Here is a 72089-nt window from a genome sequence, read left to right as displayed (position 1 = left end):
CTAAGGATTTCATGAAGAAACGACTCTTCGTCTTTGAACTGTAAAGGGAGGCATTGTATTGAATCTACCTCGGAAACAACGTTATGTTTTCCAAAAACCATTAACTAGTTAACTAATAGGAACTTGTTTATTTCCCCAAGACTGTTGTCGATTTAGGAAATAATCTGCTTGAAGGATTCGTTATTAACGGAGCTCTGATTGTTTGCTCACTTCGGCTGTTTGAATGTGGGATAAAATGGAGACCCCAGCGATTGTCTATGATCTTGACACCTCTGGTGGTCTTATGCAGGTAAAGCCTTTACTGTTACTATCACGATTACAAATGGTTATAACATGTTTGTGTTGTTTATCTAGTAGTAGCTAGCTAACTCACTAGCTGGTATATAGGGCGAAGTGGCAGTGCAATGTTTGTAGCTAACTAACGTTACTACTAGCTAGCTAAGCTCTCTAACGTCGTTAGCTAACTGCTGGACGCCATTGCTCTTTCAAGCAAACCTCTGCCAGAAGTCATGTTACCAAACCGTATCAATTCAAACCATTGACTGAAATTGGTACATTGTAGCTCATTTAAATGTGGTTTGTTGTTCTATGGCAGACTTGCCACTACAGTAAATACGGTGCAACAATGTAGGTAGCTAACCAGATCTATCACTGCACTATTTTCCTGATATTTTAGCAAATACAAGCATTGCTTGCGCCTCCCAAGTCTGAAGATGGAGAAAAAAGAAGTCGGAAACCAGATAAAAATGCCCGGAGAGCAGGGAGAGCCACGAATCACGACACTTGTGACAGTTGCAGAGAGGGAGGCGACCTCCTCTGTTGTGATCATTGTCCCGCCGCCTTTCATTTACAGTGCTGGTATGCTTATATCTTTCAATTTACAGTAATGACTTCCCGGTGTTGAACTTGCAAGGAAGGCAGCATGTGTGGTTGCCAAGTACCCAAACGACTTCATGGAGTTGAGCACAGACAATCGTGTTTTTAAATGAGCCTTCAATACTTAAAAAAATAAAATTCTTAAACCCTTACCATGTACCTATGTTAGTCCTCTGTTGCGAAACTTTGTTGAAATCCATAGTTTTGAATAAAACGTTAATCAAATACAAAGTATGGATTTCAGCAAACAAAAAAGCATGCAACAACAGAGGACCAACAGGTACAAGAATTTACACTTTTTGAAGTAATGAGTCAGTTCAATAAAAAAAAGTAGTTGAGGAACTTGGCTACATTTGTGGTTGTCTAACAACTCTGTGGGTAGCTGACTACTGACAGACAAGCTCCTAGTAGCTCTTGTTGGCTAATCTAATGCACATTCTTTGCCAAATTGTGCCGCTGTAGACTGTTTTCAAAAATATTCTGCCACATTATTTAGACCTACATGTTAAAACTCTGTAGCTTTGTACATGTTAAAACTCTGTAGCTTTGTACATGTTAAAACTCTGTAGCTTTGTACATGATAAAACTCTGTAGCTTTGTACATTTTAAAACTCTGGAGCTTTGTACATAACTACTGTAACTTGTGTTGTTGGCCATTTTTCTGTTGACATGTCTGCACTCAATTCTGCACTTAGCTACTTAGCCTTGCTTCTCTTCAGTCAAGGATGACAGATTTTTTGCATGCATTGTCTACCCCACTTAGTCATCTCCTAACAGCCATTTCCACTATATAATGAGTTTGCGGATGTTGGTGCGGTTTAGTCAAGTATTTCTGCTGAAGCAGTGAGGAGCTCTGGGAACCTGGCAGTGCAGCCTCACTGACGATATGAATAATCATTAACCATGGCATGTGCTGCTGGGAGCTAAGCACACCAGAGCTGGTGGCATGAGGCACCTACCAGAGCAGAGGCCTTTATCCTCATAGCCTGCACTACAGTATATAATTTTTGCCTATGAGTTCTGCAGGGTTATTTTTATGTATTTTTTTTTTGCTCATTGTTAAGACTTCTTCTAGGAAAGTGTTATCAGTGCAGGTTTTTGCTGAGGAAAGTGGATTGTTATTTAATCTTGTGGTCCTCCTTTTTCTTTTGGTGCTCATCACTGCAGTCTTTGTCTTTCTTGGAAAGCTTGAATGAATCCATGTTAGTTTTGGACCAGCAGCCTTTTTTTTAATTATTATTTTTTTTACCTTTTATTTAACCAGGCAAGTCAGTTAAGAACACATTCTTATTTTCAATGACGGCCTGGGAACAGTGGGTTAACTGCCTGTTCAGGGGCAGAACGACAGATTTGTACCTTGTCAGCTCAGGGGTTTGAACTCGCAACCTTCCGGTTACTAGTTTTCAATAGATCCAGCACATACTTTTGCCACTGAATCACGAGACTGTGTCTCCAGGGGCCTTGGAACTCTGCCTAAAAAGAGCCGTTTGAACTCATTCCTTCTCACCTGGCTTTCATCGGCTACAGGTCTCTAGCATTTTCAGTCATTTCAATTGAGAAAAATGGCCTGGGAAAACACCATACCTCTGGAAATTGTAAACTAGGCTACATTGTGAGGGCATTGAATGTTATGAATTGCTGATTTGCATTGAACTTCCTTGCCAGCTGTTTTGCTAATGCTTAACTTGTGTTGAACCTGCAGCAACCCACCCCTGAGTAAGGAGATGCTGCCCCCTGGAGACTGGATGTGTCATCGCTGCATGGTGCGCAGGAAGGTGGGTCAAGTCTGATGAAACATGGGGAGAAATAACCTTTTTGTTTGTTAAGTGTTATGTTGAGTGCTTCATTCATCTGGATAGGTTGGTGAGACTAGTGTAACCAGTGCTTTTCAGACTGTTTACATGTTTTTCTTGTGTCATAGAAGCGGGAGCTGAAGAAGGAGCAGATTAATGGTCTGCTGGAGCGCCAGCTGTCTAAGCAGTCTTCCTCCCCTGCAGCAGAGTTAGAGCTTGCCCCAGGCACCCTGAGGCTGGACCCCACGGCAGCAGTAGGAGGCACCACAGGGCTGAGGGCTACAGCTGTTGCCCAGGTCCGTCTCCTGGAGAGGAGGCCCAGCAGCAGACCCAACACCCCCACCTCCACCGCCTCCACAGACACCCCCACGCCATCGGAGCAGAATTACATGGATGACGACATGCTAGACGTGGAGGACGACGCCCAGGGCTCGGAGCCCGAGAGCTCCACCTCACACCTCAAGAGGCCCTTTGACCTTCTGATAGCTGCTGCCATGGAGAGGAACCCCACGCAGTTCCAGCTCCCCAACGAGCTCACCTGCACAACTGCACTTCCAGGAACTAGTAAAAAGAGGAGGAGAGATGAGATGACAGGAAAGAATGTGAAGCGACCGCAGCACGAGCTGGACCACAATGGGCTGGTCCCACTGCCAGTGAAGGTCTGCTATCCCTGTGGAAGGTATGGACAACAGGAAGGCCAATGTTTTAATAACAAAATATCAGTGCCTTCTATTGAACTTTATTTTTGTGTAGGCTAACTGGGATTATTTTGGCACCAGATGTTACATTCTTTCTAAGCTTGGAGAACGAATCTGGAAAGAAGATATCTTGTCCAATTATATGCAGATCACACACGATTTCAGCTGTTTACTATGAAAATATTCAATATGCCATTTATTATATTGAATGCAGCGCCATCTTCTCTGGCTGGGCTAAGTAAAGCATTCAAAAGAGCAAACAGTGCACCATTATAGGACTCTGCCTGTGGAAAGAGGAGCCGTAATTACTAGGAAAATGGTACAGTCTCCCAGTGGAGAGGGAAAGGAAACGACAGAAGGAGACATAACAGTATGCAGACTATCTTTCAGAACGCATGGCTTGGTCTTAAATGAGAGGCAGGCACCCCATTGGAACAGCGTTTTGGATTCAATAGCAGTACACATCTGTTCAGCAGACATTTTTGTTTGAAGGCATTCCTGAATGCCAAACAGAGTTTGTGTTTTGTCATATTTATTTATTTGTTTTGTTTTTACAGCAGTCTATTAGAATCATGATATAAAGTAATATTTGCCTAGTTTCTTTTTTTTCTAATATTTTCTTTGTATTGGGTTGTGCGGCTGAGAATCTTAAAGCTAGTTCGTTATTTGATCATGGTGGCCGGGGGAGATGTATTCAACTGACTGGCTACCCCATTTAAACTTTTTTTATTTTTTTTATTTTTATTAAAAAGTCAGAAGAGTTGTAGAGTTTGTCTTGACATGTTTTCGGCGGCACCACAATGTTGCTATGTGTTATTTCTGACCCTCTAGAGCGCCTCTATGGGCTGGCATCAGAGCCATGGCTATGTCAGGAATACCACAGAATTCAGAATCACATGGCTGGCCAGAGAGAAGGGGGAATTCAAACTATCTCACTGAGCATTTTATATATTCTGGAATGATGAGCCTTGGGGCTTGGCTTGGGGTCTCTACCACAGATACACTGCCAGGATTCCAAACAGTGTTCAAAATCATTCATCTCTTGTCCTCAAGTGATCCCCTTGTTCACTAAACTGTTAGGACAAACTAACCCTAGCTCTATTTTGAGGATATTTTACAGTCTACTTGTTTGATATCAGTCGTATATCTAACCCATCATGTTTTTGTCAATCTCCTCTGTTTGTGTTGTAGGAGCTGCAGGCTGGCACCATTAATCCAGTGTGACTATTGCCCCCTTTTGTTCCACATGGACTGTCTGGACCCCCCTCTTACTGCCATGCCCGTGGGCAAGTGGATGTGCCCCAATCACATAGAGCACATGGTGGTAAGTCATTTTTGTATTTTATTTCACCTTTATTAAGTGTGGTTGTGCAAGTAAGCTCATAGTCACACACATCCATGTGTTGAAACATGAAGTTTTAATGGTATTGACCTGATTTTGTGCCCCTCTCTCCCAGCTGAAGCAGAGGAGCCTGACGTTGAGCGGCCGCTGCCAGCTGTTTGACCAGTTTCAGGACAGGATGTCCCAACACGCCGTCAAGGTGGATTTCCTGCAGCGGGTGCATCGTCTCAATCCCCCCGTTCGCCGAGGAGCCCACACACACCTGAAGAAAACCCTCAAGGTCAGCCTATTAGTCACTGTGAAATATAACACACCACCTCTGTGTTCACCGTTGTCACATCCTGTAACTCAATCTATTGTGTGTCTCTTGACAGGTCCCTGATGCTATAAAGTCCCAATACAAATGTCCCCCGGCCATGATGGCCCCTGCTGGGATCCGCAATGGGGAGCTGATCTGTAACGGCAGTCCAGAATCCTCCCACCAGCACCTTACACCCTCTCAGCACTTAACGAGCGAGGACGAGCAACAGGAGGTAGGACACACTGGAGTGTTACGCAGCAGTGATATACAATGTTTCATGATAGTAAACAAATCCAATGTCTTTAATACTGATTTCATGTGTTTTGTTTTCCTGTATTGTCTCCCAGTGGCTACGTGACGTCATCACACTCCAGTGCAGCATAGTGAGACATCTATCGGCCAAGCAGAAGGAGAAGCCATCGTCTGAGTGGGACTCTGAGCAAATGAACAAGGCCGACATCAAACCTTGTGGAACAGCAGAGGAGGGCAGTGCAGTGTGCACTTCTAACAGGACAGAATCGCCAGCCTCCAAGCCTAAGGCTGACAGTGCAGCATTTTGCCCCCAGGGTGCGCCTGCACTCGCAGAAGGCAAGTGTAGCATGTGTACAGAGAAGCCTTGTCATTACTGTGGGCCCAGTAATGTTAACAGTCCTCTGGAGCAGCTGGCTCGGACCAATGGGAGTTCAGAGGCCTGCAGACAGGATGACCTCTACAAACTGAGAGAGCCCTCGGGTCCTGATAGGCCTGTTCCTCAGACACCAGCAGGCCCTGGCCCGGAGTTACCCAACCACACTGGAAGAGCTGTGGTCAAGACTGAGAAAACCCTGTTAAAACCCTGTGCAGTGACATCATCCCCATGCACCAGTCCCTTCAAACCAGAACCCAGAGGTCCCTCTCCACCTCACAGACCCTCCCACGGCACAGAGGGCCCTGCTCGGACCACTAGCAGCAGCACCGCAGTGACCCGTGCCCTCACCCCACCTGGAACACCATACCAGATCAAGGGCACGACCAAGCTGGGCTCCACTGCCCCACCAGCAGGTGGAAAACTCAATATTGATGCTGTGACCCCCAGGAGTGGTTCTCTGCTCCCCAGCTCTTTCTCTATGGGAGACCTGTCCAGCTGTCTGAAGGCTGTGGCAGACTGCCATGGTGGTAAGTCTCACCTGACGTAATAAGATCGACATTTTGATTGGTTGCACATGTGAATAATTGGTGAGGAGAAGTTAGATCCACACTAACTGAATTCACTATATCTCTTTAACTTTGATTATTTTCCAGAGATTCAGATGAGTAGTCTAGATGAGAAGTTTATTGAACTCCTGGCCTGGCAGAGGATCCAGCAGTTGTTTGGCCCTAAAGCTCCTTCCCCTCCACAGAGCAGCTGTATCAGCCTACCTCCTGTGCCACAACCCCAGCCTACGGAAGGTAAGAAACCCTTGTTCATTTTCAGGACCACCACCCAGTGTTCCCTATATCCCTCTCTCACTCTGACTCCCTGGCCATTCCCTCACTAACCCTACCTCACCGTCTTCACACCGATCATTCTTTCCATTTCTATTAACGTCCGTTGCTTCTATCCCCCTTTCATCGTCATGTTTGTAATTTCATCCCTCATTTGAATTAGTTTGTCCTATATTGTTAACTTTGATTGTTCTGTATAAAGCATCATTTTGAGGAGTTAATGTGTTATTTATTTTCTCAGCACAAAACAAGGATATCCAGGCCAGGGCTGTGTTTTATCCTTTGACTGGGAAAGGAGGAGCTTGTAGTATGTGCTACAGAAGCCTGTACATAGGAACTGGTAAGATTCCCTCTGTCCCAGATAACCCAACATGACCCAATGGCAGGAACTCCTTTTCATGTAATGGTGTCTTCCATCCCTGGCAGATTTAGCTGACTTGGCTGTGTCTTGTTGTTTGCAGGTGCTGACATGGACGTGTGCCTTACAAACTATGGTCATTGTAATTATGTGTCAGGCAAACATGCCTGCATCTTTTATGATGAGGTGGGTGGCTCATTTATTTCACAGTCAAACATGTTCTTGGTATTGGAAACAATTTTATGATTATTTCTGTACGAGTCAGAAGTTAAGTATAAATATGTTTCAGATTTATATTTCCCTGCTTGAGGGATTATTTTAGTAGCTGCTCTGTAAATTGAGTATTTTATTTTGTCATTTTTCTTGCCTCGATCAGAACACCAAGCAGTATGAGCTTCTCAACTACAGTGAACACGGGACCATGGTGGATAATGTGCTGTACTCCTGTGACTTCTCTGAGAAGACTGGCCCCAGCCCCTCCAGCAGCCTGGTCTCCAAAGTGCAGAACATTATCAGTGAGTGGAGCTCCTCTGTCACCACTTCCTATAGAAACAGGAAGAAAGTAGTTTACCTTCACCTTTTAGTAATGACCATGATGGCATATTTCCTAATGTTGTTAAAGCAGACACAGATCTGCTTTAATAGAGATGGACCTTGCTTTAACTTGCTTTAACAAGATCTGATTGTTTGTAATGTCTTTTACCCACAGAGCGCTGCAAGAGGAGGAAACAGGAAGTGGAAGGTGTGGGGGAGCCCATGGTGCTAGAGGAGGGGGTGATGAGCCAGTGTCAAGGGACTTTGTCCAGATCCTGCTGCGACTGCAAGGCCAGCAGCTCCAGTCTGATTGGGGGCAGTGGGGCAGGCTGGGAGGGCACTGCCCTGCTCCACCACGGCAGCTTCGTCAAGCTGGGCTGCATGCAGTTTGTCTTCAGTATTACAGAGTTTGCCTGCAAGCAGCCCAAAGAGGAAACCCTGACTACCCCAAACACCACCTCCACTGCCACCTCCCAGAGCCAGGAAGGAACAGAACCCTCTGACAAGCACACCTCCCAGCTCCACCAAGTGCCAGTGATACAACCTAACCCTGTCCCCTAGCTCTGTTCCCACGTCAACAGAACCAGGCTCAGCAGCTGTACTTGTATACTGTATAAAATAAAAAGGGAAAGCGTTCTTATTTTATGTTCATACATTTGCATGAAATTAAGTATTTTTAAGGCTCATATTTTGTGGGCAAGTTGCACATAGAATTTATATTTTTTGTAATTGGACAACTTTGGCATTGAAAAAAGGGATGGTTTATCGTAGACATGCGAAAAAACAAGCAACGTCACTTGTAAAGTACCCAACTTGTTGTATTTTGTGCCAGTAATGATGCTTCTTTCTCTGAAAATGCTACTTTTATTTGCTCTTTATCATTTTAGTTTGTGTACTGTATTTGAAAATGTAGTTCAGATGTTTGTTTTGCTACTATTGCACTACAGGTAGCAGCTATATATTCAAACTTATGTGTACACATCCATGCTTATACATACATGGGTGTGTGTGTTTTAAATATCCACACACAAATGTACATAATTAAGAATTATTTTTCAGCAGAACAAGGGAAGCATAGGATTCTGTATGCAAACTCAAATTATGGCCATTTTGGCTTAAATCTGTACAGTGCTTCATGTGAATTTTGTGCAGTAGTTTTCAAAAGTGTTAGTCCAGTTTTTTTCAATACTATGTCAACATAGTAAATGGTCTGTTTTTAGAAATAATTCATCAGAAGTTTATGTACTCTGTAAATACAAATCCACTTTGACTTTGTTTCTTGTCTGTCATAATGTAAATACCTAAAGATTTTTAAGAACAAGCATCAGTGAGCACTTTGGCTTCTGTCATTTCATTCGTTGCTAACTACCAATTGTAGATGTAGGCTACATAGTACATACTGTAGCAATCCTTTCCTAGGTAAGCTAGTGCCGATCTCCCCTAAATGGGTTAACCTTATTGGAGCAGTGGTTAGCAAGCTTGCCTGGGAGACCCACAAAGAGACATTGCATGTCATCGTTTGCTACAATGGTGTCAGGAGTGGGATGTTGCATGTTAGGCCATTGGTGAGTTGTGTACATGTGAGGGACTTCATAAAATGAAGAGTGGGGGGGACACTCCCAAACTGAGGAGATAGTGTAACGACCTTTGTTTAGGTAAACTAGTTTGCCAAGACTGGGGTTCAAGAACCGAAAGGCGTTTTGCACTGTCTCTGTTTGCTACAATACATGCAGTAAATGCACTCATTTTTTGCCGCATTGGTTAACGTTTTACCATGGGCTGTGAGTAGCTTGAGTAGCTTGTAACTCCATGTTTGTTACAGTGTATTAACATTGCGCTTAGCTATGTTTGTTCCGGTGTAGCTTTGAACTGTGTAGTGTAGGTTTGAGGTCAACTAGGATGTTTGTTATTGTACGAGGAAGTCCGTGTTTATAACCACTAGGTGGCACAAAAATGAACTTTTGCCAAATTCTTGAACCATAATCAACTTGTTGCATAATTTGTTAATTTTATAAAGAGGGAGTGCCAGGACAAAGGGCGCGTTTATTGCCTAGCGCAACAGCTACATCAATTCCTATGACGCTGTAGTTCATACTTATGTACAGTCAGAAAAAGTACTGTACGAAGATGTTCACACTGCTTCTTGTCAGCGCTGGTCTCATCGCACTTTATGTACTTCGTAATTGGTATCTCAAACGACCAAGATGTAAAAGCAATGCCAACTTACATGGGAAAACTGTAATCGTCACTGGTGAGTTTGTACATTATAAAACAATGTGACACTAATGGTGGGCAATTATTCATCATCTTGTACAGTCAGTAAGTGACCGTTATCTAATGTTATGTACCGTTATTATTGGTGGTCATATGGGACTGATTCCGCATTTCTTTGCTAAATTGTAGAATTGTATTTAAAACATTTGGCGTTGGATATGAACTAGCCGTCTATGTGGGTGCGTCCCAATGGTGTCTCTCCAGGATCTAACACAGGCATTGGGAAAACAACAGCAATAGATCTGTCCAGAAGAGGTGCGAGGGTTATAATGGCCTGCCGAGATAAGCAGAGGGCAGAAGCTGCCATCAGTGACATCAAGAAGGTAAGAGAGGTGTCAGATGTCCATGTCTCACTCCAGATGTCTGGTAAACAGTTGAACCTTGCTGTAGTTACATGTCTTTGACTGAGGGGGTGCCAGTGGATCATACATGGACGATATTACTGTAGTTGCCTCAGTCAGGTTCACCCCTCACCCTGTCCCTCTCATTCACATTTTACAGATAGTTGTGCTCTGGTCACTAGCTGATTAATTTGTTGACGGGTTGGTTTATTAGTCTCTATAAAGTGAGGGACACAGAGCATCTGACTGGTCATTCTTACTTTCTCAGGAGACTGGGAACAATGAGGTTGTGTTCATGGAGCTGGACCTTGGAAGCCTACAGTCTGTGCGATCTTTTGCTGAGACCTTCCTGAAGTCTGAATTTAGACTCGATATTCTTGTCAACAACGCTGGTGAGTCATGCATTGCTGGCATGAGTCCGGTATTTAGTGTGATATTTCACATTGTGTTATAGTCATATTTGTTACATGTTGCATCCTCTCTCAAACACACCAAATCTCAATGGATTATATGGCTGGTTGGTTTCTTAATATCAAATCAAATGTATTTATATAGCCCTTCTTACATCAGCTGATATATCAAAGTGCTGTACAGAAACCCAGCCTAAAACCCCAAACAGCAAGCAATGCAGGTGTAGGACATAAGAATATACAGCAAACCTGCATTAACAAAGCAGTGAGGGTGTATTTCTTTTGAAAACATTTGTCCTCTTTATGCAGGGCTTATGAAAGGTGGCAAGACAAAGAATGGCGTGGGAATGATCTTTGGCGTTAATCACCTCGGCCACTTCCTGTTAACTGTGCTGCTGCTGGACCGTCTGAAGGAATGCGGTCCGAGTCGAGTGGTGACTGTCGCCTCCAAAGCTCATGAGTATGGCAAAATCGATTTTAACTGCCTGAGTACCCACAAAGACCTGGCTGTTGGAGAATCTGAATGGGCTTTGTTTAAGAAGTATAGTCATAGCAAGCTGTGTAATATGCTCTTCACACACGAGCTTGCCAAAAGACTGGAGGGAACAAATGTCACCTGCTACAGCTTGTGTCCAGGTCAGTGCTTCAACACTTTATAGCATGTAAGCAAGACCGGATGGTATGTACTGTAACTGTGCAGAAATATACAATATGCTTACTAGTTCTGTTTATTTTCTATCACAGGAGCAGTCAAGACTGAAATAGGCCGGTATTCAAGCTTCTTGTGGTGTATGATGTCGGCACCTATCCTTTCGCTCTTCTATATGGACGCAGAATCTGGGGCCCAGACTACACTCTACTGTGCCCTCCAGGAGGGTATAGAGCCTCTGAGTGGATGCTACTTCTCTTGCTGTGCAGTACAGAAGGTGAATGCCGGCGCCAAAGATGACGCTGTGGCTAAAAAATTGTGGGAAGTCAGTGAGACACTTTGTGGCATGTCTTAATGCAAACACAGAGACCCTGCTTTTCACTGTATTTATTAGGGCCAAAACCCTGGTGGGACAATCCTGAAAATGTGTTGCTTTTCCTGATAATTCTTAACAGAGATGTATTCAAGTCCAATTAAATGCTGGAAATCTGTTCCATTCCGTTACTCTTAAGTGTGGCAGTGGGTGAAAAGTCAAAGTTATACTGAAAAGATTAAATCGATTGATTGAATATTGAATAATAAAAAAAAGCTAGGCATATCCTCTCCCCTTGTGTCAAGACTGCTACTTAACTATTCCAGAACAACCCTAGGCCTAGGTGATATGTCTCTGGGGAAGTGTCTCTGTCCCACCACATCATTTTTTGCTAATGCATGTAGACTCCAGACTGAGGAGAAATAAGGAGAAATCCACACAATGCGTCTCTGACCACCTCCTGGGTCAGAATGGCTACATTTACACAGGGAGCCCAATTATAATTTTTTTCCTATTAATTTGCCTTTTGATCAATCACATCAGCTCTGAAAAGATCTGATGCGAAAATATCTGATGTGATTGGTCAAAAGACTAATTTTAGTGGTGGAAAAAGTACTCAATTGTCATACTTGATTAAAACTAAAGATACCTTTATAAAAAATGACTCAAGTGAAAGTCAACCAGTAAAATACTACTTTAGTAAAGGTCTTTAAGTATTTGGTTTTAAATATACTTAAGTATCAAGAGTAAAAGTATAAATAATAAATAAAAAAATCCTTATATTAAGCAAACCAGCCGGCACCATTTTTTTCATTGTCGGATAGCCAGAGGCACTCTCCAACACTCAGACATAATTTACAAATGAAGCAGATGCTTTGTGAATCTGCCAGATCAGAGGGTGTAGAGATGACCTGAGATGTTGTTACAGGAATTATATTCCTCTATGTTTTAATACCCAATTAAAATTAAACACTCTGTCAATTCCTAAGAATTTGTAAGACTCTTATTTGCATAAAATGGACAGAGACCAGTCTCAAAAATCAACCAGCTGCGTTTATTCTCGAGAGTACTGAACATGATACAGTTTACCACAGATTATAAACTGAAAATGAAATCATTAGTTTTCGTACTACCCCGTCTCATCAACCAGCAGTATAATGGCTGCATAGTTCTCAAGCCTTCCCACATCGTCTCTCCCTAGTAAGATCATTTACGACCCAAGCCCAGGTCTACCTGTGTAGATAAACATTCTAGCCAGTCTGGCTATAAGTTCATTCATTTCTACCAAGGAACAGACAGTCATTGTTCTAATTCTTGATTATATTTACACACATTATATTCAGTACTAAGGTTAAAAAGAAAATTCATACATCTATACAGTAACATTATAGTTTTCTGATTAGTCAGTCCTGATTGAAATGTATACATAATTAGTCATTATTGATTAAAAAAATCCCTTAACAGATGTTCTCTTGATAAGTGTCTGAATTTCACAGTCCTGCTAAGCATAAAAAATGTAACGAGTACTTTTGGGTGTTAAGGAAAATGTATAGAGTAAAAAGTACATTCTTTAGGAATGTAGTGAAGTAAAAGTTGTCAAAAATGTAAATAGTAAAGATACCTCAAAAACGACTTAAGTAGTACTTTAAAGTTATTCTGCCTAACCCTTGTGTGGTGTCCGGGTCTGTGGGACCCATTTTCAATGTTCACTAAAAAGAAAAATAATACAGTGAATTCTTTTTTCAACCTGAGACTCATTTGCCTTGGCTCGTTTTCTGTTAAGAACATGTAAAATAACACATTTGTAACGGCATTCTTCTATCTCCTCCTCTGATGAAGAGGTAGAACAAGGATCGGACCAAAATGCAGCGTGATGATGATTCATAATATAATTTTAATGAAAGAAAAAACAATACAAGCGGAAACTACAAAATAATGAAAAGTGAAAACCGAAACAGCCCTATCTGGTGCAAACACATAGACAGGAACAATCACCCACAAAATACACAGTAAAACCCAGGCTACCTAAATATGGTTCCCAATCAGAGACAACGAGAATCACCTGACTCTGATTGAGAACCGCCTCAGGCAGCCAAGCCTATGCTAGACACACCCCTAATCAGCCACAATCCCAATGCCTACAAAAAAAACCAATACGACAAAACAAACCCATGTCACACCCTGGCCTGAACAAATAATTAAAGAAAACACAAAATACTAAGACCAAGGCGTGACAGAACCCCCCCCCCCCAAGGTGTGGACTCCCGGACGCACCTCAAAACCATAGGGAGGGTCCGGGTGGGCGTCTGTCCATGGTGGCGGCTCCGGCTCGGAACGTGGACCCCACTCCATAAATGTCTTAGTTCCTCCCCCTTGCGTCCTGGGATAGTCCACCCTCGCCGCCGACCATGACCTCGTAGTCCTCACCCAGAACCCCACTGGACTGAGGGGCAGCTCGTGACTGAGGGGCAGCTCGGGACTGAGGGGCAGCTCGGGACTGAGGGGAAGCCCGGGACTGAGGGGAAGCCCGGGACTGAGGGGAAGCCCGGGACTGAGGGGAAGCCCGGGACTGAGGGGAAGCCCGGGACTGAGGGGAAGCCCAGTACTGAGAGGAAGCCCAGTACTGAGAGGAAGCCCAGTACTGAGAGGAAGCCCAGTACTGAGAGGAAGCCCAGTACTGAGATGAAGCTCAGGCAGGTAGTTGGCTCCGGCAGATCCTGGCTGGCTGGTGGATCTGGAAGAGTCTGGTTGACTGGCAGATCTGGAAGAGTCTGGTTGACTGGCAGATCTGGAAGAGTCTGGTTGACTGGCAGATCTGGAAGATCATGGCTGACTGGCAGATCTGGAAGATCATGGCTGACTGGCAGATCTGGAAGATCATGGCTGACTGGCAGATCTGGAAGATCATGGCTGACTGGCAGATCTGGAAGATCATGGCTGACTGGCAGATCTGGAAGATCATGGCTGACTGGCAGATCATGGCTGACTGGCAGATCTGGAAGATCATGGCTGACTGGCGGATCTAGCTGCTCTGGCTGCTCCATGCAGACTGACAGCTCTGGCTGCTCCATGTAGATTGGCAACTCTGGCTGCTCCATGCAGATTGACAGCTCTGGCTTCTCCATGCAGACTGGCAGCTCTGGCTGCTCCATGCAGACTGGTAGCTTTGTGCAGACTGACAGCTCTGGCTGCTCCATGCAAACTGACAGCTCAGGCTGCTCCATGCAGGCTGACAGCTCTGGCTGCTCCATGTAGACTGGCAGCTCTGGCTGCTCCATGCAGACTGGCAGCTCTAGCTGCTCTATGCAGACTGGCAGCTCTAGCTGCTCTATGCAGACTGGCAGCTATGGCTGCTCTATGCAGACTGGCAGCTCTATGCAGACTGGCAGCTCTGGCTGCTCCATGCAGACTGACAGCTCTGGCCGCTCCATGCAGACTGGCAGCTCTGGCTGCTCCATGCAGACTGGCAGCTCTGGCTGCGTTGAACAGGCAGGAGGCTCCGGCAGCGCTGTAGAGGAGGAAGGCTCTGGAAGCGCTGAACAGGCGGGAGACTCCGACAGCGCAGGAGAGGAGGAAAACGCTGGCTGCGCTGAACAGGCGGGAGGCTCCGGCAGCGCTAGAGGTAAGGAAGGCTCTGGCTGTGCTGAACAGGCGAGGCGCACTGAAGGCCTGGTGCATGGTGCTGGAACTGGTGGTACTGGATCGAGGACACGCACAGGAAGCCTGGTGCGGGGAGCTGCTACCGGAGGACTGGTGTGTGGAGGTGGCTCTGGATAGACCGGACCGTGCAGGCGCACTGGAGCTCTTGAGCACCGAGCCTGCCCAACCTTACTTGGCTCGATGCCCACTCTAGCCCGGCTAATACGAAGAGCTGGTATGTACCGTACCGGGCTATGCACCCGCACTGGAGACACCGTGCGCTCACTAGCATAACACGGTGCCTGCCCGGTCTCTTTATTCCCCCGGTAAGCACAGGGAGTTGGCAGAGGTCTCCTACCTGGCATCGCCATACTCCCTGTGAGCCCCCCCCCAATACATTTTTGGGGGTGACTCTCAGGCTTCCATCCGCGTCGCCGTGATGCCTCTTCATACCAGCGACTCTCCGCTCTCGCCGCCTCCAGTTCTTCTTTGGGGCGTCGATATTCACCAGGCTGTGCCCAGGGTCCTTTTCCGTCCAATATCTCTTCCCAAGTCCAGAAGTCCTTTGATCGCTGCTCCTCACGATTAACAGGAAGAGTTGGCTCAGGTCTGACTCCTGACTCTGCCACTCTCTCCCCGAGCCCCCCCCCAATACATTTTTGGGGCTGCTTTTCGGGTTTCTTTCTGCACCGCCGTGTCTTTCTCTTCGACTCCATTCTCCTATAGCCCTCTTCGCACTGCTCCAGCGAATCCCAGGCGGGCTCCGGCACTCTCTCTGGGTCGACCGCCCACCTGTCTATTTCCTCCCAAGTCATATACTCCATACTCCTGCTGTCCATAACGTCCTCCCATGTCCATTCCTCCTTTCGCTGCTTCTGCTGTCGCTGCCTGTTACCACGCCGCTCAGTCCGGGTGTGGTGGGTGATTCTGTAACGGCGTTCTTCTATTTCCTCCTCTGATGAAGAGGTAGAACAAGGATCGGACCAAAATGCAGCGTGATGATGATTCATAACATAATTTTAATGAAGGAAAAAACAATACAAGCGGAAACTACAAAATAATGAAAAGTGAAAACCGAAACAGCCCTATCTTTTGGGTGTTAAGGAAAATGTATAGAGTAAAAAGTACATTCTTTAGGAATGTAGTGAAGTAAAAGTTGTCAAAAATGTAAATAGTAAAGATACCTCAAAAACTACTTAAGTAGTACTTTAAAGTTATTCTGCCTAACCCTTGTGTGGTGTCCGGGTCTGTGGGACCCATTTTCAATGTTCACTAAAAAGAAAAATAATACAGTGAATTCTTTTTTCAACCTGAGACTCATTTGCCTTGGCTCGTTTTCTGTTAAGAACATGTAAAATAACACATTTGTAACGGCGTTCTTCTATCTCCTCCTCTGATGAAGAGGTAGAACAAGGATCGGACCAAAATGCAGCGTGATGATGATTCATAATATAATTTTAATGAAAGAAAAAACAATACAAGCGGAAACTACAAAATAATGAAAAGTGAAAACCGAAACAGCCCTATCTGGTGCAAACACATAGACAGGAACAATCACCCACAAAATACACAGTAAAACCCAGGCTACCTAAATATGGTTCCCAATCAGAGACAATGAGAATCACCTGACTCTGATTGAGAACCACCTCAGGCAGCCAAGCCTATGCTAGACACACCCCTAATCAGCCACAATCCCAATGCCTACAAAAACAACCAATACGACAACACAAACCCATGTCACACCCTGGCCTGAACAAATAATTAAAGAAAACACAAAATACTAAGACCAAGGCGTGACAACATTTTCATTGAGTACACACTGTGCACCCCCCCTACACATTTATATTACATATGTGGGAGTAGGGTCCACTGGACCCAAGGGCAATAAAAGTGTGGGGAAGTGTGTGTGTAGGTGAAAACAAGTACAAATGAAACAAAAAGGTTTGCTGTGTGCCTTCACTCTGTCTTCCTCCTCCCTGGGCCTGCTGTTTCAACATAGCACCAATAACCTGTCTGTCTCCCGCTTTTCTCTCACTCTTTACCCTTTGTAGTGTGTAAGACTACAACATGTCTTGCGGGAACCTGCACAATGGTATTACAATACATTATTTCGATACATTGTAAAAAATATTCTGTATATTCCCACACTCTACCCTTGCCAGCTGCAAATTGGGGGAGGGACACAACAAATAAACAGCTATGCATGTGTGGCTCCTTACCACAATCAGCATGGCAAAAATAATCTCTGCTCAGGGCCTTAGAAATCATTTTTGCAGAGGTAGAAGCTAGTGAAAAAAATGAGATCACCAAATGAAACACACTCGTGACTGTACCTTAAGTGTCCATGGACCACTCCCTCATTCTCAAAAATAGAAATATTGTTTAATTATTCAAACTTTTGATGCCCAAGGGTCTCTCTGTGTTCCACAGTTTACATTCCATTGTCGAACACTACAGAGCATAGGGGCAGCATATTTTATGACCGACCATAAAACAGCTGACTTCCCGCTCTCCCTCTCTATGAGAGAGAGCACGCTGTAGAGTGGATCCACTCTTACCTGATCCTTCAGATCGTCACAGGAGAGTTATGACAGAAGTAAGGATTCCGCCCGACCCACAGAACCAACAACTCCAATACAAGAAGTTAGTGTGAGTGATGTTGTTGCATGTGTGTGTGTCTGATTCTCCTACCCTGGCCTGCTGTAGCTATATATGTGAGTGAGATGTTAGTAAAATTCCTGAACTAAATTATTCCATCATTCTAGATTGCAGCCGGTAGCAACAAGAAAAAGCTCTGCGATGTGTGTGGACCCAAGAAGGACAGAAAGACACAGTACACATGCCTCAAGTGCAATAAATACATTTGCAACACACACAGAGTAAAATTCTTTCCCTCATGTGGTGTGTAGACCAGCCTTAATTTGTGTTCAATGGGGCTCATTTATCATTTTCATAAACTAATGTATGTAAAATTAGTCCTTCCAATTTGTTCAGTTCAAAGCAGTAAATATCAATAGTGGAGAGAAAACCTGGTTTCATTTATATTTGCTCAAGATAAACATGATTTATTCCACCCATGTCTTGATTATAGCACTTTTATTGATAAATGTGATCCAGCAGAGGTAAATGGCAAATATCAACCATGTATGCTGTCTATATTGCTTGTAATTGATATGTCAACATCTAACTATTAAGTGTTTTAACATAAATTGTTATATATGTATTGTTTTAATTTAAAAAACAATAATTCTGTGGGTCCATCATCAGACCTGTGATCATTGGGTGAATAACAAAAACATGAACACCACACAAGGGTACTTTACACCACTGCCAATTAGTGGAAATAATATCAGAATTGTGCTGCCTGTCTAAACGCTGACATTAATGTGACTTGTGCATCTAGATCTGAAGCCAGGTCTACGCTTGACAGTTTATGCAGCTTTGTGTTCTGATCATTGAGTTCTGATCACTGAATTCCGAACATGTAATGTGTCTACACCTACCTTGAAATGTGTCTACCGTGTCCATGTTGTGTCTGGATTCCCTTTTCCCGCGCTATATTGAAATGTCTGTATGCATTCTGCAAATGGTGGAACAGGCTAAATCTGATAATAACACAACAACTTGATGGCAGTTGCCAACTACTGTAGCTAACTAGCCAACTAACCTCTGACAAGCCAGGTAGCTAGCAAAGCTGAAGGGATTGCAAACAGGATAGCATAACTCTTGCCAAACAATAAATTGTTTTCCTAGTAATGCTGGCTAGCATTTATGAAGCCAGAAAACACTTTAATGAAAAAAGATGCCTCTCGCTCCCGAAACACGTTTTCTGGAGACAGTGCTGATGTGCTGATGACATCGCCCACTGTATACACTTTTGGTTGCCTGATTGCATCCAGACTGAGGAGAAATTCGTACACAATGGATCCTTGACCACCTCCTGAAGTGGTCAGCCAGATCAGAATACAATCTGATCACAATGCTACTTTTGTGCATCTAGACCATAGCCGTGGGAAGTAGTGGTGCTGAAGGTGCTGCAGCACCCCCTGAAAAATCTTAATAAAAAAATATTCTGAATAAAAAAACATACAAAAATTATAATAACAAAAGTAGTGCACTGGGCCATTACTAGTCATGATTTCCTCGATCAAAGTTTGTACTGACAGATGTAGCCTATTGAATAGCCTATCATTACAGGGCTCTACAGGATGGTAGATCTCCAGGAACAGGGTTGGAGAGCCCTGTTATAAAAGATGCATAAAATGCAACCTCCAATTGCAAAGTCTGCCTATGCCCACACATATTATGTCAAGGAAATTGTATATTTTGAATTCCCTCAAACACCAAGTTAGGCATGCCTAATTTCAAAATAGGCCATCATTACTGTCAATCTGAATGATAATTATTCACGCCAATCATTTGATTGATCTCAATCAGTTTCATAGGAATAGCCTATACATTTTGATCTTCTTGAACTACTGTTTCATGAGCGAATTAGTGCAGAGGATGTTAACAAAGTAGTAGCCTCTCTTGTATTTTGTTTAAATCAAAGCATACATCCTGCCTGGTGGCTCTGTTGAGTTTTGATGCATAAGATTTATTTTTGACTCTTTAGCTTCAACTAACCATCATAAAATCTCAATAGAAATTAGGTGTTTTTGGTGAAACAGTAACATTAGCCTATATGCTACTATGCTATACTAATTTGGTTTGTTATGTAAAATGCAAATTCTTTAACGGCATTCAAGAGAAGGTGAGGACCAAGGTGCAGCGTGGTACGTGTTCATAATTATTTTAATAGAACACTGAAAAATACAAAAAACAACGTGAACGAACAAAACCGAAACAGTTCTGTTTAGTACAGATAGGAAACAGTAAACAACTACCCACAAAACCCATGTGGGAAAGAGCTACCTAACGATAGACAGCTGTCCCTGAATGAGAACCATACCCGGCCAGAAACAAAGAAATACAAAAACATAGAAAAAAGAACATAGAATTCTCACCCTAGTCACACCCTGGCCTAACCAAAATAGAGAATAAAAGGCCTCTCTATGGACAAGGCGTGACAAATTCATCGTTATGTGATCTTGCGAGACATTGACTCAGCTTTGATCTTACTTTACTAAAAGAGCACCGTTGTGAGAAGTGATAATCTTCTATTTGTAATACTAATAAAGGATGAGTAGTGTTATTGTAAATGATTGAAGTGCCCTTCATGGTTCTGAAAGAACAGTGCTAAATAAACTTTGATTTGATCAGCTTGAACACATGGTTATTACAGAATAAAAGAAAACAGAGGAGTGAACTATCAATTCATATCATTTATTTTCATAGATTTAATCAATAAATCAATTGACCAAGTAGTGAACATGAATCATTCATACGTAGAATTGCAGGATGTTAGTTTTAAAACAGCCATCAAATAAAGCTTTTGGTCTAGTGTATTCATGCATCTAAATAAACTATATTCTAAATGCATTATTACCTTCATATTTTGATAGCAGAAGTCACATGTAAGTGTCAAGTGTTAACACAGCGTCAGTGGTCTAGACCTGTCTTTTTAATGCGACCATGGTATTCTGAGCAGAAGTCGAACAAATGTAGATGCGGCCTCCTTTGAGTCAAGCCCACTACGAAGCAATTGAATAGTAAATCCGGACAGGTTTGTTCAGAATATTGTACCTACAGGGAACCAGTGGGACAGGTAGCCTAGGTCTCACAGGTAACAAAAAGCATGCTATACAACTAACCACGTTATATTCACGGGTTGCACTTCTACGAGGTGAGATAGAGATGTGTCACACAACCGTGCAAAACCATCATGCTACCTTTATTAGTTGCAGCTGGTGTAGTTGCATTGTACATTCTCTTTGTTGAAACTATTTTCAAAGCTCAAAATGTAAAGCAAATGCAGTGATGGCAGGGAAGACTGTAATAATAACAGGTAAGTTAGAAAATATTTTGTCCTTTAAAAATGTTTGACTGCTTTGAAGGCCTTTATTCCCAGAGACTGATTTGAATGTCAGTCTTGCCATGACATTGTCATTGTGGGATCTCAATATCTTATCATCAGTGGTGATTTTAGCATGTAAATCTTGGTCGGTTAGGCCTAATCCCTGACCTCACTAATGCTCTTGTAGCAGAATGGAAGCAAGTCCCCGCAGAAATGTTCCAACATCTAGTGGAAAACCTTCCCTGAAGAGTGGAGGCTGTTATTGGAGCAAAGTGGGGACCAACTCCATATTAATGCCCATGATTTTGGAATGAGATGAGCAGGTGTCCTCCTACTTTTGTCCATGTAGTGTATCATTAATTATAAATCCCAAAATTAATGTAGCAACTGCTGATTGCCCCTTTAATCAAATAACCCTTGAACTGTTTTAAATTGCTCCAGGTAGCCTAGCGGTTAAGAGCATTGTGCCAGTAACCAAAAGGCTGCTGAATCAAATCCCAGAGGAGACTATAAGTAAAAAATCATTGTGCCCTTGAGCAAGGCACTTAACCCTAATTGCTCCTGTAAGTCCCTCCGGATAAGAGTGTCTGCTAAATGTAAAAATGTGGTGTCATCTTTGTTGCTGTCTCATGCAGCCTTTAGTAGGCGATGCTACTGTACCTCAGGGATTGAATCAAGTTTCAATCAGGTTTGCGTTGCACTTCTGGAATTGTCCATGTCTTGTTCACTCTATAGGTGTGAACACTGGCATTGGATAAGCCACGGCTATGGAGCTTGCCAGGAGGGTTGCAAGAGTAATCCTGGCATGGCACATCCAAAAGAAAGCTGAACTTGCTATAAGTGATATAAAAAGGGTGTGAGAATCTTATGAAAATCAATTATTCAAAATTTGTTTTCGAATATTCATTAGTGAGATGTACCGTTAGAAAAACATGGTATGCCTATAAATATAGGCCTAGCAAATTGTTATTTGTATTTCAGAAGACGGGCAACACTGATGTGGTGTACATGCAGTTAGACCTGGGGAGCCTCCAGGCAGTGCATTCTTTCACTGAGACCTTCCTGAAGACAGAGGCTAGATGGGATCTGCTCATTAACAGTGGTCATATTGTAATAAAAAGAAGACATGAGTGGAAAAAGGCTATTGGACTGTATTGCACCATCTCTGATTACTCTTCAGGTCTGGTGGTGGATGGGCACACTGCTGATGGCTTTGCTATTGAGTTTGGGGTCAACCACCTCGGCCACTTTCTGCTGACCTGTCTTTTGCTGGACCACCTGAAGGAGGGCACTTAGGGCCATGTAGTTACACTTGGCTCCATGGTATATTGCCGGGGAAACATTGACTTTGATGCCCTTGTCACTAATAAACACCTGGGCACCGGGAGGTACAGCTGGCAGTTCTTCCACTCTTACTGCTAAAGCAAACTGTGCAACATTCTCTTCAACCACGAGCTGGCCAAGAGGCTGAAGGGTATCAATGTCACTTGATACGGTGTTCACCCAGGTTGGTCATTTCCTTCAAAATGATTAAATGGTATGTCTGTCACAATGAACAACAACGAGTCCCTCCCATACTACCTCGCCTCACCTCCAAATTAGAAATCTGGTAACTAGAAAACTCAATCTCAATGCTGGTTTCCATTAGAGGTTCCACAGGGCTCCTTTGAGTTAGGGAAGACTGCTTTGAGTTACTATTCCCCTCAGTCCTGGAATGGCCTATAGGTCACTCTAAGACTTGATTATTTGTTCCCAAAAGGTGAATTTAATAAAAAATGTAACCAATGGAAACTGCACTTGTTTTGATTGATTGTACATATTAGTTTCTACTGCCCATTTGAATCTAACATAATTTATTTGAAATGTTGTAACTGTAATTTTGTAGTGATCATGCTTGAATTGTTGCTCACATTGTTTGAACTGTTGTTCTCAGGGCACCTTTGGAAATGAGACCCTGGTCTCAATTGGTTCCCCTTGTTAAATTAAAGTTACTAAATACACTCTACGAGTCATGGGTTACAGGCTAAGGGTGTGCATTTTCCTGTGTTGGATAGTTATCAGTTCAACTGTGTTCTTTCCATTAACTCATATCTCTATTATGTTTGGCCCTTGTAGGAGTAGTGAAAACGGAGCTACCCCGAAACTGCAGCTTGTGGCAGAAATTCATCATCAAGCCAATAGCCAGACTGTTGTTCCTGGATCCAGAATCCGGTGTCCAGACTACACTCCACTGTGACCTCCAGGATGGCATCGAGCCCCTGAGCGGACGTTACTTCTTCTGCTGTGCGCCGCAGGACATGGTTGCCAAAGGCAAAAACTGCGTTGTCGCTAAGAAGTTATGGGAAGTTCATGAAAGTGGCCTGTTTTAAGGTGGCTGAGTGGCCTGTTTTAAGATGGCTGAGTGGCCTGTTTTAAGGTGAAGGATATACTTTTACACACTGCTACAAGATTCAACCACTCACTTATGGACAATTAATTTTAGCAGTTTGCCCTTCACAGAAAATGTAATACATAAGATTGAATTGTTAATTTTCCCTCTTTTTGTCCCCCAGACACATTATAAAAGGAAAGGAAAGACATGAATTAAGTTGCGTATAAAAAACTCAACCAAAATGTATTGCCTTTTTAAAATTCTGTTGTATTATGGTGCCATTTCATACAATTACGATTTGAGGCTCTTGGTATTGTTCAGTCAGTGCAGAGAAAGAAATTAACAATAGTTGGTGGTTTACAGATCTTGGGGAAAATGCACCCTGTATGACTCAATTGATTAATGTGACAAGAGAAACTGCTCATACTGCACCATTGATGTTGGCGACATTGATATCCACCTGTTTGTGACGTGTCTTGTATTGACGATGATGAGTAAGTGTACCTAGGACAGGTCAAAAATGTATGTAGCTCTAGTAGAAATGGTTTGGCATATTATAATAAAAATTATATACATGATTGATTTCCCTAGGCATTACCTTATTGTCATCACTGTAATTTCAAATAGAATAGGGCTCTTTCGGATATTTGATTTGATTTGATATGATTTTGATTTGATTTGATATAACACAGTGACTAATTCCAGCATGTTACCTACCGCACTAGCAGTGTTGGAAGCTACTCTGAAAATATATAGTTTACCAAGCTACCAATACTTTCACACTGGAAGAAGTTAAGCTACACTAAAGCTACCGTTAAGAAATATATAGTTTACTTAACTAAAGTTTCTTAGAATTTCTTTTCAACACTTTGTGAAAATACATCTGAAATGTCGTAGATTACAAATTGCAAGAACAGATCGCTGTAGTCAGATGTTAACAGAATGTGTGATTTAGCCTACTGAACACAAAGTGAGAATTAGGGAGATCTAATGCTGAAAAGAAAGGACATTCCTGCTTATTTCACCTATTTTATTTTAGCAAAAGTAGTAGTGTTTAGTTCCAGTAGCTATCTATGCCACTACATGTCAAAAAAAGTAATTAGCAACTGAAATCACTATTAATATTTGAATTTAGCTTAAACAAGTTACTGCAAAATGTAATTAAATTACTAGTTCAATCAAATGTATTTATAAAGCCCTTCTTACATCAGCTGATGTCACAAAGTGCTGTACAGAAACCCAGCCTAAAACCCCAAACAGCAAGCAATGCAGTTGTAGAAGCACGGTGGCTAGGAAAAACTCCCTGGAAAGGCCAGAACCTAGGAAGAAACCTAGAGAGGAACCAGGCTATGAGGGGTGGTCTGTTCTCTGCTGGATGTGCCGGGTGGAGATTATAACAGAACATGGCCAAGATATTCAAATGTTCATAGATGACCAGCAGAGTCAAATAATAATAATCACAGTGTTTGTAGAGGGTGCAACAGGTCAGCACCTCACGAGAAATGTCAGTTGGCTTTTCATAGCCGATCAATCAGAGTATCTCTTCCGCTCCTGTTGTCCCTAGAGAGTTGAAAAACAACAGGTCTGGGACAGGTAGCACGTTCGGTGAACAGGTCAGGGTTCCATAGCCGGAGGAAGAACAGTTGAAACTGGAGCAGCAACACGACCAGGTGAACTGGGGACAGCAAGGAGACAACAGGCCAGGAAGTCCTGAGTCATGGTCCTAGGGCTCAGGTAGAGAGAGAGAGAGAGAGAGAGAGAGAGAGAGAGAGAGATAGTTGAATTACATGAAGATCACTTCTCTCCAACAATGCACAGTAGTGAATGTTATGGGCATTTGCATGTAGTGTAATTAGACTGCATACTCGAACAGGTTAGCTACCTTGTATACAGTGCATTTGGAAAGTATTCAGACCCCTTGACGTTTTCTAATTTTGTTGCGTTACAGCCTTATTCTAAAATTGATTCAATATTTTTTTCCTCGTCGATCTACACACAGTACCCCATAATGGCAAAGTGAAAACAGGTTTTTAGAAATGTTTGCAAATTTATTACAAATAAAAAAACAGACCGTTTACATAAGTATTCAAACCCTTTGCTATGAGACTCGAAATTGAGCTCAGGTGCATCCTGTTTCCATTTATCCTCCTTGAGATGTTTCTACATCTTGATTGGAGTCCACCTGTGCTTAAATCAATTGATTGGACATGATTTGAAAAGGTACACCCCTTTCTATATAAGAACTTGTCCGTAGAGCTCCGAGTCAGGATTGTGTAAGGGCACAGATCTAGGGAAGGGTACCAAAACATTTCTGCAGCATTGAAGGTCCCCAAGAACACAGTGGCCTCCATCATTCAACCTCTTAGCGCACAGAATCCGCTAAAGGGATCAAAATGGACAACATCCAGTGAAGCTGGAGCGTGCCAAATTCAAATGACAAAATTGTAATATTAAACATTAATGAACATACAAGTGTCCTACATCATTTAAAAGCTTAACTTCTTGTTAATCCAACCACGTTGTCAGATTTCAAATTTCAGCGAAAGCATACCATGCGATTATCTGAGGACAGCGCCCCACACTAAAATACTTTTCCAAACCAGCACAGAAGTAACAAATAGCGCTAAAATGAACCACTTACCTTTGAAGATCTTCCTCTGTTTGCAATCCCAAGGGTTCCAGCTACACAACGAATGGTAGTTTTGTTTGATAAAGTCCTTTTTTATATCCCAAAAATGTCAGTTTAGTTGGTGCGCTTGATTCAGCAATCCACTTGTTCAACATGCATACAAACAAATCCAAAAAGTTACCAGTAAAGTTCGTCCAAACATGTCAAACGATGTTTCTAATTAATCCCCAGGTACTCTAATATCTAAATAAATGATCACATTTAAGACGGAGAATAGTATGTTCAATAGGGAAGATAAATAACGAAGAGTGCGCACCTCATTCACACACTTAAAAAGACTAAATTTCTATTGAGAGACACCTTGGAAAAACTATAACTACTCAGTCATTTTTTCAGAAAATAAGCCTGAAACCCTTTCTAAAGACTGTTGACATCTAGTGGAAGCCATAGGAACTGCAATCTGGGAGCTATTTATTTGTATATCCCATAGGCAAGCATTGAAATGGACTGTGATCTAAAAAAAACATTTTCTGGATGGATCTTCCTCGGGTTTTCGCCTGTTATACTCACAGACATTATTTTAACAGTTTTAAAAACTTCAGAGTGTTTTCTATCCAATGCTACCAATTATATGCATATCCTAGCTTCTGGGCCTGAGTAACAGGCAGTTTACTTTGGGCACGTCATTCCTCCTTGATGAAAATCTGCTCCAGAGCACTCAGGACCTCAGACTGGGGCGAAGGTTCACCTTGCAACATGACAACGACCCTAAGCACACAGCCAAGACAACGCAGGAATGGCTTCAGGACAAGTCTCTGAATGTCCTTAAATGGCCCAGCATGAGCTTCGACTTGAACCTGATTGAACATCTCTGGAGAGACCTGAAATAGCTGTGCAGCGACACCCTCCATCCAACCTGGCAGAGCTTGATAGGATCTGCAGAAAATAATGGGAGAAACTCCCCAAGTACAGGTGTGCCAAATTTGTTTACATCCCTGTTAGTGAGCATTTGTCCTTTGCCAAGGTAATCCATTAAACTGACAGGTGGGGCGTATCAAGAAGCTGATTAAACATGATCATTACACAGGTGCACCTTGTGCTGGGAACAATAAAAATGCTACACTAAAATGTGGAGTTTTGTGACACAACACAATGCCACAGATGTCTCAAGTTTTGAGGGAGCAGGCAGTTAGCATGCTGACTGCAGGAATGTCCGCCAGAGCTGTTGCCAGAGAATTTAGTATTTTTAGGCCTGTGGGAGTCCAAGAGCACAGCAACCAACATGTTTGTGAGAGTCTCACCTTTCCACAGAAAAGTGTGTACCCCAAACTGTTTGGATGCTACTGACAGAAGTTGGCAGGTTGGCTGACCAACTACAGACGAGTCCCAAGACGCTTGTGGGAGGTCATAGAGCAAAACAGAGAGCACCATCGTGTTCATCTTTCCGTAGAGGGGTCATAAACTCTAAAGGCAATTTTGTGAGAAGACTGATTTTCGGGATGTTTCATGGTCTTACAAAAATCGTTCAAGCTCTGTCACCTTTCACCATAGATGCGGAAGTGCGACATCGGAAGATTCTGGGGATTAAACTCATCCAATACAAAAAAAACATATCTCTTGTTTAAATTGATGTATTTTTATGGGGATATTTTGTATTGTACTAATTAGATTTCCAGGGTGGGGCGAGGAAATCGGCTCTAGGGGATTTTAATGCAGTCATCTCGGTTTTCATTTGAAACATATTTTCATACATCACTTGTTTGTTCCATTTGCGAAGACATTGGCAACTTTTTACTTCTAGTCAACTTTGTTCTGAAGTTATCAGTGGTCACAGAGAGACAGGTAAACCATGTGATTCAATGCTTAGCGGAGATCTTCTGTGTATAAAGTGACACGGGACGGCAAAAAAAAAAGCATCCAATGATGCACTTAACTGTTCTATGAGTGGTCTGGAGCAGCCATCAGACCTGCCTAGTTAAATAAATACAAATATTTTAAAATAATTTTAAAAATAGTGTTTAAGTGCAAAGTTAATAACAATGGTTTGGTGAAACAGCTCTGAGATTTAATGATGCTCCTACGAAGGTTCTAATTATGAATTTTGCATTCAGAAGCTTTTGGTAAACTGGGCCCTGAACTTTTGCCTAGGGGGGGGGGCTCTCATAATTTAAAAACGACTCAACAATGTGGTTGCACCTTCTGCAACAGCTAGGGTCTGCCTTTGTCTGTGTGAATGGGTGAGCTGGGATCTTGTGAGATATTTTCACTCTCAATCATTAGATTGAAAGGTAAAATAAGATAATCCTGGGAGGCACACTTACCCCAAAGTATAATTATACAACTGAAAAAAAACTACAATTTTAAAGTCTTATCTGTTTCATTACATAACGTCTGCAATATCATAGATGAACGTTAGAGGGTAGTGTTGATTATCGTACTAGGTATGTTCACCCTCTGAAGGATGAAGAAAATATATAGTTTACTTCCTGGAGGAGGCGGAGTCTTGAAATCACGCTGGGTAGCACCTGGAGTAATTTAGATGTTGAATGATATTGGTCTGGATTTTTAGAAAAGCATAAACTGAAAATAATTAGCGTAATATGTAGTTTTAATTCAGGCAATATTATATGTTAAAGTTTTGTTTTTACGACGTGGTGTCCAGTCTGCATACGTTTTAACAAGTTGACTAAGTTAGCTACGTTAGCTAGCCTGCCATGCTTTGCCGAAGGACATCTGCGTGACTGATGCTGGTAGGCGCTCGTTTATTTAATTGCCATAATCCAGTTTCCTCAAAGTTGACCATCCAGTCACAGTAACTGTAGAGCCATTTATGTATTTTCATTTTAAGAACATGGGGACTTGGAATTTGGCTTGTCGGTGTTCCAGGATGTTCGTCAACAGTAGACTGTTGAATTTGGTATCGGAGTCAGACATGAGAGTGGGTTGTCACTTTGCATCCTACCATTGCGCTAGTGCTCTCCTCTGGCCTAAGGACAGCAGAGTCAAACCAGCAGAGGGGTGGCGAAGCAGTGCTATAACCAGCTCTGGAATGCGACACAGGCCTGCTGTGTCTGAAGTAGGAAAGTACAAAGCCGAAGGTCAGTCTGAAGACATAAAGGATGACCCAGAGACTCCAGCCTCCAGAAATGTCTGGAGGAAAGAGACCTCAGTATCCCGGGAGAGGAAGCCCAATACAGACAGCAGAGTATCATCTGAGTTCCAGAGAGGTGCCCCAATCAAACGGGAGAGGAAAACAAATACAGACAGCAAAATGTCATCTGAGCTCCGGAAGCTCAGCCTGGATGACTTTTCAGAGGAGTGTGAGAGGCTAGTAAAGGACTCCAGAGAAAGACTGTCCAAAGAACACAGTAATTATGAGACGTTGTTTGGTGTGTCTCCCTGTCTCCTGGCTCTCACCCAGGGCAGAAGGAATGCACACAGGTTGTTTGTGAAGGAGGGTGAGGCCTCTCGTAGGGCCTCCGTACGACAGGTGTGTGAGGAGGCCCATAGGCAGGGTGTGCCAATCCAGAGGGTTAGTAAGAATGACCTGAACAAGATGTGCTCAGGAGGGGTTCACCAGGGCTTATGCCTACAGGCCAGTTTTTTGGGTTTCCTCACTGAGGACAAGACCTCCAAGCCCCCCAGGGACAGCAGTCACATCCCCCTCTGGCTAGTCCTAGATAGAGTGCAGGACCCAATGAACCTTGGTGCCATCCTGCGTTCTGCATATTTTCTTGGGGTGGACGGAGTTGCTAGCAGTCTTCGTAACAGGTAGCTAAACCCAATATTCAAGATCTAACTTTGTTTTGTAAGACTAAGAAATAAATGATTGAGTTTATGGCTGTAATATGTGTTGTCTCTTTGCTTCTAGCTGTCCGTTGACACCAGTTGTGAGTAAGGCCAGCTCAGGTGTAATGGAGGTCATGAGAGTGTATGGCTATGACAGCCTCGTAGATATGGTGAAGGTACTGTACCTGTCCTAATGCATTTTAGGCTGGCCATGCACTGGTCAGCATACTTTCAGAATATCACTTTATTTTCTGAATGTGTTTTTACTTTTGTCTTTACTGCCAAAGCAATGGAAACAGTTGAGTAAATGAGGGATGAAAGTACAGTGTCTTCAGAAAGTATTCATACCCCTTGACTTTTTCCACATTTTGTTGTCACAGCCTGAATTTAAAATGGTCTAAATTTAGCATTTTTGATGTCACTGGCCTACACACAATACCCCATAATGTCAAAGTGGAATTATGTTATTTAAACCCCTTTTGTTCTGGCAAATCTAAATTTGTTCAGAAGTAAGAATGTGCTTAACAAATCACATACGTTGCATGGAAGGTCTCTGAGTTGGGCGGTTTTGATGGTGTATCAATACACCCAGTCCCTACAAAGACACAGGTGTCCTTCCTAACTCAGTTGCTGGAGAGGAAGGAAACTGCTCAGAGATTTCACAATGGTGACTTTAAAACAGAGTTTTAATGGCTGTGATAGAAAACTTTGTACTTACTCCACAAGTTACTCCATTATACTAACCTAATTGACTGAGTGAAAAGAAGGAAGCCTGTACAGAATATGCATCCTGTTTGCAACAAGGAACTAAAGTAATACTGCTAAAAATGTGGCAAAGCAATGAACTTTGTGTCCTGAATACAGTGTTTTGTTTGGGGCAAATATAACTCATTACCACTTTCCATATTGTCAAGCATAGTGGTGGCTGCATAATTGTATGGGTTTGTTTGCAATTATGAAGGACTGGGGAGTTTTTCAGGAGAAGGAAGAAACGGAATGGAGCTAAGCACAGGCAAAATCCTAGAGGAAAACCTGGTTCAGTCTGCTTTCCACCAGACAATGGGATATGAATTCACCTTTCAGAAAGACAATAATCTAATACACAAGACCAAATCTACAGTGGAGTTGCTTACCAAGGAGTCAGTGAATGATCCTGAGTGAGTTAAGTTTTGACTTAAATCTGCTTAAAAATATATGGAAAGACTTGAAAATGGTTGTCTAGCAATGATCAACAACCAATTTGACAGAGCTGATTTTTAAAAGAATCGTGGACAAATATTTTACAATCCATGTGTCCAAATCTCTTAGACTTACCCAGAAAGACTGACAGCAGTAAGCGCTGCCAAAGGTGATTCTAACATGTATTGGCTTTGGTGTTAATACTTACATAAATGATATCTCTGTATTTCATTTTCAATACATTTTCAAAAACATATTTTCACTTTGTCATTATGGGGTATTGTGTGTAGATGGGTGAGGAAAAAACTAAAATGTAATCTATTTTGAATTCAGGCTGTACACAACAAAATGTGGAATAAGTCAAGGGGTATGAATACTTTCTGAAGGCACTGTATATTGAAAACAGATGTGATTCCTAAGTTAAAACAATTAACAGGGTCATGTATAAAATTGTCCAGTTGCCCATTATTTTGGCTACTGTGGCTAGAAGAGATCCGTGACTTTGAAACATGGGTCTCAAATTAGCATAGGGGGTTTAAAGGGTGTGTGTCTGTCACCAGAACTCAACCCAATTGAACATTTATGGGAGATTCTGGAGCGGTGTCGAAGAAATAGTTTTAATTGTTTTAAAACACCAAATTATAATTTCCCATGGTTGAATGGTGTTGCATCCCTCCAATAGATTATACAAGTGTCTGAAACTCTATGCCAAGGCCCATTGATATTGTTCTGGATGCTAGTGGTGGCCTAACGCTCTATTGAGACACTATGTTGGTGTTTCCTTTATTTTGGAAGTTAACTGTAAACATCAACTGTTAGGGGGTTGATGCTATTTGATAGTCCTCACTAGCTGATGACCAGGGTCTGTTCTGTGCAGGTGAAAGTGGCACAAGGCTGGCAGGTTATTGGCACAGTGGGAGCTGAAGCAGAGAACTCCCATGTTCCTGTCATGAAATGTTCCAAATTCCAGATGACCAAACCTACGCTTCTGCTGATGGGTAAGTATTTCCTGTGTTGTAACGGTTTTGACTTGAGGTTATTATCTATAGGGGTGCCAGGTAGGTTGTGCCTACCAGAGAAAACATTAGATTCTCCTTTTGGTTTGGGAGGGAACGAGTCCCATCTGGTCCGTCAAGTCTACACCAATACAAAGGACTTATGTAAAAGTCAGGATGGAAATAAACTTTTCATAAACCCTTAAAACATTGGAAAGAACTTCCAAAACAACTATATTCTTTTGCGTGTGTTGTATTAACAACATCAATGATTACACACACATATATATAATAATATAACATAATGAGTTCTGGTTCCTCCAGAAATGTCCTGTACCTCGGGCCTAAAAAGAGTCCAGCCCGGTAAAGGAGTTCAGTGAACTCAAGTGACTTTTGTCACGCAATGTTTGTCCTTTCATTCCGTGTAGCGTAAACCCAGTATTAAACATACAATTATTTTACCACAGAACTTTAAAGCGTATCAACTCTTACAAAGTCCTCAACTACAACTAACTACATAAATCACAGTATACATCACATCAAAACAAATGAAATACCGTATACAAAAAGGTGGTGGTCAGTCAGACAATCCAATCCGCCAATAGATCTCCAGCGGAGAAAGGCCACGAAGAACGGAGAGGTGTAGTCCACGGACGCAAAGAGTGGATCCGATCCTGGGTAAACTCTTAGGCTACAAAACACACGTTTAACGGCAACAAAACAAACGGAATAGAGAAGCTTCGGAACTGAGGGTTGAACACATCCTCATTCACGTCTCCATCACAACCCCACTTTTGCGCAGCTGATGCTGGCTATTTAATTGGGAATTAAAGGGAAAGCGCCCTATTGGAAGGAGCTGCACTGAGACGGTTCAGAATAATTCAGGGCCGTCACAGTGTGTCCATGGACCATGTGTGTGAGTTTTATTTGCTTTCGCTTTCCTAACTCCACCCTGCTGTGTCCTCACTTAGGTGGTGAAGGGGAAGGTTTGTCCCGGGAGCTGCGTCTGCATTGTGAGGTCATGCTCACCATCCCATCCCGCAGAGATCTGCACCCTGGGGTCGAGTCCCTCAATGTCTCTGTGGCTACAGGTAAAGTCCACCGCTAGACTATCTGCATTCATTGTCTCTGAAAAAGAAAAGAGATGGAATACTTTATCTATGCTCTCATTCAGTGTGATTTAAACATCCCTTTTCTTCCCCTCCTCCCTTCTGTTCTCCAGGCATCCTGCTGCACTCTCTGTTGTCGTCCCATAGAGGTGGCCATTGATGCCCGACTAAACTACACAACTCAATGTGTTTACTTTGGAGGCCCTCGCTGGGCTTAATGACTGGATTTACTTAATCAATTAGCATTCAGGATGTCTGAGAGGCCTGGATGGCTGAGTGATTGTGCTGGGGCAGCTGATGTGCCCTGGCCGTGCTGCTCTGCACTGCTTTGGACCGTCATGCTAGCTATTTTTCTGAATGGTAACATAGTATGAAGTAATGAAAATAAATAAAACCTTGTCTACTCAAAGTTATTGCATTCTTTGCAACTTTCTAATGTTAGTCGCTTGGGTTTTTATGACTTTTGCACATGTGAATGTTGAATCCATAAAAATACAAATGTTTATGAGAATGTGGTCCCTGACGAAAGAGCTACTGTTGTGCTGTTAGAATGGGTCAGTGGCTTCGGTTCAGCTAAATTGATTGCAAATGCTGGTTTTGAATGGAAAGGGAGGGGGGAATGGCCACAGGCTCTGGGCTATTGCCTCTGGTCAGGGGCTGTTTAAAATTGATCATGGGAACAAGCGGCTGCTATTGATAGGCAACATTTGCCCTTTTATCACTGTCAGAATTTAACCAGGGGGCTCATTTATAATTAATGTGCACACATGAATTTGTGTGTGTATAGTTGAAACATCACAAATCTTCAGGATTTATCAGAAGTTTAATTGTTAGGATTTGTTCTTTATTGAGCATATATTTAACAATTGCCTCAGATCATGCTTATGAGTTAGATTTACATATCTGTTTTTGTTACAATCTGAACCTATAATTTCAAGGATTGCATGCTTACATCCATTGAAATATGTTTTTTGTGGGAATGTAATTATCTCTACAGTGTAAATACTCTCCTACAACTCAGATCAGTGCAGTGGTAGCTGATGACTCTATATAATTCATGAATAGCTTTATTATAAGCAGACCTATTTTGTTATTTCCCAGTGTGCTGCAGTGTTTGGCCATACAGCCAGAGATGAGGGGCTGTGAATTGGCCTGAGGTACTTGGTTATTTATACAAAAATATAAACTTAGCATGTAAAGTGTTGGTCCCATGTTTCATGAGCTGAAATAAAAGATCCCAGAAACATTCCATATGTACAAAAAGCTTATTTCTCTCAAATTTGGTGCTCAAAATTGTTCACATCCCTGTTAGTGAGCATTTCTAGTTTGCCAAGATAAGCCATCCACCTGACAGGTTTGGCATATCTTTTTAAAGTTTATATTTTTACCCCCTTTTTTCACCCCAATTTCATGGTATCGAATTGGTAGTAGTTACAGTCTTGTCTCATCGCTGCAACTCCCGTACGGACTTGGGAGAGGCGAAGGTCGAGAGCCATGCATCCTCCGAAACACAACCCAACCAAGCCGCACTGCTTCTTGACACAATGCCCATCCAACCCGGAAGCCAGCTGCACCAATGTGTCGGAGGAAACACCGCACTCCTAGCAACCTGGTCAGCGTGCACTGCACCCAGCCTGCCACAGGAGTCGCGAGTGCGCGATGAGACAAGGATATCCCTGCCGGCGAAACCCTTCCTAACGACTGGGCCAATTGTGCGCTGCCCCATGGGCCTCCCAGTCGCGACAGAGCCTGGACTCGAACCCAGCATCTCTGGTGGCATGTCCTTAGACCACTGCGCCACCCGGAAGACCCAGGTGTGGCATATCAAGAAGTTGATTAAACAGCATGATCATTACACTGGTGCGCCTTGTGCCGGGGACAACAAAAGGCCACTCTAAAATGTGCAGTTTTGTTACAACACAATGCCACAGATGTCTCAAGTTTTGAGGGAGAGTTCAATTGGCATGCTGGCTGCAGGAATGTCCACCAGAGCTGTTGCCAGACAATTTAATGTTCAGTTCTCTACCATAATCCGCATCAAACATTGTTTTTGTCGAAATTGGAAGTACGTCCAAGCAGCCTCACAACTGCAGACCACGTGTAACCATGCCAGCCCAAGACCTCCACATCTGGCTTCTTCAGCTGTGGGATTGTCTGAGACCAGCCCTCTGGGCAGTTGATGAAACAGGAGTATTTCTGTGTAATAAATACCTTTTGTGGGGAATAGCATATTCTGATTGGCTGGCCCTGGCTCCCAAGAGGGTGTGACTATGCCCTATCAGGCCTACCCATGGCTGCTCCCCTGCCCAGTTGTGAAATCGATAGATTAGGGTCTAATGAATTCATTTCAATTGACTGATTTCCTTATAAGAAATGTAACTCAGTAAAATATGTGAAATTGTTGCATGTTGTGTTCATATTTTTGTTCAGTATAATTATGGAAAACAGGAGGCATTGTCTCTCAGCCCTACAGTTTTGATAAGCTCTCCACACCCGTCAACATGCACACTGTGAATTGGTGTTGATTGCTTTCGGCATGTTCAATAGTTATCGATCAAGGGGAAGCAGAGTCCTTTAGCTGACTGCTCGCCGGGAGCTGACACTATTCTTAGGGTAAGTCAAATGTCTAAGAGACATCTGGAAGTGGATTTCACAGGGCTATTGCTCTACTAGAGTTTGCTGCTAGGGCATTGAGATATTATGAAGTGGTAGCTAATCCACATGCAAATGAAAGTAAACTGTTAACATAACATTTTGTTTGGGTGTAAAGTGAAATGTCATTGGCTGCTGCTATTCCTTCTACTGAGCTCTAAACTTTCTGTTTCCGGGAAGGTTGAGAATAGCTTCCCGACTAAGTTTTACGGGCTCCAATTATGCTATTTTCTGTGTTTTTTTGGCGCTGATCCTAACCTTTTTTGTATGTAATGTTTGTGCCATTGTTTCCTATGACCGGAAATTTGGACATCAGACCAGCGATAATCAACCTCGATTTGGATGAAGAGTTCTACTTCAAAAACCTGGCCCTGCAGGACATACTGCTCACCCGGGACCAGGCCCTAAATCCCAGACACTTGAAAACCTCACAAAATGTAGTTATATGCATAAACTGTCCCGAAATGTTTTGGACGCCTTTAATTAAACCTTCCACAAGCTTCGGTCTGGCAGGTGTCTAGACAAACTCAGCTATGCGAACCGACCAACTGTGCTCGCATACTCCCTGATAAGACTCCCTTTACTTAGATGTGTTTGTATTAGGCAATTGTTGTGGAATTGCTAGATTCATTGTTAGATATTACTGCATTGTCGGAACTAGAAGCACAAGCATTTCGCTACACTCACATTAACATCTGCTAATCATGTGTATGTGACCAATACAATTTGATTTGATTTTGAAGACCTTTGCTTGAAAATTTTGAAAATAGTGGCAAAAGTGCTGTTTGTCCATCTTAAGACACTGTAGTCAGTGATACACTTCCTCAAAATAGTCAGAATTAATCGAAGATATTCTCCTAATTCCTGTTTACAAGAAAAAACTCAAATAGGACGTACCAGTGACACACTCAATCCGTAAGTGGTCCAATGATTCGAAAGCTAAGCTACAGGACTGTTTTGCTAACATAGACTGGAATATGTTTTGGGATTCATCCAGTGGCATTGAGGAGTTTACCACATCAGTCAGCGGCTTCATTATTAATTGGATCTACGAAGTCATTCCCACAATGACCGTACGTACATATCCCAACCAGGAGTCATGGATTACGGGCAACATCCACACTGAGCTAAAGGCTAGAGCTGCCGCTTTCAAGGAACGGTACACTAACCCGGATGCTTATAAAAATCCTGCTACGCCCTCTGACGTACCATCAAACAGACAAAGCATCAATACAGGACTAAGATTGAATCCTACTACACCGGCTCTAATGCTCGTCGGATGTGGCAGGGCTTGCAAACAAAGGGAAACCCAGCCACGAGCTCCCCGATGACACAAGCCTATTAGATGAGCTAAGTGCCATCTATGCTCACTTCAAGGCAACAACACTGAACCATGCGTGAGAGCATTCCAGATGACTGTGTGATCACGCTCTCCGTAGCCGATGTGAGTAAGGCCTTTAAACAGGTTAACATTCACAAGGCCGCAGGGCCAGATCAATTACCAGGACAGGTACTCAAAGCATGTGCTGACCAGCTGGCAAGTGTCTTCACTGACATTTTCAACCTCTCCCTGACCCAGTCTACCTACATATTTAAAGCAGACCACCATAGTCCCTGTGCCCATGAACACAGCAGTAATCTGTCTAAATGACTATCGCCCCTTAGCACTGGTCATGGCTAACATCAAACATCAAAAAGTTATCCCGCTGCAACATCGAGAGCATCTTGACTGGCTGCATCACAACTTGGTACGGCAACTGCTTGGCATCTGACCGCAAGGCGGTACAGAGGGTAGTGCATTCGGCCCAGTACATCACTGGTGCCAAGCTCCCTGCCATCCAGGACCTCGAATCCAGGCGGTGTCAGAGGAAGGCCCAAAAATGGTCAAAGACTCAAGCCACCCAAGCCACAGTCTGTTCTCTCTGCTACCGCATGCAAGCGGTACAAATGCACCAAGTCTGGAACCAACAGGACCCTGAACAGCTTCTACCCCCAAGCCATAAGAATTGTTAACAAGACTGCTAAATAGTTAATTAAATGGCTACCCAGACTACCTGCATTCACCCTTTTTCTCACTAACTCTCTTGCACTGACCCTATGCACACATACTGAACTCTACCCACATACTCACACATACTGGACTCTACCCACATACTCACACGTACTGGATTCTACCCACATACTCACACATACTGGACTCTACCCACATACTCACACGTACTGGATTCTACCCACATACTCACACATACTGGACTCTACCCACATTCTCACACATACTTACACTGACATATACACACACACACACACACACACACACACACACACACACACACACACACACATGTACACACACACCCCTACCCGTGTACATCGACACTGTCACATATAGCCATGTTATTTTCACATATAGCACACTTCCTGTATATAGCCATGTTATTTTCTACTTCCTGTATATAGCCATGTTATTTTCACTCCCTGTATATAGCCATGTTATTTTCTACGTGTATAGCTTTACCCCTACCTATATGTACAGTACATAGGTTTCCCAATGACCCCCTACCCGTGTACATCGACTCGGTACTGTCACTCCCTGTATATAGCCATGTTATTTTCTACTCCCTGTATATAGCCATGTTATTTTCTACTTCCTGTATATAGCCATGTTATTTTCTACTCCCTGTATATAGCCATGTTATTTTCTACTCCCTGTATATAGCCATGTTATTTTCTACTCCCTGTATATAGCCATGTTATTTTCTACTCCCTGTATATAGCCATGTTATTTTCTACTTCCTGTATATAGCCATGTTATTTTCTACTCCCTGTATATAACCATGTTATTCTCTAATCCCTGTATATAGCCATGTTATTTTCTACTTCCTGTATATAGCCATGCTATTTTCTACTTCCTATATATAGTCATGTTATTTTCTACTCCCTGTATATAGCCATGTTATTTTCTACTCCCCATGTATATAGCCATGTTATTTTCTACTCCCTGTATATAGCCATGTTATTTTCTACTCCCTGTATATAGCCATGTTATTTTCTACTCCCTGTATATAGCCATGTTATTTTCTACTCCCTGTATATAGCCATGTTATTTTCTACTCCCTGTATATAGCCATGTTATTTTCTACTCCCTGTGTATAGCCATGTTATTTTTACTCATTATTTTCTCTTTATTCACTGTGTCACTATTTACATTTCTGCATTGGTGGAAAAGCACCCGTCAGTAAGCATTTCACTGTTAGTCTACACCCGTTGTCTACGAAGCATGTGAAAAATACAATTTGACATTATACCTGGCCTTTGTGTTTTAGTTGGATATTGATAAGGTGTTCTGAGCATAGTATGAGCTTAACATCTGGCACTAATGATGTATGTGTTATATTGTATAGCGCACATATGATCAGGTCATTATAACAAAGACACTAATACTGTAAGGAGATCATTCTAAAGAGTTTGAACTGTCTTATGTCTTAATATGCTTTGTGCCTGTCTGCGGTCCTGTTCTGATATGAGATGTGCATTGTCTAGGTGGGTTGCTCTGGGGACACTCGGGGAGCGGTCACCTGCTGTTTTTGTCTGAGCTTGCATTCTGATGCAGAGGCACCAAGCAGCTCTACTTATTAAAATGTAAATTCCCTATGGACTCAGTGGGAACAGACTGGAGGAGGAGAGAGGGGATCTGCTCAAGGGTTTCGGGGATGTGTCAGCTTGTCCTCTTCACTTCCCATGTTAATCACAGACAGACAGGCCCATATGTCTGTTGCCATCGACCTGGAGGAGATGTGTGGAGCGCAAAAAAGCAATTAGAAGAAAATCTACCTGCTGCTGATTTCTAACTGCGGTTTCTCAGAATGACCCTGATCTTTTAAGATGTGACTGGTCACTTGTTGACTTGGATGTTTATGAAGGAATTTGAAGGCCCATGTAGTGGCCATGGCAGTTGTAATTAACAGTGATGCATGTTTTCACAAGTTATTTGGTAAATTATTTTACTTACCACACATCTGCTGGGCACATGCTCATCATGTTCTGAAGAAGAATGGGTGATCACAATCAAATAGGGGGAGTTTGTTGTGGCGTTTTGGTTTTTATAGCTTTTTGAAACAATGGGTCAAATATCATCATTACAACTTCTCTCTTTGCACTTGTCAACAACTACTGTTATTATTTCTGATTGGCAATAACACAAGGACTCTTATAAAGGCACTGAAGCTCTCTGAGCTGCAATTGCGCACGACAACGTTTGTACAAGAGCAGCAGCGGAGGGCATACTATTGTTTATTTCCAAATCTAGGCACACCATTTTTTCATCCTCAACAACATGGACCTTTGAGCCACAGCAATTTGAAGTGGAATGAAATGGTCAGTGGTCACAAAACGATTTTGTTCTCTAATGGCCCTGCATTTATAATAATCTTACGCTGAAATGACTCCTGGAAGATGAGCTCTGTGGATTGAAAGGAGCACTTCACCAATGCAGTAGTGTTGGTCAGAAATTTGATTCATCCATCTGTTGATCTTACAAAGTTGGTGACATTTAAGCATTGATACAAACATAGTTATGAATTTAGCACAGAATAACAGGTGTAAGACTAAGCCCTTTATAATGAACTGGTGTGTTGTGTTCCACTGAGTATAGAGTGACGGTAGCAGGATGGGACTGTAATTACTGTAGAGTCCTCCAGCTCACTGTTGAGTATGGGCTGCTCTACACTACACTGCTGCCTCCCCTCTCATCATGACGGACCCCTAAGTGGCCCTGCTTGCTGCTGTTTGATTACATTCACAGGGTTGGTTGTCTACGCCATGTTCTCCAGTTGAGAGACGGACATCACTCTCAAGGTTGAGCATTTGGTTGATTTTTAGTGTAACCTAAGTTCTACATTTTGTCTGTGTAACCTTGTTTTGCTCAATCAAACACTTATGTATTAAATGCCCATAACCTGCATTTAACTGAACGGAAAAATAATGATGGTTCTGTCTAGCACCCACTGACCCCTGTTGGTCTGTCCCAGTCATGAGTTTGCCCAGGCTTGTCTCTTTTGATGGTGGTGGTGAAAATGCAGAGGTAGCCGGAGGGAAGGCCAGTGCAGTCCCATGGACGATGAAGCTGATATGAAAATGTAAATGCAGGTTTGAACGTTCTTCCTGCTTCTTGTTTCAGTTGTTAGTGGGGCTCCTGTGGTCTTGGCAGTCAACAGCAGTGCACCTGGCTCTGCATTTCAATTGAGACCCCCTCAATAGGAAGTGCATGGACACACATGGAGCCCTGGCCTCTGTGACACAGCTATGTCTCACTACGGCCAACAGAGATACAAATGTCAGTGTCACACATCAGAGAGTTAATTTTCAGCACAGGGGAGAACATAGGCTTACTGTTTCTGATGAAAACGCCATGCTCGTCATTTTGTAAGTTTTTCAGACCATAACTATTTTCAGTGCCTGTGTACTGTCCACAATGGTTATTTGTTGCAACAGGGTCATAGTATTTTTTTCTATGGGCATAAACTCAGCAAAAAAAGAAATGTCCCTTTTTCAGGACCCTGTCTTTCAAAGATAATTTGTAAAAATCCAAATAACTTCACAGATCTTCATTGTAAAGGGTTTAAACACTGTTTCCCATGCTTGTTCAATGAACCATAAACAATTAATGAACATGCACCTCTGGAACGGTCGTTAAGACACTAACAGCTTACAGACGGTAGGCAATTAAGGTCACAGTTATGAAAACGTAGGACACTAAGGAGGCCTTTCTACTGACTCTGAAAAACACCAAAAGAACGATGCCCAGGCTAACTTCTCATCTGCATGAACGTTCCATAGGCATGCTACAAGGAGGCATGAGGACTGCAGATGTGGCCAGGGCAATAAATTGCAATGTCCGTACTGTGAGACGCCTAAGACAGAGCTACAGGGAGACAGTACAGACAGCTGATCGTCCTTGCAGTGGCAGACCATGTGTAACAACACCTGCACAGGATCGGTACATCCGAACATCACACCTGTGGGACAGGTACAGGATGGCAACAACAACTGCCTGAGTTACACCAGGAACACACAATCCCTCCATCAGTGCTCAGACTGTCCGCAATAGGCTGAGAGAGGCTGAACTGACGGCTTGTAGGCCTGTTGTAAGGCAGGTCCTCACCAGACGTCACCGGCAACAACGTCGCCTATGGGCACAAACCCACCGTCGCTGGACCAGACAGGACTGGCAAAAAGTGCTCTTCACTGACGAGACGCGGTTTTGTTTCACCAGGGGTGATGGTCGGATTCACGTTTATCGTCGAATGAATGAGCGTTACACCGAGGCCTGTACTCTGGAGTGGGATCGATTTGGAGGTGGAGGGTCCGTCATGGTCTGGGGCGGAGTGTCACAGCATCATCGGACTGAGCTTCTTGTAATTGCATGCAATCTCAAGGCTGTGCGTTACAGGGAAGACATGTCAGTGTTCTGCCATGGCCAGTGAAGAGCCCGGATCTCAATCCCATTGAGCACGTCTGTGACCTGTTGGATCAGGAGGGTGAGGGCTAGGGCCATTCCCCCAAGAAATGTCCGGGAACTTTGCAGGTGCGTTGGTGGAAGAGTGGGCTAACATCTCACAGCAAGAACTGGCAAATCTGGTGCAGTTCATGAGGAGGAGATGCACTGCAGTACTTAATGCAACTGGTGGCCACACCAGATACTGACTGTTACTTTTGATTTTGACCCCTCCTTTGTTCAGGGAGACATTATTCCATTTCTGTTATTCACATGTCTGCGGAACTTGTTCAGTTTATGTCTCAGTTGTTGAATCTTGTTATGTTCCTACAAATATTTACACGTTAGTTTGCTGAAAATAAACACAGTTGACAGCGAGAGGAAGTTTCTTTTTTTGCTGAGTTTTGTTATTTTTCTTTCTTAACCCTGTTCCATATTCCTGTGACCCATGTGATTTAGTAAACATCTCGTCTTTACTGTAGTTTGGTATGTGTTGCTACATTTGTAGTGTCTTACCCGTTAGGCTACCTATCCCCACCAGGCTCACCCTAACAGATCGAGACAGCCTCTGTAATTCTGAGTCCAGCCCCACCATTCTCAGATAAGGGTGTCACTTCCACCGAGGCTGATTGCCACTTTCTCTCTGTGTCGCTGGGGAGTTCAATACAAGGTGGAAAAGGTCATGAGCCAGTTTTTATCCCTGCTTCTCCCTCTTTCAAATGACTTGTCTGCCTCTGAGGAGAATGAGAAGGGACAGCGGGGATAATCCCCTGGATGCTGGAGAGGAATGTCAAAGAGGGAGTGGCACAGGGAGAGAGGAGCAGGGGGAGTGGCTGAGTACAAATAGATGAGTCTTGAACAAGTGATAATGAATTATTGGGAGCACAGTGGAAGGGATGTGAGAAGAACAGAGGTAGAGGAGATTGCTGAAGGAATGGACAAAGAGGGGAATAGGGGAGAGGAAGGACAACATCAAGAGTCTTGTCGGCATTGGTGTCTGTGTCCAAAGCACCCAAGGCCAATAGGGAAGACATAATTTGAACATATATATATATGATATTACAGGTCCAAGACTGATCACTTTTAGGCTATCTTTGAATTGTATGCTTCTGTACGTCAGTGAGAACAGGTAGAGTGAGAGCCAGCAGGTGGTGCTCTCTGTCAGTACTCCGGTGATGAAGGACTCCTCGACACTTAATCCAGCTCCATGCACCAGTGACTGGCTGCTTAGTGGGCGTTATGGAACGGGAAGGTTCACAATTAAACTAAAACGGGCTCCACTCGCAATCCAACGGAGACCACGACAGGACAATTAACCCGCTAATACAGTAGGCCATTAGACCTCCCTCTCTGTGCCGGGAGCCCCAGGGCATGGGCCTGGCATGGCACTGGGGGATATTAGAAGAGATGGTTTAATGTAATGACCCATTCTATGATTTTTAGTGCAGATAATGATTTATAGTGCTGTGTAAGTTTCTACAGTATGTATCTCATGCTCCAGCTTTACTCTTCAGTGCAGTGCAGTCTGTGTCCTTGAAACACTTCCATCTCTTTGTTCTATACAGTGTGGTTCCAGCGTAAACAGTGGGTTTTAATGGACTGATATTTCAATGTCTGTATAGACATTTGTAGCAAAAATTATTTTCTACAGATGAATCAATGTTAATAGGTCAAAATCTTGGCTTGAAGACCAGTGTAGGTACACATCAGGAGCGTTCGCAGTGGTTACTGTGAGAGAATATGAGAGAATTTTCTTAATACATTTTGCTCAGCCATTCCCCTCCATTGATCTCACCGTATGATGGCTTAGGTAGGCTATGTGGCCTCCTTTTTTCCCTCACTCAACTAGTTGCGAGAATAAATATTTACTATCTGTCTGTTTTCCACCTGCGCTGCATGTGAGATTTAACTCTGTTTGATCAGCTCTGACGGTTCAGCCAGGGGCTTCTTCCATTTTCTGCTTTTGTGTTTTTAGCTGAGATTGACAAGCCGTTCTCTCTCTCCCGCCCCGGAGCGGAGCGCAGCCCTGTCCTATTCATCTGTTTAATATGCCAGGGAAACAGTGGAGCGGGAGAACTGGCAGCTCGCTAATGGAATCTGGGCAGGTTAGAGTGGCCTTGCATATCAGACAACGCAGCGGCACAAGGTGGAGGCCAAATGAATGGCTTGCTGTGCACCGGTGTCGCATCGCCCTGGGAGACGGAGGGGGTCACGTCTCTCTCATCACCCTGCATTGTGACCCTCACACTGGTGACCTTTCCTCAGAAAGACTTCCACACTCCTCCATTCTGAATGAGAGTTACCTCCATTCTGTAGGAGTTTGGGGTACAGACTGGATCACTGTCTACCTGTCTGGATTGGCTAGTTTGTCTGAAAACATGGGTAAACATATTTCTGAGCTCAGGAGTTCACCCCCCCCCAGTACCATTTGCCTTAAGGATGAAGTAATGCAATAACATGCTATAAATCAAATCCATCTGCTACAGTTATAAATGTCAGTCCTCTTTGCCAGTCCTATACTTTGAGCATTGCATCTCCATCTCCTTTTCAAGGCCATTTACAGCTGTATGTAATTTGCAGTGAAGTCTCAATATGATTTCAGAAATGCCAGCGGATGAACAGATGATGCCTGGCCGTTTGGGTTGCAGCAGGCTGTAGGATGCTCTCACTCGGTTCTAGCCATATAATTAGTAGTCACTGGTCAGTACCATAGGCTCATAGAGGTGTTTGAAGAGTAGGGTATAGACATACCCCCTCCCTACCAGGAACCAGTCCTACTGCTAAATGACCAGACTCATATCCACAAATGAAAATGAGAAATCCCTCATACATTTTACATGGCAATGTTTTAGTTCATTATTGGTAGTGAGTTATTAGCTAATTTGCTCTGTGACATTCACAGTCACTTTGACTCAGCTGGTATGTCATAAATGAGCTGAATGCAGTGTGTTATAGATGGTGACCAGGAGGATGGGAGAGGTAGGATTTACAGTTAAACCCAGGTGTTGGAGCTGTGCATTGTCCCCCAATTAATCAATTTAATACCAGTACAATACTAATTTAAGGTGTTACATATTGTTATAAAGGTGTTTAGGTTTTTTACTGAGACTTTATAGTCTCAAGGCCCAGTGTGTGTAGCTTCCATTGGATTTAGTGATTTTCAACCTCCCTGTTCTATGATCATTTTGCATTGAAGTCTACTGTACAATATATGAATTGTCATCAGATATATTCCAAGAAGCCAAATAAGTTAATTATTTATCATCACTTTCATTGTATTTATTTTCATTTTTCCCATGTCAGTCCGATTTCTGCTGTGAAATCAGGAATTTTAGGGTTTGTCTCCCCCTGTCCTCTCCTCTCCTCCTTCCCTCCATTACTCTCTGACCCTGTGCCAGGGACATCCATCCTCCAATGTTCATATGTGTAGCTCATGCGGCGGGAGGCTGTGCTGACGTCTTTCGAGGCAGGCAGCCATATCATTCCACACCAAAGAGGAGGAGCTCACTCTGGTTGTTGAAAATTGCAGCCTCAGAAATTCATTTGGCACAAAAAAAGAGTGAACCCAGGCATCACTCTAGTTCCTCTGGCGTGTGTTTGTGTTTGTGTGTGTGTGTGTGTGTGTGTGTGTGTGTGTGTGTGTGTGTGTGTGTGTGTGTGTGTGTGTGTGTATGTGTGTGTGTGTATGTGTGTGTATGTGTGTGTGTGTGTGTGTGTGTGTGTGTGTGTGTGTGTGTGTGTGTGTGTGTGTGTGTGTGTGTGTGTGTGTGTGTGTGTGTGTGTGTGTGTGTGTGTGTGTGTGTGTGTGTGTGTGTGTGTGTGTGTGTGTGTGTGTGTGTGTGTGTGTGTGTGTGGAGACACTGTAGTTTCTCACTCTCCATGGTCTACAGGGGGCCAGGGCTTCCCTAATGCCTCAAATTGCTGAGACACATGTAAACAAATACCCTCTTAAATGAGCTCCTTGTCTCTGAGCCAGGCCTACCACTGGCACGGGTAATCCCACTGCTTTTTCATCACTTCTCCTCATCTGCATGGCACACAGCAATATACTGAACAAAACCATAAACACAACATGCAACATTTTCAATGATTTTACTGAGTTACATTTCATATAAGGAAAAGTACATTGAAATAAATGAATTAGGCCCTAATCCATGGATTTCACATGACTGGGCAGGGGCGCAGCCATGGGTGGGTCTGGGAGGGTATAGGCCCACCCACTGGGGAGCCATGCCCAGCAAATCAGAATGGGTTTTTCCCCACAAGAGGGATTTATTGTGTTTTCTTGGCAAAGGAAAAATGCTCACTAACAAGGATGTAAACAAATGTGTGCCCCAAAATGTGAGAGAAATAAGCTTTTTGTGCGTACAGAACATTTCTGCGATGTTTTATTTCGGCTCATGAAACATGGAGCCAACACTTTACATGTTGCGTTTATATTTTTGTTCAGTACAGATGAAGCGAGGCATGCAGAGCAGAGAGGACATACCTAACTCATAGCTTTTTATTACCGTATTATTAATTGGGCAGGTTTGAATTGTAAATTATTTTTGTCTGGAAGGAGAAGATGCTGGTTTTATTAGAGGGACCACACTCTGGAGTTATTAGGAATAAGCACTTCTTCATTACAGCAGAATTTTGTGTACACAGTTTTTATCCAGTGTAATGTTACCACTAGTCTCTCAGTGTTTTATGCTCATTGCTAGGTTGCCAGCCTTAATGAAATGACCATGATCCAGCATGTGCTGTCCTGTACATGGACCAGAATGATCAGTTGTCTGAGCATTTAGCCACACTCATGCAAAATGTCTCAAGCAAGAAATCGAGTAAATTATTATTTTGCACATTATCAAAGTATGGTGTAGGCCTAAAGAATTGCTCAAAATGTGTGGCTTAAAAGGGAAGGGTGAGAGGAGCAATGGTGTTGGTCTTTGTGAGAGAGAAGGAGAGACAGTGTCTTTTTCACAGGGGGCTTGGAGTCGGGTGTGAGGAATTGGGGGGGAGGGGACGGTTGGTGGTCGGTGGTCGGTGGGGAGTGGATGAGCCAGGCAGATGATAATGCAGCATGACACCTCTGAAATGAGACCCTGGTTGCCATGGCAAAGAGGCAGGAGGGGACAGTCTCTCAAGAGGCTGAAATAAAACAAGCTGTAAATGATGTTTGATCAGTATTTAGATCATGTAGCTGCTCAGGACAGACCTTTTGTCAGCTGCTTGCACGCCCGTGCTTCTACAATTGTTTTCCACTAGACTGACTAACTCTCATCTTTATTTATCATATTCTCTTTCCCCCCATATTTCTCTTCTCCATCCACTCTCTTAGTTCACCCGCTTAATTTTCAAATGGACATAATAAACAATATGTGCATATTGCTAGACTTAAATCCCCATAGCAAGAGCTTTATCAATATTCACACTTTATATAAATTAATGTCAGTTTTCTTCACTTTTATGTCTATTTCCTTCTCTCTAATTTTCCTTTCCTCTCTTTCCCTCTCTTTCTCTCTCTCATGGTGCATGACCACCCGTTTCAGAGAAAACAGACAAACCAGTAATAGGGGAAGGTGGGGTAAGTGGAGAATGTTTTTTACATTCATTGTCACTCCATCAAGGGAAATATTGTGTTCTTTCTAGCAAAGATATCTACATATATTTCAGGATGTTGTGTATCCCTAGAAATAATCTGAATTAATTTAAACCTTACAGTTTTGTAAAACATAGCTTATCCCAAAAAAAGTGGTCTCTTGGCACAACTTACCCCAGGTATGGGGTAAGTTTAGCTGTGGGACAGGGTAAGTTAAGCCACCTACAAAGTTCTGTACTGAATTAAATATTACCACTACATTTTTAAAAGCATGCCTATCTTTATTTCCCAAACACGATTCAACACCATCCCGATCACCTTTTTGTCTTTTAATAATGTTAACCATCTTTACACCAAACAAACAGTTTGTACTTTAAAAAAAAACACTTTTAACATAGGTCAAACCCTGTTGTTACTTCATATCCCAGTGATAATGCCTTGCATTACACCTGAGAAGAAAACCGTTTAATTTGCTCAAATGGCCATTGGCTTAACCATTAGCACAACTTACCCCATGGTTATTGGCTGAACATACCCCAAGGCAAAATGTTCACTATATTAGCCCACACAGCTACAAGTATGCACTTTCATGCTATGTTTAGGACCTCATATCGAAGCTTATAGAGACTCCAACTGATGTATAGAACAATGATCTACTTTAGTGTAGACACAAGCATCATGAAACTGCTAACACAATAAATGAATTTGTCTTGGTGAAAATATTTTTTGGGGACCCAACTTAATACCACTTTTTTCCATGTGATTTCTTCTTCTTCTTCTTTCACAGACTCCATTAAATATTTTGTGTGTGGTTTCCTAGAAACAGGGGTGGTTCAAGTTACCCCTTTGGCTCATCTTACCCCACTCTCCCTTACTGGTATGTTGCCTCAATGCTGTTTTTATTGTAACTTCCCTATACAGTACATCAAGGTCCATGATTATGCACACAGCTGTATTCCATCCAGACTCCCCAATGATCAGTCATTCCAACTCTATGGTCATTGTCTTGGAGTGTATGGGGGATCAATGGGGTGCAAGTCCACCATGCATCATGCCCAATCCATTCTGTATTCTATATGCTATATCTATATGGGATGTTCTGTTGTTAGCCGTTCTGTTTACTCGGGGCTTAGCAGCAGGGAAGAATCTGATCTGTGTGGCACGTTTGTAAATATAACAGAGAATCCTGATCTCTCTGCCACAGTCCTATTTTCTCATGCACCCGAGCATGTTAAGTAGGCTTTATTCTAGCTTTTTGTCAAGCACCCACCTCCATACACAAAACATATTTTAGGTTGTGAACCCTCAGAATGTATTTAATTGTATTAAACACTGATGACTTGCCTGCAGACACACATTCGTGTTTTCAAGATATTTTCTCCCGCTGTCTGAGTGACTATCCCTTGTCCAAGTTTACATTTATAGGGTTGATGAGTTTCCCTTCGAAATGGGAATTGAAATTGAAAATGGGGTCAGGTGTAAGAACAGTGAAAAGCTTACTAACTGAATCACGTTTGGAGTATCACACTGTTATTTGGCAGGAGGGAAAGCAGCATGCTGGAAACATCTGCTGTTCATCACGAGTGAATGCAGTATGTATCATCATTGCTTGATTCAGAATGGAAAATAAATTATGATGTGATGATGGATATCTTTTTTTCTTCTGGACCAACAGCTTCCCCAGTCCATTTCTGCTGCTGCTTTACCACTTCTGTATTCTTCTGTCAGCTTTGCCATTGATGGACTGCTTACCAAGCCAGAACTAATCACCTCTGATTGCTATCTGTCTCTGTCAATTACACAGTAGCTGCCTCATGCCCTTCTGCCACCTCAAAGGGGTGAAAGACACCCCACGCATGCAGTACCCCACAACAATCACCTTCTGAGGTTTCCCTCCATTTTATGTTTAGACACATGGCTACATATTACAACATTCTCATTTTACCAAGTAAGTTGACACATAGAAACAGCAGACTTGTTGACACATTAGGTTTTAGTTATTAGAAAATATCAGGTTATGGAAACAGAAGTCACAGTGCAGGTATTGGACAAGACAGAGGTAGATGTGGATGGCAATAGGGTGTTGGAGGCATCAGTGCTACTGCTTCTAGAAGTGAAGGCGTCCACATTTCTTTCCAGGAGCCCTGCTACCATTACAACCTTTAAAAGCAACTCAATGGTTAAAACAGTCAATGTGATCGATCAGATAGATACACGTACAGTCAAGTTCCCTCGGAAAGAGGTGGGGATGTGTGAATGAATGTGACATCAGTGTGTCTAGGAGTGTTTGGCTAATCGATGGCAGATATCATCTGTAATCACAACAGTATTGCCCATAGAGAAGTCCAGCACACTGATACTCAGCCTGGTTCCTGTTACACGTTTACTGATGCCAGGTCCAAGTGATAGTGAGTCTGAATCAAATCACATAATGTAAGGTGATAGAAGGCAATTGTTTAAACGCTTGTCTCATCTTTTCTTTTGGATTCTCATCTGCAAAATATGGGCTACATTATAGGTCATGGTGTGTGTTTTTCGTCAGGTGTCGGCGACATTGCAGTATTACATGGAGCTTCTCTCTCCTTTATTCTTATTCAAGGTATTAATTGAGAATGTTCATGTTAAGTTGAGTGGAGCTGCTGTTATCTGGAATCAATCCCCACCTGCCTCTAATGATGGTCTACATTAAAATCCATCAGCCCCACTTCATTGTGAAACCATATTTTAATTGGCAGTTACATTCTGGTTAATAGTAGGATGATTGGAAACCTCTAATAGAGGCTCCGTTGGGAGCTGCCGGACTATTATTGTGCGGACGGACAGTTACAGCTCTTTTGTGTTACCCAGGTTTCAGAATTAAATCGCTGCAACATTGTGAAGAGGTATACTGGTTGTAGGAGATAAAAATGGGAGTGCTTTTTCCTCCTCAATGTTTCACTTTTTATCTCCATCTCGTATATTTGATCTTCTCCCTTCCCCTATCTCCTCCATTTCTCTCCTTCATCTCCCTTTCTCTGTTTCTCACTGTCTACTTGGTGTTACATGGACAGAGATGGCTGGCAGAGACAGATTGCTCAGCCCCAGCTTAAAGATGACTGCCTCGTTTCTACTGCCCCACAGCACTGGATAATAGGAATCCATCATGGACGCCGCGCTCCGCTTAGACTCATCACATGGGATGGAGAACAACAGAACAGGAGGCACAACAGAGATGAGAGTATATCTGATGAGGATAGACTGGGCTACATGGAGGATAGACTAGGCTACATGGAGGATAGACTGGGCTACATGGAGGATATACTGGGCTACATGGAGGATAGACTGGGCTACATGGAGGATAGACTGGGCTACATGAAGGATAGTCTAGATATAGAGAGGGGTGTGTAGGGGTTTGTCTCCCCAGGGCAGAGTGGAGGAGACAGAGGTGGGGGCTGGGCGGGTGGTCATGTGAGTGGGGCATTCATCATTATTGGCGCTCACCTCCATCCGTTGCTTACCCTGACGTCCCCTCCACTGCTGACATAAATCATGATTTCCCCATAATAGATCCCCTCTCTGCCATGCAGGGGAAGAGTGTACCGCTCATATCGATTTCACCCTCTCCTCCCTCTGCCTTCCCCCTCGGCTCTATGCCCATGACGCAAAATCATTATGAAACATCACTGATTTGAAATTCATGGAATAGTAAATAAAGTAAAACATTTTGATGCATGAGAAGCAAAGGGAGAGTAAGTGAGAAGTAACAATATTGAGATTACAGAGTGCGTACAATGCCATTATCCTCCTATTGATTTGGGTTCTAGCACATGTGATGAGAGCCAGTGGAGGGAATCATAAACAGCCATTGACAGAGAGGTAGAGAGAGGACTGGATGGACCGCAGGACAGAAGAGGGGCTGGTGGACATCCCAAGCATACCCTATAGTTGGCACTTTAGATCGGTCATACATCATGACCAGGTTGACCACAGGTTGACCCTGTGAGTCCTTGATGAATCAGATGACCCAGTATCTTTGGTTAAACTTGTCTGTGAGGTTATGACAATTTTCCCCCTCACATTCTGTACCGTAGATAGACATAGGATAGGTGTTGTTCTAAAACATTGGCTGCGTTTACACCGGCAGTCCAATTCTGATATTTTTTCCCACTAATTTTCAGAGCTGATCTGATTGAGCTGATCTGACATTCAGGTTGATGTCCTTGGGTTTATATTCCTAATTGCAGTTTAAATTGACTGAATCAATCGGTTGGGAAAGTACTGTGCATTTGGAAAGTGTTCAGATCCCTTCGGTTTTTCCACATTGTTTTACTTTACAGCCTTATTCTAAAATTGATTTAATATTTTTTTTCCCTCATCAATCTACACACAATACTCCATAATGAATAATTTTGCACGCCCAATTTTTCAGTTTTTGATTTGTTAAAAAAGTTTGAAATATTCAATAAATGTCGTTCCACTTCATGATTGTGTCCCACTTGTTGTTGATTCTTCACAAAAAATACAGTTTTATATCTTTATGTTTGAAGCCTGAAATGTGGCAAAAGGTCGCAAAGTTCAAGGGGGCCGAATACTTTCGCAAGGCACTGTATAAGGTCCCACAGTTGAAAGTGCATGTCAGAGCAAACACCAAGCCATGAGGTCGAAGAATTGGCCGTTAAGCTCCGAGATAGGATTGTGTCGAGGCACAGATCTGAGGAGGAGTACCAAAAAAGGTCCCCAAGAACATAGTGGCCTCCATCATTCTTAAATGGAAAAAGTTTGGATACAAGACCCTTCCTAGAGCTGGCCGGCCGGCCAAACTGAACAATCAGGGGAGAAATGCCTTGGTAAGGGAGGTGACCAAGAATTCCAAAGTTCCTCTGTGGAGATGGGAGAACCTTCCAGAAGGACAACCATCTCTGCAGCACTCCACCAATCAGGCCTTTATGGTAGAGTGAAGTGAACTGATGAACTGAGCAAAGCACAGGACAACAACCCCAAGCACAGTCAAGACAATGCAGGAGTGGCTTTGAATGTCCTTGAGTGGCGCAGCCAGAGCCCAGACTTGAACCCAATCTAACATCTCTGGAGAGACCTGAAAAAAGTTGTGCAGCAACGCTCCCCATCCAACCTGACAGAGCTGGAGAGAATCTGCAGAGAAGAATGGAAGAAACTTCCCAAATATAGGTGAGCCAAGCTTGTAGCATCACACCCAAGAGGACTTGAGGCTGTAATCACTGTCAAAGGTGCTTCAACAAAGTACTGAGTTATGGATCTGAATACTTATGCAAACGAGAGCAACCTGTCGGGCTGTATCACCCCCTGGTACGGCAACTGCTCCGCCCACAACCGTAAGGTTCTCCAGAGGGTAGTGAGGTCTGCACAACGCATCACCGGGGGCAAACTACCTGCCCTCCAGGACACCTACACCACCCGATGTCACAGGAAGGCCATAAAGATCATCAAGGACAACAACCACCCGAGCCACTGCCTGTTCACCCCGCTATCATCCAGAAGGCGAGGTCAGTACAGGTGCATCAAAGCTGGGACCGAGAGACTGAAAAACAGCTTCTATCTCAAGGCCATCAGACTGTTAAACAGCCACCACTAACATTGAGTGGCTGCTGCCAACACACTGACTCAACTTCAGCCACTTTAATAATGGGAATTGATGGGAAATGATGTAAAATATATCACTAGCCACTTTAATCAATGCTACCTAATATAATGTTTACATACCCTACATTATCCATCTCATATGTATACGTATATACTGTACTCTATATCATCTACTGCATCTTTATGTAATACATGTATCACTAGCCACTTTAACTATGCCACTTTGTTTACATACTCATCTCATATGTATATACTGTACTCAATACCATCTACTGTATCTTGCCTATGCCGCTCTGTACCATCACTCATTCATATATCTTTATGTACATATTCTTTATCCCTTTACACTTGTGTCTATAAGGTAGTAGTTTTGGAATTGTTAGCTAGATTACTTGTTGGTTATTACTGCATTGTCGGAACTAGAAGCACAAGCATTTCGCTACACTCGCATTAACATCTGCTAACCATTTGTATGTGACAAATAAAATTTGATTTGATTTGATATTTCCAGGGGGTTTTCATACATTTGCAAAAATGTTTTTTTTTAAACTGTATATGGTATATGGCCAATATACCACGGCTAAGGGCTGTATCCAGGCACTCCGCATTGTGTCTTGCATGAGAACAGCCCTCAGCCATATACCACGCCCCCCTCGTGCCTTATTCCTTAAATTCCCCCCTTTCAGGTGTGAATATGATGTCAAATGTATTTGTTCATGTCAGAATGTTACAGGTGTTACTGTGTGTTATTTTGTCAGTAGCAAGCATGTTTAAAACAATATAAATATGTTATTTGAATGTTTAGACCACTTGGAAATGATCCATTAGCCGTTTTGTTAGCTAGCTTGCTTGAGGTGACTTCGTGATCATATAGCGTGCCCGAGAGAGACCGCGCACAGCTCCTGTGTATGTGGGTGGGTGAATGGGGAGCAATGAAAAACTTTGGGGAAATGTGAATGTTGTTGTAATTTGTACAAATTAAGTACAAATTAATACAAGGTTACATATGTATTCTTTGCTATAAGAATGAGTTTGCATACTGATAGGAATGAATACATATGTAATAAATATAGGAACAGTATATAGAAGGATAATACATATGTAATAAAAATAGGAACAGTATATAGAAGGATAATTCATATGTAATAAAAATAGGAACAGTATATAGAAGGATAATTCATATGTAATAAAAATAGGAACAGTATATAGAAGGATAATTAATATGTAATAAAAATAGAAACAGTATATAGAAGGATAATTCATATGTAATAAAAATAGGAACAGTATATAGAAGGATAATTCATATGTAATAAAAATAGGAACAGTATATAGAAGGATAATTCATATGTAATAAAAATAGGAACAGTATATAGAAGGATAATTCATATGTAATAAAAATAGGAACAGTATATAGAAGGATAATTCATATGTAATAAAAATAGGAACAGTATATAGAAGGATAATTCATATGTAATAAAAATAGGAACAGTATATAGAAGGATAATTCATTGTGATAATAAATGGTGAGATGCGTGATGCATTTAAAAAGGTTAAAAGGTTTGTCATTGCTTTTATTTCATAGTGTCAATTTAAAATGAGGGATAATAAAACATGATTAATTGAGCCATTGTAATGTATAAATGAGACAAAACTGGCTTACTGAACAATTGTAACAGCTATGTAATTTGAGATATTTTGTGCATTTGTGAAATATTCTACTTTGGAACTATGTAAATGGTTGATGATTTTATATGAAAAACACTCATTACAAGTGACTTGAAGCCAAAGATACATCTATGTGTGATTTACTACTAAATTCCCCCCTTTCAGGGGTATAAAAGATGCTGGCCGCAGACTGCCGCACCACCGGCCCAATTATAGAACCATATTGGCTCCCAGCATGTCCACAGCCACGGCAGCAGTCTGCTGGGTGAGAATACTGTGTGAAATTGCTAATGAAGTCAGAGGTCATTGTGAGGCAGGGAGGGGATAGGGCTTGCTGCTTTAAGGATATTAGGGTGGGATGAGAGTTTACGTTCAGAGTAATGTGTAAATTTGCACTTTTATCTGTTGAGTAGACTACAAACGTTGACTTTTTTTAACGTACACTATACGACCAAAATAATGTGGACACCTGCTCGTCAAACATCTCATTCTAAAATCATGGGCATCAATATGAAGTTGGTCCTACCTTTGCTACTACAACAGCTTCCACTCTTCTGAGAAGGCTTTCCACTAGATGTTGGAACATTGCTGCGGGGACTTGCTCCATTCAGCCACAAGAGCATTGGTAAGGTTGGGCATTGATGTTGGGCGATTAGGCCTGATTCACAGTCGCTGTTCCAATTCATCCCAAAGGTGTTCGATGGGGTGAGGTCAGGGCTCTGTTCAGGCCAGTCAAGTTATTCCACACCAATCTCGACAAACCATTTCTGTACGGACCTCCCTATGTGCACGGGGGCATTGTCATGCTGAAACAGGGAAGGGCCTTCCCCAAACTGTTACCACAAAGTTGGTAGCACAGAATTATCTAGAATATCATTGTATGCTATAACATTAAGATTTCCCTTCACTGGAAATAAGGGGCCTAGCCCAAACCATGAAAAACAGCCCAGACCATTATTCCTCCTCCACCAAAATGTACAGTTGGCACTATGCATTCGGGCAGGTTGTATTCTTCAGATTCGTCCGTCGGACTGCGAGATAGTGAAGCGTGATTCCTCAACGCAGAGAATGCATTTCCACTGCTCCAGAGTCCAATGGCGGCGAGCTTTACAACACTCCAGCCGACGCTTTGCATTGCGCATGGTGACCTTAGGCTTGTGTGCGGCTGCTATGGAAACCCATTTCATGAAGCTCCCAACAAAAGTTATTGTGCTGACGTTGCTTCCAGAGGCATTTTGTAACTCCGCAGTGAGTGTTGCAACCTAGGACAGACCATTTTTACACACTTCAGCACTTGGTGGTCCCGTTCTGTGAGCTTGTGTGGCCTACCACTTAACGGCTGAGCCGTTGTTGCTCCTAGACATTTCCACTTCACATTAACAGCACATAAATCATCAAGGAACCCACCAGGTACAACCCTAACTCTGTAAACAAGGGCACCCTCATAGACGTCATCCTGACCAACTGGCCCTCCAAATACACCTCCGCTGTCTTCAACCAGGATCTCAGCGATCACTGCCTCATTGCCTGTATCCGCTACGGAGCCGCAGTCAAACGACCACCCCTCATCACTGTCAAACGCAACCTAAAACACTTCTGTGAGCAGGCCTTTCTAATCGACCTGGCCCGGGTATCCTGGAAGGACATTGACCTCATCCTGTCAGTTGAGGATGCCTGGTCATTCTTTAAAAGTAACTTCCTCACCATTTTAGATAAGCATGCTCCGTTCAAAAAATGCAGAACTAAGAACAGATACAGCCCTTGGTTCACTCCAGACCTGACTGCCCTCGACCAGCACAAAAACATCCTGTGGCGGACTGCAATAGCATCGAATAGTCCCCGTGATATGCAACTGTTCAGGGAAGTCAGGAACCAATACACGCAGTCAGTCAGGAAAGCTAAGGCCAGCTTCTTCAGGCAGAAGTTTGCATCCTGTAGCTCTAACTCCAAAAAGTTCTAGGACACTGTGAAGTTCATGGAGAACAAGAGCACCTCCTCCCAGCTGCCCACTGCACTGAGGCTAGGTAACACGGTCAACACCGATAAATCTATGATTATCGAAAACTTCAATAAGCATTTCTCAACGGCTGGCCATGCCTTCCGCCTGGCTACTCCAACCTCGGCCAACAGCTCCGCCCCCCCGCAGCTCCTCGCCCAAGCCTCTCCAGGTTCTCCTTTACCCAAATCCAGATAGCAGATGTTCTGAAAGAGCTGCAAAACCTGGACCCGTACAAATCAGCTGGGCTTGACAATCTGGACCCTCTATTTCTGAAACTATCCGCCGCCATTGTCTCAACCCCTATTACCAGCCTGTTCAACCTCTCTTTCATATCGTCTGAGATCCCCAACGATTGGAAAGCTGCCACAGTCATCCCCCTCTTCAAAGGGGGAGACACCCTGGACCCAAACTGTTACAGACCTATATCCATCCTGCCCTGCCTATCTAAGGTCTTCGAAAGCCAAGTCAACAAACAGGTCACTGACCATCTCGAATCCCACCGTACCTTCTCCGCTGTGCAATCTGGTTTCCGAGCCGGTCACGGGTGCACCTCAGCCACACTCAAGGTACTAAACGATATCATAACCGCCATCGATAAAAGACAGTACTGTGCAGCCGTCTTCATCGACCTTGCCAAGGCTTTCGACTCTGTCAATCACCATATTCTTATCGGCAGACTCAGTAGCCTCGGTTTTTCGGATGACTGCCTTGCCTGGTTCACCAATTACTTTGCAGACAGAGTTCAGTGTGTCAAATCGGAGGGCATGCTGTCCGGTCCTCTGGCAGTCTCTATGGGGGTGCCACAGGGTTCAATTCTCGGGCCGACTCTTTTCTCTGTATATATCAATGATGTTGCTCTTGCTGCGGGCGATTCCCTCATCCACCTCTACGCAGACGACACCATTCTATATACTTTCGGCCCGTCATTGGACACTGTGCTATCTAACCTCCAAACGAGCTTCAATGCCATACAACACTCCTTCCAGGCCTCCAACTGCTCTTAAACGCTAGTAAAACCAAATGCATGCTTTTCAACCGATCGCTGCCTGCACCCGCATGCCCGACTAGCATCACCACCCTGGATGGTTCCGACCTTGAATATGTGGACATCTATAAGTACCTAGGTGTCTGGCTAGACTGCAAACTCTCCTTCCAGACTCATATCAAACATCTCCAATCGAAAATCAAATCAAGAGTCGGCTTTCTATTCCGCAACAAAGCCTCCTTCACTCACGCCGCCAAGCGATCCGTTTTGTCACTAAAGCACCTTATACCACCCACCACTGCGACTTGTATGCTCTAGTCGGCTGGCCCTCGCTACATATTCGTCGCCAGACCCACTGGCTCCAGGTCATCTACAAGTCCATGCTAGGTAAAGCTCCGCCTTATCTCAGTTCACTGGTCACGATGGCAACACCCATCCGTAGCACGCGCTCCAGCAGGTGTATCTCACTGATCATCCCTAAAGCCAACACCTCATTTGGCCGCCTTTCGTTCCAGTACTCTGCTGCCTGTGACTGGAACGAATTGCAAAATCGCTGAAGTTGGAGACTTTTATCTCCCTCACCAACTTCAAACATCAGCTATCTGAGCAGCTAACCGATCGCTGCAGCTGTACATAGTCTATTGGTAAATAGCCCACCCATTTTCACCTACCTCATCCCCATACTGTTTTTATTTATTTACTTTTCTGCTCTTTTGCACACCAATATCTCTACCTGTACATGACCATCTGATCATTTATCACTCCAGTGTTAATCTGCAAAATTGTAATTATTCGCCTACCTCCTCATGCCTTTTGCACACATTGTATATAGACTCCCCCTTTTTTTTCTACTGTGTTATTGACTTGTTAATTGTTTACTCCATGTGTAACTCTGTGTTGTCTGTTCACACTGCTATGCTTTATCGTGGCCAGGTCGCAGTTGCAAATGAGAACTTGTTCTCAACTAGCCTACCTGGTTAAATAAAGGTGAAAAAAAATAAAAATTAAAAATAACACTTGACTGGGGTAGCTCTAGCAAAGCAGAAATGTGCAATTTGACTTTGTGACCTTTGTTTTTCCAAGTCAGCTATGGAAACAATATTAGCACTACAAATAAGTCTCCAAATTAGTAGCTGAATGATTAAAAGTTGTAAATATTTAATTTCACGCCTTGCTATATTTAGATCTGAAAATGTAATGCGTTAACCAGAAGTCAAAACTAGGCTGTTTTACTAATGTCTTGATTAATTACACACTGGCAAATGCATATATTTTCAATTGTAATGTATTTCCTCATCTTGCCACTGTGGCTAAAGATAAATGACTAACGGATGAGGAAGTAGCTCTTGGATCGCAAATTCATTTTCCTTCCCCCATGGTGTGCAGTTGTTAGTTTTGATTTCAGTCAATGTCAGGGGTTAGCTGAATAGAGCTGTTGTGTCTAAAGTGGGCTGTGGGTAAAATCAATTGACCACAGACAGGAGCGTCCTTTGGAAATGGACCTAGGCTTACATACTGTATGTTGATATTAGGGAACTATTCCTCGTGCAGTGAAAACATTAGGAGAGCTTTTTCATTCTTTTCTAGAGAAGCAGTTGTTCCTTATTTCTTCGGAGGAAGCTTTGGTCCACGTCAAAGAGCCGCGGAGCAGGTTGGGCCCAGCTGACTCCCAGAGCACCTTGCCTTGTGTGATTCGGCTGTTTTCTCCCCTGGTCTGGTGCTACGCTGCATACTCTAATGTGACTGATGTTTCCCATCAAAGTCCTAAGTAATCAATGGAGTGCCATTTTGCACCATGGCAAAGCCAGGTCTCCGTATTGATTAGCTCTCATCATCGACTCTCTTCCACTTCCCTGATTTATGATCCTCTGTTATTTTTACATTAGCCATCAAATTCATCTCCTGGCCTGGCTAGGGCTGGTCGGGGCTGGGCAGAGTATGAGGCTAATTCTCCTTGAATGGGCTGCTGCTGACAGACTCTCATTCTCTGTTTGCATGTGGTGTTTATTGGTCTGGGCCATGTGAAGGCACTTTATGTTGCTACCTTATATATAATACTGCAGTTATAGTACAGGACACTCCAGCTGTGCACTAACTGTATATTCAAATGTACACTGAAGTGTGCTGCATGTATAGTGGTCATTGGTAAGCAGTTATTAAAAACAAATATTCTTGCATTGCCAGAATTGAATCATGGCAGTTACTTAGATCTACCATCTTTGTTCTATGTCCTCTGGCATGATGAACAGGTCAAGGTGTATGGGTCTTCCAATGCTAACCTAACTGCAGGCAAACTAGATTGGTTTAAGTGGAAACAGTGATGAGAGAAAACAAGTGGTTCACTGGCTGACTGGAACAAAAGAGTGCAGGCTCTGTGGTGTAGTAGAGGATCAGTGATCCAGAGGATCTACATCAGGTTCATTTATCAGGCATCAGGCACCCAGGTGCCACTCCACTCCCCTCCCTTCCCTCCCTCCCTCCCCACTGACTGGGCTAGTTAATGACGCCTGTGTTGAGCTGTGCTGTGCTGTGTGGGACCTAAAGGATGTTGCCCACCCCAGATAAGCACAACCTAAATAAATTATTGGAGGAGTAATTGCACAGAGACATGCAGGCTTTGTTAATAGAGAACTGTACTAATGAGAGAGGGTGAGTGGACAATCTCTCTTTCTCTGAAGGACCCCTCTCCCTCCCTCTATCTGTCTGTCTGTTGTCTCTGTCTGTGTTTCTCTCTCTCAATTCAATTCAATTCAAGGGGCTTTATTGGCATGGGAAACATATTTTAACATTGCCAAAGCAAGTGAAGTAGATAATATACAAATGTTAAATAAACAATAAAAATTAACAGTAAACATTACACTCACAGAAGTTCCAAAAGAATAAAGACATTACAAATGTTATATTATATATATATATACAGTGTTGCAACAATGTACAAATGGTTAAAGTACAAAAGCGAAAATAAATAAGCATAAATATGGGTTGTATTTACAATGGTGTTTGTTCTTCACTGGTTGACCTGAATTGACCTTTTCTTGTGGCAACAGGTCACACATCCTTCTCTCTCTCTCTCTCTCTCTTGCAGCCTCATTGGTCTTCTCTCATTTTGTGTTGAGATTCTTCACACTCCCTTGGTTATCTCTGCTCTCTCCAAGATAACCCAATTAGTCCAAACAGGCACTAATGAGCTCTTCAGTAGAATTATTAGATCACTTTAATAACACTCTCTTACAAGGAATATTTTCATTTGGGGGAGGAGAGGTAAAAGAGGATGATGTCCTTTGGGTAGCAGGGTCTTCACCTACTACTTTATCTGTGTCTTGGATGATACTGTATCTTGATTGGTTTGTGCAGAAGAGACTAGAGGAAGAAGGAAAGCTAACGACTCTGTGACTTTAAACCGATACTGGCAACATAGTATTATTGTGCTCTAAAGCCTTTTACATTGAAGCCCAGATCGACAGTGGCACTTTTTATTGCATCTTCCCTGGAGTTTAAACGGCTGACGTTTACATGGAAGCCATTTACCAGATCAGAGTTGCCAACCGGTCTGCAGAGGAGGGTTGGCATGGCGTGATGATTTAGCAGAGGATAACGGAGGGAGAAGAGCCTGGTTATGGGTCTCCTGAGGATACCTGTTCCTCCATCCATGTCAGTTCATCCTTTAATAGCCAATGAGTGTCTTTGAGGGGGACATGGGGAGATGTTTCACTACTTAGCTTCCTGGAAGTGCAATGAAGCTTATTAAACTGCTATTAGTCAATAATTTCAATGTAATGTGGTCGTGGAGCTCTGATCCATTAGAAAACCTGTTCTCACTCCCTACTTCCTACTTTCTGTCTTTCTCACTCGTCTATTATCTCTATCACACTCTTTACCTCGTCAGACTATTTGTCTAATTTACAGTACAATTAGATGAGAGTATTATGTTTGAATTACTACTGCCTCAAAATGGTATTTTATTTGTACTTGATTGTATTCTATATCATAGATTGTTCCTGTTCATTTACGTCACTACCCAGTAGCACTTGCTACAGTATTTGAGTTATAAGTCGTGTCTGCTGACATTTGTGTCACATTTAAATGCTAACGGTACAGCACATCATTTACTGAATATAGGGTCACTTGCTGGAGAAAATGCTTTTGTCTGCAGGCCAGACTTTAGTTATTTCTCTGACAAGGGTAATATGTAGCCAACTGAAGAAGTCTATTGAACAGGTTACCCCGGGTCACTATTCCTGCGTAAACAATAGGGGAAGTCAATACTGTGTTATGTGTGAATGGATGTACGGTCACCTCCAAAATGATTGGCACCCTTGATAAAGATGAGCAAAAAATACATGATAAAATAAAGAATAGAAGTACGGAGCTATATTGTATGCAAAAAATAATAATTATATTGTTTTATACATGATATTGTTCAGAGAAAGAAAATGTATCTGCAATAATATTCTACTTTTTTAAAGTAAATCTCAGTGTAAGGAACTGTATTGTGGCCTTCCCTGGCTTACTGCTTTACTGGGGTATAAACATTTGGTAACACTCATCCAAAATCCCTTTGTCATCCATCACCATGGAAAAATACAAAGAAAAGAGACAAATGGTTGTTGACCTTCATAAACCAGGAAATGGGTACAAAACAAATATACCACGTACCCCGATTAGGGAAAAGTTAGGAAGTTTAAAACAACAATTAGATCTTCTAGCAAGACAAAAACCCCAAGCACACATTAAAATCCACAACGAAATAGTTCATTGACCACAAAATCAATATTTTGCAATGGCTATCTCAGTCTCCAGACTTGAACCCCATTGAAAACCTGTGGGTTGAATTGAAAAGGGCAGTCCAAACGCAGATTGAAGGATATCAAGGATTTGAAAATATTCTGTATGGAGGAATGTTCATAAATCCAATCTCATGAAACATTTTAGAAAGCGGTTCAGTGCCTATATCCTCACAAGAGGTGGGTGCCAGCGTATTTAAAACAGGGGTGCCAAAATTTTAACCTTTCTCTTTTTGAGAATTAAAATGACTTTTTAAACAAAATCTCTTTCTCTTAGCAATTGTCTTAGTATAAAATAATATAATTTTCCTTATTTTTGTGCATACAATATAGCTCAGTATGTACAGTGTATTCTGAAAGGTTTTCAGAACCCTTCCCCTTTTCCACATTTTGTTATGTTTACAGCCAAGTTCTAAAATTAATTAATGACAAGCGAAAACAATTTTTTTGACATTTTTGCAAAAGTACTCATAATAAAAAACAGAAATACCTTACTTACATAAGTATTCAGACCCTTTATTATGAGACTCGAAATTGAGCTCAATTACATCCTGTTTCCATTGATCATCTTTGAACTGTTTCTACAACTGGATTGAAGTCCACCTGTGGTAAAATTAATTGATTGGACATGATTTGGAAAGGTACACACCTGTCTATATAAGGTCCGTGAGGTCTGTCTATGTAAGGACTTGTCCGTAGAGCTCCGAGACAGGATTGTGTAGAGGCATAGATCTGGGGAAGTGTACCAAAAAATTGCTGCAGCATTGAAGGTCCACAAGAACACAGTGGCCTCCATAATTCTTAAATGGAGGAATTCTGGAACCACCAAGACTCTTCATAGAGCTGGCCGCCTGGCCAACCTGAGCAATCAGGGGAAAAGGTCCTTGGTCAGGGAAGTGACCAAGAACACGATGGTCCCTCTGAGAGAGCTCCAGAGTTCCTCTGTGGAGATGGGAGAACCTTCCAGAAGGACAACCATCTCTGCAGCCCTCCACCAATCAGGCCTTTATGGTAGAATGGCCAGACGGAAGCCATTCCTCAGTAAAAGGCACATGATAGCCCGCTTGGAGTTTGCCAAAAGGCACCTAAAGGACTCTCATACCACGAGAAACATGATTCACTGGTCTGATGAAACCAAGATTGAACTCTTTGGTCTGAATGCCAAGAGTCACGTCTGGATGAAACCTGCCACCATCCCTACAGTGAACCATGGTGGTGGCAACATCATGCTGTGGTGATGTTTTTCAGCGGCAGGGACTGGGAGACTAGTCAGGATCGATGGAAAGATGAACGGCGCAAAGTACAGAGAGATCCTTGATGAAAACCTGCTCCAGAGTGCTCAGGACCTCAGACTGGGGAAAAGGTTCCCCTTCCAACAGGACAATGACCCTAAGCACACAGCCAATACAATGCAAGAGTGGCTTCGGAACAAGTCTCCGAATGTCCTTGAGTGGGCCAGCCAAAGCCCGGACTTGAACCCGATTGAACATCTCTGGAGAGACCTGATCATAGTTGTGCAGCGACGCCCACAATCCAACCTGACAGAGCTTGAGAGGATTTGCAGAGAAGAATGGGAGAAACTCCCCAAATACAGCTGTGCCAAGCTTGTAGTGTCATACCCAAGACGACTCGAGGCTGTAATCGCTGCCAAAGGAGCATCAACAAAATACTGAGTAAAGGGTCTGAATACTTATGTAAATGTGATGTTTCAGTTTTAATTTTTTCATAAATTTGCAAAAATGCAAAAATGTATAATATAATTTTAAAATAAGGCTCTAACGTAACAATATGTGGAAAAAGTCAAGGGGTCTGAATACTTTCCGAATGCACCGTATATTTTATATAGTCTTTTTTTACTCATCTTTATCAAGGGTGCCAAAAATGATGAAGGTGACTGTGTAGACATCAGAATCAGTGTCTTTTTGTGTGATTAGTACTGTCCAAAAAATTATAATGTAATTCCCCAATTATCAATGGACTGAGCATACATCAGTACAATACAGAATGTTTTTTCTAATACTGTCTACAACTTTAATCCAGCAAATTAATAGAGTTAGAATGTAGTAAATACTTCCTAAATGTTGTTAGCTAGTATGTAATAGTGATATATACATTGGAAGCTGGAAGTTTACAGACACCTTAGCCAAATACATTTAAACTCAGTTTTTCACAATTCCTGACATTTAATCCAGTACAAATTCCCTCTCTTAGGCCAGTTAGGATCACCACTTTATTTTAAGAATGTGAAATGTCAGAATAATAGTAGAGAGAATGATTTATTTCAGCTTTAATTTATTTCATCACATTTCCAGTGGGTCAGAAGTTTACATACACTCAATTAATACTTGGTAGCATTGCCTTTAAATTGTTTAACTTGGGTCAAACACTTTGGGTAGTCTTCCACAAGCTTCCGACAATAAGTTGGGTGAATTTTGGCCCATTCCTTCTGACAGATCTGGTGTAACTGAGTCAGGTTTGTAGGCCTCCTTGCTCGCACACACTTTTTCATTTCTGCCCACAAATTTTCTATAGGATTGAGGTCAGGTCTTTGTGATGGCCACTCCAATACCTTGACTTTGTTGTCCTTTAGCCATTTTGCCACAATTTTGGAAGTATGCTTGGGGTCATTGTCCATTTGGAAGACACATTTGTGACCAAGCTTTAACTTTCTGACTGATGTCGTGTGATGTTGCTTCAATATATCCACATAATTTTCCTTTCTCATGATGCCATCTATTTTGTGAAGTGCACCAGTCCCTCCTGCAGCAAAGCACCCCCACAACATGATGCTGCCACTCCTGTGCTTCACGGTTGGGATGGTGTTCTTCGGGCTTGCAAGCCTCCCCCTTTTTCCTCCCAATATAACGATGGTCATTATGGCCAAACAGTTCTATTTTTGTTTCATCAGACCAGAGGACATTTCTCCAAAAAGTATGATCTTTGTTCCCATGTGCAGTTGCAAACCGTAGTCTGTCTTTTTTTATGGCGGTTTTGGAGCAGTGGCTTCTTCCTTGCTGAGCGGCCTTTCAGGTTATGTCAATACAGGACTCATTTTACTGTGGATATAGATACTTTTGTACCTGTTTCCTCCAGGATCTTCACAAGGTCCTTTGCTGTTGTTCTGGGATTGATTTGCATTTTTCGCACCAACGTACATTCATCTCTAGGAGACAGAAGGTGCATCCTTCCCGAGCGATATGATGGCTGTGTGGTCCCATGGGATTTATACTTGCATACTATTGTTTGTACAGATGAACATGGTACCTTCAGGCATTTGGAAATTGCTCCCAAGGATGAACCAGACTTGTGGAGGTCTACAATTTCTTTGACTGATTTCTATTAATTTCCCCATGATGTCAAGCAAAGAGGCACAGAGTTTGATGGTAGGCTTTGAAATACATCCACAGGTACACCTCCAATTGACTCAAATGATGTCAATTAGCCAATCAGAAGCTTCTAAAGCCATGACACAATTTTCTTGAATTTTCCAAGCGGTTTAAAGCCACAGTCAATTTAGTGTATGTAATCTTCTGACCCACTGGAATTGTGATACAGTGAGTTCTAAGTGAAACAATCTGTCTGTAAACAATTGTTGGAAAAATTACTTGTGTCATGCACAACGTAGATGTCCTAACCGACTTGCCAAAACTATAGTTCGATAACAAAAACTTTGTGGAGTGGTTGAAAAACGAGTTTTAATGACTCCAACCTAAGTGTATGTAAACCTCCGACTTCAACTGTATATAGTGTGCATTTATATTGTGTGCAGTGGAGCTTAGAAGCCTCCTGTTCCTGAGCCCTGCCTGTCCTTCACACAAAGCCAAGCGGAGGGCTGTCGTCATCAGCCTGGCAGGTGGTGCTTTTATATCCCCTGAATTCACAAGGAAATATGGCCGCCGTCTACGGCAAAGGCCACAGAGGAAGCAGCAGAATTATGAGCGCTGTTATATGATAGTCCAGAGAAGGGGGATGCAGGATTATTGATGCTCGGCAGGAAGGCAGGCAGGCTGTGTCCCCCTTACCTCTGCACTGGGGAGGGAGGATGACAAGGGGTCTCTGTCTAACTATTTGTCATGTGTCTAATATATTAATTAGCCAGTAAACACACCCTAGGGAATGTGACGGACTGACAGCTCCTGAATGAAACTCCTCTGCTGGCCCCATCAAACAGCAATGTATTCTGTTGGTAAAGTCAGCCTGGGGTTAATTTAACTCTTTATACACTGATTTCTCATCAGATGCAGCGCAGCTGAATAATGAGTTGAATGGAACAATGGGAACTGAGGGGAGCTTTTCTTTGTTCCATCTCTTCATCAGATATTCATCAGATTTTAATTTTAGACTTTACAAGGAGTTTGGTCATTCAGTATTACTAGTCTAGTATTGTGATTGAATATGAATTGCCAATGGAGGACAAAGGAAATGTTTTATGTACCCAACTTTCTGTAGTTTTTTGCTTTTTGTTTAGATCAATGTCTTTGTCTCTGAGAGTAGTTGCACTGGTTTCTAGTATTTTAGCTTTCATTTTATCACTGTGTCCTACAATCTGCTAGACTAACTGTAAACGTTGATACACCAGAAAATGACTGTTGATAGCTGTGTCCATAAGGCCAGGCAGGCACAAGTAATCCATACTTGGAGAGTGTACTGTTTGTGGGGAACCCCACCCAATGATTTAAGGGGTGGGGGCGCTTGTTGTGGCCTGCTCTGCACCGCTACCTTGAACCCCACTCCCCGGGCCGGCCCGACTGGTCACACCCTCATCCTATGTCTGTGTGTGTAAGCACCATTAGCCTAACGGAGCCTTTCCTTGGTCAATTACGGGCAATATCATAAAGCTGCTTGAGTTTGGAATGAGCGTTACACAGTAATTGAGTTCTGTAGGTCCACATCAATACAATGGCACCTTCATCCATATGTGGTTTAGTGCAGCTGGTCCTGCAGCATGGTCATGCAGCGTGGTCCTGCAGCGTGGTCCTGCAGCGTGGTCCTGCAGCGTGGTCCTGCAGCGTGGTCCTGCAGAGTGGTCCTGCAGAGTGGTCCTGCAGAGTGGTCCTGCGGCGTGGTCCTGCAGCGTGGTCCTGCGGCGTGGTCCTGCGGCGTGGTCCTGCGGCGTGGTCCTGCGGCGTGGTCCTGCAGCATGGTCCTGCAGAGTGGTCCTGCAACGTGGTCCTGCAGCGTGGTCCTGCAGCGTGGTCCTACAGCTTGGTCCTACAGCGTGGTCCTACAGCTTGGTCCTGCAGCGTGGTCCTACAGCGTGGTCCTATAGTGTGGTCCTGCAGCATGGTCCTGTGAAGGTGGTGCCTGTAACGGCTTTCTTGTGGTGAAGGAGAGGCGGACCAAAACGCAGCGTGGTGATGATTCATGTTTGTTTAATAAAGGAAAACTATACATGAATAATCTACAAAACAATGAAATGTGAAAACCCAAACCAGCCCTATCTGGTGCAAAACACAGAGACAGGAACAATCACCCACAAACACAGTGAAACCCAGGCTACCTAAATATGGTTCCCAATCAGAGACAATGACTAACACCTGCCTCTGATTGAGAACCATATCAGGCCAGACATAGAAATAGACAAACAAGACATCCAACATAGAATGCCCACTCAGATCACACCCTGACCAACCAAAACATAGAAACATACAAAGCAAACTATGGTCAGGGTGTGACAGTGCCCTATAGCTACAGTATGTTAGTGATTTTTGATAGTGGCCCTGTTGTTGTTGAGCTCCACTGTCAATTACTTGTATTTATGTATTTTACTAACAGCGTTTTTCATCTCTACCGCGTCCTCCACCGTGTCTTCTTCCTCATTATGAGATGTCAAGGCGGAGTAGATCATGGCTATTTACATCAATTTAGTAATGTATAGATTGACAGTTATCCTTCTGCCGCTCCTGACCCACATAATAAGCCATTCCAGTACAGTCTCCTCATGATGGTCGTGATGTGCAGTGGGGACAGTCATCAGCTGGAGAGTCAATATTACACCTACTCAGTGCTGAGTGCCACTGCCTAGGCCCCTATGTGTAATTGATCACATTGTAGAAAGTTAGAGAGGCCTCACATCCCTGTGTCAATGAGACACTCTGTAAAGAAGGGCCCTTAATGTGGAGTGCATCACTTTCGTGTAGTGCTGTGACCAAAACAACATTTACCTTGAGTAGTAAAATAGGACCTGCCTTCGTGCTACATAAATGCATGTGTTGTAGCATGAGTGCAGGCCTTACTTTACTACAAAATGCATTGAACGACCATATAAAATGGTATTTTACAACGTAGACCAACGGGTAAGTAGGTCTCAAGCCCACTACAGCCACAACTCCTAGTCATCAAATCAGCTTTTAACAATACAACAAAACAAGTAGGCCAGCAAACTGCAGGAAATTGCCCCGTGCTCCAAACAAGGAGAAGAATAGGATGGGAGCAGTTAGGTGTTGCTAAATGGAGAGGTAATTATGGGAGATTGCGGTGGCTAAAGCACAGCGTAGTGCAGCGTTTCTCCACCTGCTCTGTCTCTCCATGCTAGGTCGCAGAGCACAGAAAGCCTCCTCTGCTGTAATGACAGTTTACAGAGAAATGTCGCACCACAAACATGTCATAATGTGCTCTAACAACCACAATTATGCCTCTTATTGATTCAGCCACGTATTAAATGGGAGCAGCAACACCTCTTGTACTGTGAGTGGTTAAAGTTGTTGAACGGCGGAAATCGTTGAATTGTCCCCTCTTCATTGGCACTGGACTTGTCCCTTATACCATAATGTGTTCTGAATTTGGGCAGGGTAAACAGAGTGGTGAAAAGTGCCACAACAAAAGCAACACAGACAGATGGACAAAGGCAACCAACATAGATAGTAAAAAGTGAGTCCAAAGTGGGTCCGTTTTTGCTGTTTCTAAGAAACAGTCAGACCTTCCTGTCCTCTCCTCCTCTTTCCTCAAGCACATTTGTAGTTTAGAATCAGCACCACGTTTCACTGAACATAAAGAGTTACAATGCTAAGGGGAACATCAAATTGAATTGTATTTGTCACATGCGCCGAATACAACCTTATCGTGAAACGCTTACTTACAAGCACCTAACCAACAATGCAGTTCAAGAAAAAGAGTTAAGAAAACAATAATATATAAAATAAAAAGTAACACAATAAAATAACAATGACGAGGCTATATACTGGGGGTACCGGTACCGAGTTAATATGCAGGGGTACAGGTTAGTCGAGATCATTTGTACATGTACAGTAGGGGTAAAGTGACTATATATAGATACACGTAGTAGACACACATCCAGAGAGTACCATGTTTCTCTAAACTATTATACGCACATTTGTTGTCATCATTTTATCAGCTGTCCTGAATCATGATGAATGCTTTATGAATCATTGCAAACACTCTGAGAATGCTCTATAAATCAATATTATAAATGTATATTCTGTTCATGGTTTCATTCTGATGTTGATGGAATTATTATATGCGCTTACACGTGTGTGAATTCTGCGTGGATCGTTGAGCATTCTGTTCATTCAATTATCGTGTACGCTTCCAGGTGTGCTCCTGTCACAGGTATTCAAATTGGTTGATTGAATAACGGATTTTTTGAATAACTGATCTGTGCATTAGAGGATGAGGAATAATGTCTGTACTGTTACTTTTCACACCTCAAACTAAAGCTGTCTCCGTCAGTAAAATAAGACCTGTCGTAGACAAGGGGTTAAAACTGCTTTAACATGGTCCCTCTCAGTAGGAGTTGGTCACAGAGGAACAGCAGTCTGCTCCAGTACAGTAGCGTGGTGGAGTCACTGGAGGTAGACCTGTTTCTCATTCACAGCATGAAACCACTCGCTCTCTGATAATGGATAAACAAACAAGCGTGACGACTCTGATGTGTATCAGTACATAATTTAATTACATTTTGATAGTGAGCACTGTGGGCGTTTGAATAACCAAGGGGGGTAGGTCTCTGTAGACCAGGCACTCTGCTGGATACAATCTTTAGCATACTGCACAAATCGAAATGGCTTTCCATTAAATAAATCACTTTTTATTTCATAATCGTCACCATGGCTGTCTCAAGCTCCTGTACATTATTTTTCACTGAAATAATGCACAAAGAAATATTGTATAACAGTTCCGCATTACTTTTGTGTCAGGATTCTTCAGTTGGCCAGCAGCGGTTTGTTATATACAAAGCAAACATCCCACCACAAAAGGATAAGTTTGTCAAAAGTGTAATATGTGTATCTAATATTATTATTATTATCATTGTTACGTGTTTTACTTTTCTATCATTTCTATATTTTTTCTCTCTCTGTATTGTTGGGAAGGGCCCGTAAGTAAGCATTTCACTGTTGTTTACGAAGCATGTGACAAATAACATTTGATTTGATTTGACTGATTGACAATTGGGAAACAGAGAAACTGCGTAGGACAACAGCAGTAGCCTGCCTTTTTTTGTGTTCATCTGTCTGTGTCATGTGTTGGGTGACCTTCGATCTGTGAATAGGACTGCGGTGTACTCCCTGTGTACTCCCTGTGCACTCCCTGTGCACTCCCTGTGTACTCCCTGTGTACTCCCTGTGTACTCCCTGTGCACCCCCTGTGTACTCCCTGTGTACTACCTGTGTACTCCCTGTGTACTCCCTGTGCGCTCCCAGGTGTGAATGTACAATCCTTGCGCGCTCTGGCAGACATGTTCCAGATAAACCACTGATCTCCCACGACACTTCAAATGAGCCTGGATTAATTTGCATGATACGATTTGGCATAATGTGTGTGTGAGCGTGTTGGGGCTAGCTAGAAAACCGTGGCATTAGATGGAAGCCAGTTACCCTGGGGAGGGCGATGGTAGACACCGAGGGATGCAGATAGTGTGGATGACATTCATGTTTCTCAGTCCTGTTATTTGAGAGAAGATCCCCATTCTGAGGGCTCAACCAGGGTGTCTTCAAGAGACAGAGATCTGACAGAGATACAATGCTGAGAGATTAACAGTAGATATGAGTGAATGCATGGTATTAACATGAAACTAATCTCTTGTGGAAAGATTCTGTGTGTAAACTGAGAGAATACGTGAGGTGTAGGATAACGAGCAGCAGTAGTTCTGGTGTTTTTTTTCTTTAGTCACTGGTTATTTGGATATGATTTTGTGGGTGTTAGCCTCTTTCAAATTCTGTAAGGGGAGGGGACATTCGGCCTGTAACTTGCAAAGAGAGAGGGTGGAGCTTCACGTTCTGGTTCCACTCCTCGTTCTAGCATTTAAAAGAATATATTTTCTCTTAACATTTATGGACCCAGAACATAGTG

General features: G+C 42.8%; 3 protein-coding genes and 1 pseudogene across 7 annotated transcripts in view; all 4 read left to right on the top strand.

Moving 5' to 3' along the window:
• The window catches only part of LOC112257623 (PHD finger protein 12), a 9350-nt gene extending 650 nt beyond the window's left edge, over positions 1-8700 (top strand). For 2 of the 4 annotated variants that reach the window (XM_024431334.2, XM_024431333.2), the window contains exons 2-14: positions 141-289; positions 677-858; positions 2579-2651; positions 2798-3348; positions 4559-4691; positions 4825-4989; positions 5084-5242; positions 5358-6165; positions 6292-6438; positions 6716-6814; positions 6936-7018; positions 7209-7347; positions 7542-8700. In XM_024431334.2, the coding sequence (XP_024287102.1) occupies positions 224-289; positions 677-858; positions 2579-2651; positions 2798-3348; positions 4559-4691; positions 4825-4989; positions 5084-5242; positions 5358-6165; positions 6292-6438; positions 6716-6814; positions 6936-7018; positions 7209-7347; positions 7542-7927 (2991 nt within the window). In that variant the 5' untranslated portion in view covers positions 141-223 and the 3' untranslated portion in view covers positions 7928-8700. Of the gene's footprint in view, positions 41-140; positions 290-676; positions 859-2578; positions 2652-2797; positions 3349-4558; positions 4692-4824; positions 4990-5083; positions 5243-5357; positions 6166-6291; positions 6439-6715; positions 6815-6935; positions 7019-7208; positions 7348-7541 lie in introns of all 4 variants that reach the window. The other 2 variants (XM_024431332.2, XM_042326697.1) reach the window with 2 other exon arrangements.
• Positions 8701-9378: 678 nt separating this feature from the next.
• Positions 9379-11643, top strand: LOC112257624 (dehydrogenase/reductase SDR family member 13). The gene is made up of 5 exons (XM_024431335.2): positions 9379-9617; positions 9845-9963; positions 10250-10373; positions 10701-11027; positions 11136-11643. Exons 1-5 carry the CDS (start codon positions 9464-9466, stop codon positions 11393-11395), a joined length of 984 nt encoding a protein of 327 aa, XP_024287103.1. The 5' UTR covers positions 9379-9463; the 3' UTR covers positions 11396-11643.
• A 9173-nt stretch (positions 11644-20816) lies between these two features.
• On the top strand, positions 20817-23844 carry LOC112259334 (annotated as a pseudogene).
• Positions 23845-28425: 4581 nt separating this feature from the next.
• On the top strand, positions 28426-33429 carry mrm1 (mitochondrial rRNA methyltransferase 1 homolog (S. cerevisiae)). Of its 2 annotated transcripts, XM_024431331.2 has the most exons (6): positions 28426-28698; positions 28797-29719; positions 29820-29913; positions 31794-31914; positions 32883-33002; positions 33134-33429. In XM_024431331.2, the coding sequence occupies exons 1-6, from the start codon at positions 28693-28695 to the stop codon at positions 33178-33180; spliced, it is 1311 nt and encodes a 436-aa protein (XP_024287099.1). In that variant the 5' UTR covers positions 28426-28692; the 3' UTR covers positions 33181-33429. The 2 variants fall into 2 exon arrangements, with proteins under 2 accessions (XP_024287099.1, XP_024287097.1); XM_024431329.2 differs by having other exon boundaries at positions 28426-29719.
• Positions 33430-72089: the final 38660 nt, after the last annotated feature.

The sequence above is a fragment of the Oncorhynchus tshawytscha genome, linkage group LG09 (genome assembly GCF_018296145.1).
Source record: "Oncorhynchus tshawytscha isolate Ot180627B linkage group LG09, Otsh_v2.0, whole genome shotgun sequence".
NCBI lineage: Eukaryota > Metazoa > Chordata > Actinopteri > Salmoniformes > Salmonidae > Oncorhynchus > Oncorhynchus tshawytscha.
Note: the sequence above shows the minus strand (reverse complement) of the source record. Positions and strands in the feature narration are given on the sequence as shown.

Excerpts from the sequence above, each read along its gene's own strand:
- LOC112257624 (XM_024431335.2), top strand. The coding sequence starts at position 9,464 with ATGTACAGTCAGAAAAAGTACTGTACGAAGATGTTCACACTGCTTCTT. Across the intron at positions 10,374-10,700 it reads TATTCTTGTCAACAACGCTG|GGCTTATGAAAGGTGGCAAG; the intron begins GTGAGTCATGCA and ends CTCTTTATGCAG. Across the intron at positions 11,028-11,135 it reads CTGCTACAGCTTGTGTCCAG|GAGCAGTCAAGACTGAAATA; the intron begins GTCAGTGCTTCA and ends TTTCTATCACAG.
- mrm1 (XM_024431329.2), top strand. The coding sequence starts at position 28,779 with ATGTATTTTCATTTTAAGAACATGGGGACTTGGAATTTGGCTTGTCGG. Across the intron at positions 31,915-32,882 it reads ACCTACGCTTCTGCTGATGG|GTGGTGAAGGGGAAGGTTTG; the intron begins GTAAGTATTTCC and ends GTCCTCACTTAG. Across the intron at positions 33,003-33,133 it reads CAATGTCTCTGTGGCTACAG|GCATCCTGCTGCACTCTCTG; the intron begins GTAAAGTCCACC and ends TCTGTTCTCCAG.